Here is a 72,089-nt window from a genome sequence, read left to right as displayed (position 1 = left end):
ATAAGGTGTAATATGTAACACCCACCTCGTTATTTCCACATTGAGGCTATGTCAGGCCATTGAAATAAGGTTGAAGCAATTCGAGACTGTAATATTGATCCTTACAACTATGTTTGTAAGGAATCCGTTCCTTAACAACCTTCATCCATGACTCAATTAAGGTGGTTCTCATAAGTGATTTTCCCTGTTCTACGCTATGCACCACTCATGAATGCACTCAATGACAACTTTGTTGCAATGGTTCTGTCAATGCTTGGACTTATGCAAGAGGATGACCATGACCATTAAGATTTACTAAGACACCCACTGATGCTATCCCTCATGAGATTACAATAGGGTTCCCCTTCTTGGCTTAGCAATGTCTGTGCTAAGCAACGTTGATCAGGGACTTGTCCATTTAGGGCAGAGACTTATCAACTTTATCTCTTAAGGATCAACAGTCCCTTGGGTCTTCCACTTATTACTGAGATAAAATAGATCTCGACTTACAAATTAATGGGTCTCTTTCCAAGATGAGAAATACACTACAAGCATATAAGAGCAACCATGAAGCATATGGTTCCAAAAGGACTGCAAGGAGATAAACACTCCTCAAGGAAATAGGGATTCATATTTTTAAGTCCAATTGCAAGCATGAATATTATGTATATACACGTGATAGATAATATTTTAAGGTTACAAGCATTCCCTTTTAAGGGATATGGAATTCTAGGCATGGTTGCATAGATAGTAGTTAATTATCCCTCATGTCTGGCTTGGTGACTCCTGTAGAGCCTACAATGCTCACATAATACACCACAATGTTATCCAGTGTGTACTATAACTAAACATGTGTATACATATATGTATACCAGTGTTTTCTGCATAGAGGAAAATGATACAACCAATCATGAGGTGTTTTCCAAGCAATTTACTGATAAAGTAACCAATATATAAAATCCCACTAGCAAGGTAACAATAAAGTTGTGCTCCATGGCTACAACCAACCATTCACGAAAGGATTTATCACACCATCTCCACATTGAAACCACATATAGAAAATGGCACTCAGCCTTGGGAGACATGACATCACCATGAGCATATTGTGGGTGCAACATTACAGGAGTTATAATGCATAAACCAAGTCATTCCAACCCCCAAGATAGAGCCATCCACAACACAAAATAGTAATGTTTATTTGGGTTTTATATTTACTGATACAAAAGTACAGACCAAAACCATACTATCACTCAAAAATTTAAGTATTACAATAAAATATTGAAATCAACATAGAAAACATATTGCAATAAATAATAATAATGCTCATGATAAATAATTCTATGCCTTGCCATTATTCTCACACACTATCACAACGCCTTTAAAACAAGACCAAGACATTCTGGTCAATATTGTAAGTATGAGTTACACAACCATATCTCATGTATTAATGAAATCATTTCAAATATAAATACAATTCTCATTAATTAACAGAGAGAATACATTAGAAACACTTATCTTATGAATCTTTTTGGGCAACTAAGTTTGGGATTATGACTCTTTGCCAAACCATAGATAGTTATAGGTAGTTCTCTCTTGCAGCTATCACCCCCGAGCCATATTTCAGAGATTGAGGGGTCCTTTTCTTAAGGGGTGAAACACAAATTTCAATTGCTCCAGGGACTCCAGAAATGTATCCACCTCCACCCTCCAATTGAGTCATAAGCAACAAAGCATAGGGAATCTAGAGACTTGATGTCTCCAACCAACTTAGAGACTCCATAACACAATAAAATCAAACATACAATAAGGAATCCATCCAAATATCCCCCTGGAATTTCTCCGAGAATAATTCCTCCACCGAACCCTTTGAGATTTATCGAGAATCACCATCTCTGCCCTCTGTCCACCAGGAATCGAGAGGTAATTTTTTCCCAACCTGGAGTGATTTCCTCCCTCACTCCTTTCCAACTGAAAACCATCTACTCCCTTGTTGTTGTTTCACTCCTCTTTCTTTGCTCATGGTGGTGCTAAACTCTCAGATCCCCCCTCTATTTCGCCTCTTCCTTTCTTGTTTGCATCCTCCTCTTCCTTTCCATGACTATGTTTTCTTTAGCAAAATGGTTACTTTCCATGTTGTCTAAAAGTCTGTGCAGGACCTTCCGGACCTGTTAGGTCATTCCATGTCTCTCCCTTTGTTGTATGTTGATTGAACCTCAAAGTCCCACTCCTCGCTTGTGTACTCTGGGCATAACTGCTAAATGACACTGTCATCCCATTTATTTATTTTTTTGTCCTCTTTTTCTTACATTTTCTTCCAAGGAACCATAGCAATTTTCCTCTTATCCAAGTTCCTCTTAATGGCTTGCTTCATCTCAATCATAATGCATGCCTACCAATCTCCTTGGTTATCATAGAAATTAAATCCCCAACAATTACCCTCCTTGGTATTTGGAATATGTGTCCCATAACTCGGCCTATATTTCTTTTATAAAGGTATTTACATTATGTACATGAGGTTAAGGAATTCAGCTATTACAAACTCCTCCCCCTTAGAGGAACACCATCCTCAATGTTCTTTACCATTATGTGACACAAAAAACATGCTTAAAATAAACACATATTATTTATGGGTATACATAGATCCATACAACATTTATAATTCACATTCATTTACTTTAACCAACAACAACAAAAAAGGATACATTTCCCTCATTGAGTTAGCCATTTCCCAAGTGGCTTCATCGGGCCCAAAGTGCCACCACTGCACTTTGATTTTCTCTATTGCTGGATTCTGGAGCATGATTCTCCTCCAATCTAGGATGCATAGTAGCTCTAGCTAGAATTCTCCCTCTCGTTCCACATGAGGCATAGAGAAACCAATCACATGATTGGGATCTTGTACATATCTTTTAAGCAAAGAAACATGTAAAACATCAAGGAATTTTACTGATCGAGGTAAGGAAAGTGTATAGGCCATTGGTATGATCCTTTCAAATATCTCAAAAGTTCCAGAAAACCGAGGTGCTAATTTGGCACATGACTCGATTTTTAAGGAAATTTTCTTGGGTTTAATCCGCAAATACACATGTTCCCCAACATGGAACTCTTTGTGCACCCTACGCTGATTCAAATAGAATTTTTCCTGTCATGTGACACCTTCGAATTATATTTAATGACCTGCATTTTTTATTCCAGTTCTTTTAAAAAATCAAGCCCAATAAGGACCCTATTTGTTGGATCCCTCCAATTGATAGGCATATTGTAAGTACTTCCATATAGTGGCTCAAATGGGATCATTTTTATGGATTCCTAATACCCATTGTTGTATGCAAATGCTACAAGAGGAAGATACGCTTCTCACTTCTTGGGCCAGTGCATAACATACATTCTCATCATGTCTTCTAGGATCCTATTTTCCCTCTCTGTTTTCCCATCTATTTGTGGATGATAGGATGCATTGAATTCCAATTCAGTCCCCAAACCTGGAAGGAGCTCCTTCCAAAACATGGAAGCGAACTTGGAATCTCTACTTGAGATAACATTCTTGGGGGTTCCATGCAGCCTCATGATTTCCTTTATAAAGATTTGAGCTACCTCACTTGTAGAGTTGGTGGATTTGACCACCACAAAATGAGCCACCTTGCTCAACTTATCAATCACCACCATAATGGAATCATGTTGCCTAGAGGTTCTTGGTAATCCTATCATGAAATCCATAGATATTAATTCCCACTTCCATTCTAGAATGGGAATGGGCTATAATAAACTTGTTGGATGTTTGCATTCATCTCTCACTTGTTGGCATGTTATGCATTTAGCAGCAAAATCGGCCACTTTATTCTTTAAATTAAGACAATAATAAAACCTTTTGATGGTCATGAGAGTATTTTGATATCCCGGGTGGATGGAATATGGTTTTTCATGAAACTCTCTCATTATAAGCCTCTTCAAATCATCATTATTTGGTACATAGATTTTGTTCTTGAATCTAACTAGGCCATCACTTGTGAGATGATATTCCTCATCCTCACCTTCTTGCTGCAACTTTTCCTTCACTTGTTGATATTTTCCTTTTTACTAGGTCCACTTCGTAAGAGCTTATGAATTCCAGGTGATTCAATTGAATCCTTCCACTGAGTGCATCAACAACTCAATTTTATTTGCCTTTGATATTATTGATTTCAAAGTCAAAATTGGTAAGTGTAGCCAACCAAATAACTTATCTAGCGTTCAACTTAGGTTGATGAAATAAGCATTTGAGGCCACCATGATCTGTCATGAGTGTGTATTTTCTGTCGATGAAATAATGCCTCCACATCTTCAATGCATGAATACTGTCAGCTAACTCTAGATCATGAGTCACATAATTTAGCTGATGTCCATTTAATTTATGTGACTCATAGAAAACCACTTTACCTTCTTGCATCAATACTCCACTGAGTCCTTCCTTGCAGGCATTTATGCATACTACAAAATCTTTATCCGTATTTGTAATCCTCAACATGAGTGCATTAGTGGGAAATTGCTTCAAGTGGTCAAAGCTTTCTACACATTTAGTTGTCCACTCAAACTTATTTATTTTCATTTGAAAGGATGTAATGGGGTGGCCTATATTGGAGAAGTTCCTGATGAATCTCCTATAGTAGCTTCCTAATCCCACAAATGATCTGACTCCATTCACATTCTTTGGTGTTGGTCATTCCATGATCACCTTAATCTTCTCTCGGTCAACTGCTACTCTCTCCCTTGGGACAATATGTGCCAAGTAATGAATTTGTGATTAGAAGAAATTGCATTTACTAAGCTTTTCATAAAGATCATCCTCTATGAAGAATTGCAGTACTACTTCCAAATCCTCTTTGTGCTCCTCCATGGTCCTTGAATAAACAAAAATTCCATCCACGAAGACTATAACAAACTTCTCCAAATAAGGGTGCAATACACTTCTCATAATGCACATAAAAGTCGCAGGTGCATTGGTAAGTTTGAAGGCTACCACTACAAACGCATAGTGCTTGTATCTTATCCTAAGTTTAGTTTTATGGATATCTTCTTCTTTGATGCACACTTGATGATATCCAAACATCAAATCGATCTTGGTGAATACTACTACTCCTCTCAATTGATCGAATAAACCATAAATCAATGGCAATGGATACCGGTTCTTAATGGTTACTTCATTTAATTTTCTGTAGTTAATACATAGTCGAAGCGTCCCATCCTTATTTAGTTTTCTTTTAAGTCAACTAGCTCTATCAGACTCATCTGGTATGATGCTTTGGACGTTGGTGCTGCTCCAGGCACCAATTGAATAGAGAAATCAACTTCCCTATGAGGAGGTAACTTAGGTATGTCTGGAGAAACACATCTTCATATTGCTATATCACTTAATATTTTTTCAGTATTTCGATTTCTTCTTGCCCAACACTATCCTATGCATGTACAACCAGTCCATACCTAATATTATGTTATACTCACAATAATTTAAACTTTGAAATCTGAACTGTAAACTCAAAACGAGAACTCTAGCCAAAAAATCCCCCAAAAACATGAAAAACAACCTAAAAACAACTTAAAAACAAAAAATGTTGATGCTAGAATACTGGAATGCCGGAAAATTTTAAAATTTTGACAAATTTTCAACCATGACATTATGAAATTTTTTTATGACTAAAAACACTTTAAAAATGAACACCCGAATGAAAGTCATTATATCAAGAGTAATTTCTTTTTTAAATGTTAAAAATATGACTACTTTAAAATCTTAGCCTAGGACAACTTGACACATTGCAATAAAAATTTAAAAGTCAACTATCAAATATACACGTAGTGTAAGCAAACTCGACTCCTTATAATGAAAACTTAAATACCAACCATGAAATTGACACATTGTGAGGGAAGACTCGATCCTTTATAATGGAAACTTTAAAATCAACATCAAATTGAGACATAACGAGATTTGATTACTAGTCAAGGATCGACACAGACCCTATACGAAAAAATAAAATAAAACAAAATAATAAATAAATATAAATATAAATATAAAAGAATAGAAAGATTAAAACATTAAAAAAAATACACACACACATAAAAGTTAAAAAAATTATAATAAGTAAATAAAAATATATATTAAAACATAAAAAAAAAAAAAAAAAATATGACAAAAAAATGAAAACAAAAAATTAATCATTGAAAAAAAAAAACAGAAAGAAGAAAAAAACAAAAAATAACAATATATATTAGAACATAAAAAATTAAAATACATATAAAAAAAGAAATATAAAAATATATATATAAAAAGAAAATAAATAAATCAAACAAAAATAATTAAAAAAAAAATTAACTTAAAGGAATAAAAAGTTAAAGAAAAACGAGTTGTCTTTAGTGCGACTTTTTGAAAGCTTTTCTGGTGGGTTTTTCCAGTCTAATTTCTCTAAAATTCAATAGGAATTTATTTAAATCACAAGCTTGATGGGTAACTCATGCACATTTGAAGTGCATTGGGGTTTTTGACGGTGCTGAATCCATATATGCAGTGAAAAACGAGTTTAAATAACACAAATCAAGATTTTACCTCAAAATTTCTGCCGGATTCCGACACTAGAAAGTCCAAAAAGTCGCACTAAAGACAACTCCAAATAAAATTTAATAAAAAAGTAAAAATACTATAAAAAATAACAGATATACAAGAAAATATTAAAAAAATTATAATTTAAAAGAATATATTAGAAAATTTACCAAAAAAAAAATAGAAAGGATTTTAAATAATTAAAAAAAAAACTAAAAAAAATAAATAAAACATTCCAATTAAATAAAAAAAATAAAAAAAATTATTAAAAAACATAAAACACACCCCAAAAAAACATTAAAAAACAAACATTTACTAGCTTTAATAAAAATTAAAAAAAAAATCAAAATTTGAAGGTTAGGGCTTGGTAGGCTGATTCTAAGAATCGACTTGGGCCCAAGCTGATTCTCGAAATTTACTTAGGCCCAAGCCGATTCTCGGAATTGACCTGCCAATCCCTGGGGAGCCTTGGTAGATGTGTGTGTAGCTACCAAGGACACCCAACCTAGTGGCCCTGGGCTAGGTGACCTTGGTGGTTGTGCGCTTTGGCGGGCTAGCCTAGGGCTGTTGAGCCATTGGGCTTGGTTGGGTGGCCTTGGCGGCTGCGTGTTTAGGACGGCTAGCCCATGGTTGTTCAACGTTAGGCTGGGAAGCCTTCGACACTACACGCGCAGCTGCTAAGGCTGCCCAGCCCAACGACTGAGTGGCCTTGGGTTGGCCGAACAGATTCCATGAAGCGGTCGGCTAGCCCAGGGCCACTTGGCCACTGGGCTCGACAACCTTGGCGACTCTTCGTGGAGCTGGCAAGGCTGTCGAGCCCAATGGGCGAGCGACCCTGGGCTGGACAGCTTTGGCAGCTCCGTGCAGCTGCCAAGGCCACCCAACCCATCAGTCAATGACCCAGGGCTTGGCACGCCGATTTTAGCTTTGGCCCAGGCCGATTCTGAGAATTGGCCTCCCAAGCCCTGGCATTCAAATTTTGATTTTGTTTATTTTTATTAAGGCAAGTAATTTTTTTTTTAATTTTAATTTTTATTTTTTCTATTATATTTTTAATTATTATTATTATTATTATTATTATTATTTTATGTTCTATGTTGTTTATAATGTTTGTGTTTTACGTTTTTTTATTTAATTTCAATGTCTGTCTTTTTTTTTAGTTTTTTTTTTTCTTTTTAAATTATTTTTATTCTTCTGTGTTTTGGGTTAAATTTTTATTTTTATTTTTTAAAACTTTGTATGTTTTGAAATAATTCTATTTTTTTTTTAATTCGTTTTTACACGTTAATTTTGATCATATATATATATATATATATATATATATATATATATGTCTTTATTTGTTATTTATTTTGCAAAATAATTTAAATTTTCATTATTAAAAAGCATTGCAAAGAAAAACAAAAAAACACATGTTTGGAGAACCCTTTAAAAACTAATATCCTAGGATGAAAAACAAGAAGAGAAATAAAACAACTTAAAATTGTTAAATAATCAACATTTAAAAAAAATATGTGCATACTAAGGGCATAAGAAAATTTAAAGTGTCAAAAATGTATTTAAAAAAATGTTGAATGCTTATGTTGAATGTTTTTCAAAATCCGCATGAAAATCACCAACATTTAAAAAAAATTATCCACCATTAATAAACCCTATAAAAGAAGTGGTTGATGTTGCATCAACAATTTTCAAAATCTGACTGAAAAACACCAACATTTTAAAAAAATTGTTGATGTTTGATACATAAAAAAAATTGAAGTGTCAAAAACATGGTACAAAAAAATATGTATTTTGAATCAGTGCTTTTCAAAATCGATTGACTGTTTTGCTACCTCAAAAAAAGGGTTAATCATATCAGTTCTCGTTTCAATGTTTACATTGTTTCACCCAATGGAAACAAATTGAAATGTGTTGTTGTGAACATGCCACTGAGTTCAAATGCACATGATTTCATCCAATCACTAACTTTTGTCTTTGTCTTGGTTGCCAATTAAACTAACCATGACTCTCTGAGAAAATTCGTAGTCAATTTGCATCTTTCTACAAGCTCTGGGTTGACATACCTATAGTTAGAACCAGGGTCAATTAAAATGGAAATAATTCGATTACACAACTTACCTTCCATATCGATGATAGATGCTTGGTGGTCTTCCTAGTGAGTGTCCATGGCTGCGTAAATTCTAGGCAAACGTTGAGCTACATCCCCCACTATACAAGCTTCCTAGGCACTGTAAATCTTAGGCCTTGTGTTCCTTTGATTTGGGAAGTCACTTTTCGGGTGGTTTTCACCACACATCCAACATTTCATTTGCTCTTTTGTCTCAGTTGTGTGCTACTCTACTACAGGCTATTACACATTACCCTTGGAAACCATACTGATTTTCGGTTGAGATCGATTTTCTTTAGCTAGGTGTATGCATTCCTTTCTTTCCATGTCTTTCTTAGGCTATTTATTTTTATTTATAGCATTTCTCTTTTCTCTACAGTCGACTTTGATCTCTGGCCTACGCTTTTCCTGCTCATAGTAATATTTCAATTTCTTAAGACATCATTTAAGGTTTGAGGCTCCAACAATTCAATTCATTCTTTGAATATCATAGGAAGCTCACTGCTGAACCTTTGAATATTGGCCTTTTCATCTCTAAGATATGGCACATATCTTAACAATTCTAGAAACTTGATGACATATTCGTCATCCATCATTTCTTCCATCTTAAACTCATAGAATTCTTTTACTCTGTTGTGAGAGTATTGCTCCGATAAATAATATTTTTTGAAAAGCCTTTCAAATTCACACCTGGTAAACTCCTCTTTCGTGATACCTCTGAAGTTATTCAAATATTCCCACCATATGTATTCTTTTCCTTTTAAAATATACGTGGCAATGTTGGATTTTATGTTTTCAAAATGATTATGGATTCTAAAAAATTTCCTTATGCCAAGCAACTGAGAATGTGCATCTTCATATTTCTTCATATCTCCATCAAATGTGGGAAACTTCACTTTCTTAAATTCTTATGACATATAATCTTCTTCTCTCCTTCTTTGAGGATGATGATGATGATGGAGTGATGGTGGTGACTCCTGGTAGTAGAGTTGGAATATCCACCAGATTGATGCACATAAGTGTTATGTCTTCCTTCTGGGGTACTTAGTAGTACATTCCCCTTCATATTATCTTCACTCTCCCTCCTATGCCTCTTCCTCGACCTACTACCATCTTCTCCATTTTTTTTCTCCTTTTATTGCTGAAGGCTTGCCTCTGTGACTAGTTCCCATCTCATGTTGTTTCTGTCTCTGTAAGTTCAAGAGGTTTTGCAGGATAACTGCATTGATTTCATCCTACTTCTCCTAAGTTCTTACCAATCTTTCATTTTCTTCTTTAAAAATTCTAACCTCAGCCCCTAGGATCCTCAAAGTATCCATCCAATCAAGAGAGTTTGGCCCTCCCAATTGGCCAACTGATATTTCTTCTTCATGGCCATGCGGTGTGTGGTCAAAGCTATATTTTACCATCTTGGTGATCATTTTTTAGTCATTGGGATCGATGGTGTAGCATGCTCTAATATTTTGGTTGATCTTAATTTGATGTTATCTTATGTTGTGTGTTGTCATTCACGCACAATTCTCAGACACATAGACCTAATATATATAAATAATTAGAAATCATGTACATGACCTTGCTTTCACAAAATTGTTATGACAACCTTGGATGAAATAAATAATCCATATCAATATACTAATGTTAGTCAATCAAAAAATTATTGATATAGAGGCCTGCATAGTCCTCAAAGTATACATATGTCAACAAAATTTTTATCTCATCAAATTAATTGAAACATGTCAGCTATTAGTCCATGCTACATAAACAAATCACAAAGTAACTAGGTCAGTCATATATGTAGCCAAACATTCTTAAGCTGACTTTTAATCCCTAACGGTTTCTTTAATTAATTTCTAAAATCATTATAAGGAATTCTTCCAGGGGTTCTATTGTTAGTTTCCCATGATAGGGCCCATCAAATCTAAGTGTTGACCCTGGATGCTTTGATACCACTCTATAATATCCCCCCTCCTAATCCCCTACTAAACACAGGTTAGGAGAAAGACAGTTAGTATGTTGACCTAGGATCCAAGGTGTTGTTATGGAAATGGGGTCTAAATTTTTTTATGTTTTAAACTTAATTAAATCCTGAGATTAACAACACCATTGCATTCATCCTGTCAATATGATTCTAATGATATAAAAATTTTCCTGAATCCAACCTTTGGATCAAGAGATGTGTCCATTACAATTTTGGTGGATTAGATAGCGCCACATCATCATTTTAGTCACATGGAAACCACATGGATATACCCCCTGGCTAATATCCCAGCACCACTTAGAATTTTACTATTGGCTGCTGACCCACTCATGGGTTTAGGTTCCATAGCCCCACGCCTTGCTTTAAAATTCAATGCTTACAAACACACACACACACATCTTTTGGCCACTTGATGAACCGATGTCTACCGACAATATTTCCCATATGTTGGGCATATTACCCCAACTCCTCTCCCTTTTTACATTTGTAAATGTTTCAAGGTTAGTTTTTCAGGATGATCTGTGAAGTGCATCTGCCATTGCACGACTAAAACAATTGTCAGGCTCATGTGTTTGCCACCATGGCCTTGATTACATCACTTGTGTGCTTCAATTTTTGCTCCCAGGGAGCAATCTTTGGGCATAGGTGTAGTGTGGGTCCACACCTCCACATGAACTCACTCATGGTTGGTAAGCTAATTTAATCCTTCCATGACTGCTTATGCCGAGTCATCCTAAAATTAGTTTCTCTAATCCTCCTTCGCACATTACCTATTTAACCTTCGGAATGGAATTCCCTGGACACGTCACCCACGGTCCTCCCGCCAGAGGCTTCAATGCGTACCCGATCAAATCAAGTTTTTCCAAGGAGGTGGCTTGCCATGTTAGCCTGATGCTCATCAGGAAGGGCATTCCTTCTATGCAATATTTGATAGCTTATGGGATTATACCCTCTAGGATGTGTCATTCTTCCTCTAACATAATCACAATAAGGCGTAATCTTTAACACCCACTCTATTGTTTCCACACCAAGGATTTTTCAAGCCATTTGAATAAGGTTGAAGTAATCCAAGACTATAAGATTAAGCCTTACACCTATTTTTGCAGGGAAGCCATTCATTAACATGCTTCATCCATGTCTCAATTAAGGTGTTTCTCATAAGGGATTTCTCCCTTTCTACACTATGTGCCACTCACGAATGGACTTAATCACAACTTAGCTACAATGGTTCTTCCAATGCCTAGACTTACGCTAGAGGCTGACCATGGCCATTAATATTTACGAGGCACCCAACAATGCTATCCCTCTTGATCTTACAATATGTTTCCCTGTCCCAGCTTAGAAACATTTATGTTGAAGAATGTTGATCAAGGAATTTTCCATTTAGGCTAGTGACTTAGCAACTTTGTCTCTTAAGGATTTGCGGTCCCTTAGGTATTCCACTTCTTATCTGGATAAAATATATCTCGACTTAGAGATTTATAGGTATATTTCCAAGAACAAATATACACCGTAAGCATATAAGTGCAACCTTGAAGCATATGGTGCCAAAAAGACCGCACGGAGATGAACGCTCCTCAAGGAAACAAGTGTTGGGTAATTTAATTGTTGGTTAAATTGCTCCATTAAATTATTGATAACAGTTTCTAAACTTGTAAAGTGTATGTGGACCATATATGTTAGGAATTTATTTTAAATTAAAGAGTAGGAATACAAGATGGAAATCCAATCTATCTATGACTAATTCTCATTAACCGTGCACACATTTTTTATTTACAAGGAATTCTAATTTAATTCACCTTCAAATCAAGCTACTATGATGAACAAGAGGAGAATTAATTTAAATCTATTCTAGTTTGACAGGAAATGTAAATACTATTCTATTAGAAAATAAAACGAAATCTAATCTAATTGACTTGAAATGAATAGTTACCCTAGAAACTTTTCTTAATGAATTCTATTCTAATTCTAGTCTATAGAACAAGAAATGAAAGTTTAATATAATTCATAGGAAAGAACTTGAAATAAATTCTATCTAAGAACATGAAAGGAAATCTAGCTATCAGAACTAAAATGAAGAGCAATGATCAAAGCAATGGAATTCAAAGTGTTGAAGCCTTTATAGATTACTAGTGTGTAGATTCCTAGTTCAAACTGGTTTGAGAATCAAGCATGAAATTAAATAAGCAATCTATGAAAGAAATATTTTTGGTGTTTTTGGTTCTACTGTCGAACGCTCAACCGGATACAATTGAAAGACAAATAAGTGAACAAAGCATTAGATATCTATCTATTCAAGACTGAATTGAATTGAATTCTAAAAATAATGAAATTGAAAGAATGAATCCTTTATGTCACAACTCCACAAGGGGTCCTCCTAGAGATATGAATTCAAATCACAAAACTAAGTTAACAACAAATTCAGAATTGCGCCATGAACGAAGTAATTTCATCACTGTAAAAAAAGTTTTATCTTCAAAGAGTAACAACAATTACATACTAAAAACTTAATTATGTTACTTCTAGAACGAAGAAATTTATAATGTTTCTAAGAATACCAATTTTTAAGATATAAATTTTGAGAAGTAAGTTCTTCAGTCGATAACTAGGTTTTAAAATCAAAATAGAAAATTTTATTCTCATGATTCGCTACGAGAAGAGCGCATCATGAGAGGGACTTTGATCGAAACATCATCAATTATAAATTCAAAATTTCAGATATTGCACGCTTGACTTGTCCATGCTCGCTTGATGATAAGATTAACTCCGATAATACTTTGCGTAAGAACAACCTTCTACAACCAGGCTTGAATTTTGGTTTGACCGATAAGATTCTCATATCTTGTAAATTTCCAAGTGATAGCCATGGGTGGATGTCCATGTGGCTGACATCTGGCATCTATCCATATGCCTTGCTTATCTTCAAGCTCACAGGAATGTCTTCAACCTTGGATTTAGTTGCAGAAATGCTAGTTAGCTACGAAATATGCACCTTTCGGTAGCTATAAAAATGTTTTAAATAATTTCACAAAGAAATCATAGACTATGAGATGTGAATGAATGCTACCTTTTATTGTAGTTTTGCATAACTTGGATTATCTTATAATTCATGGATGAGACAAAAATGTCTACAAAATGGATGAAAGAAAGGGAAAAAGGTTTGTCAAAATGAGGATGATTCAAAGGCTCAACAACAGGGATTCCTCTTTTTAAGTCCAATTAGAAGCATGAATATTTTGTATAGAAACATGATAGATATTATTGCAAGCCTACAAGCATTCCCTTTTTAGGGAGAGATAATTTTAGGCATGACTACACAAATAGTCATCAATTATCCCTTGTATCAAGCTTGATAAGTCTTGAAGAACCAACAATGCACACATCATACACCACCATGCTACCCAGTGCATGCTACAACCACACATGTGTATACATATATCTATACCAATGTTTTTTGCATAGAGGACATTGATGCAACCATTCATGAGGTGATTTCTATGCAGTTTATTGACAAAGTAACCAATACATAAACACCCACTAGCAAGGTACAGATCAGGTTGTGCTCCATGTCTACAACCAATCATTTAAGAAAGGATTTACCAGACCATCTCCACACCAAAATGACATATATAAAATGGCACTGATCCTTGGGAGACTTGACATGATCGTGCGAATATCACGGGGGCAATATTATGGGAGTTATGGGGCATAAACTGAGTCATTCAAACTCCTAAGACAGAGCCATCCACAATGTATAATCATAATATTTATTTGGGTCTAAGCTTTACTGATATGAAACTGCAGTCCAAAACTAGACTACCACTCAACAACTTAAGTAATGTTATAAAAGCTTGAAATAATCATTGCCAACATATTGTAATAAAGAAGAAGAATGCTCATGCTAAATAGTTCTATGTTTGACCATTATTCTAACACGCTATCACAACGCCTTTAAAACAAGAAAATGACGTACTGGTCAATCTTGTATGTATGAATTACACACCCATATCTCATGCATTAATGAAGTCATTTCAACGAGAAATAACTTTAACAAAGAGAATACATTAGAAACACTTATCTTATGAATTGTTTTGGGCAACTGAGTCTGAGACTATGACTCTCCACCCAACCATAAATAACTACAACCAATTCTCTCTTGCAACGATCACTCCCGAGCTAGATTCCAGAGACTGAGGGGTCTTTTTCTTAAGGGTTGAAACACAACATTCAATTTCTCTAGAGACTCTAGAGGTCTATCCAACTCCACCCTCAAACTGAGTCACTGGCAACAAAGCATAGGGAATATAGGGACTCATTGTCTCCACCCAGCTTGGAGACTCAAGAACACAACAAAACAAGACATAAAACACGGAAGCCATCTAGAGATCCCCTATGAATTTGTCGAGGAATAATTCCCTCACCCCAGCTCTTCAAGCTTTGTCGATAATCACCATCTCTACCCTTTGGCTACTCAAGACTTGAGAGGAAATTTCTTCCCCACCTGGAGTGATTTCTTCCTTGAATCCTTGTTAACCAAAAATTGTATCTTCCCTTGTTGTTACTACGTTTCTCTTTCTTTGCTCAAGGTGGTTTTGAACTCATTGATTCCCCCTCTACGTCGCCTCTTCTTTTCTTGTTCGCTTCGTTCCCTTCATTTCTATGGTAGTGTTTTATTCAACACAATGGTTGACTTCTCATTCTATCTAAAAGTGTGTGCAAGACTTTCCTGACCTATGACGTCATGCCACATGTACCCCTTTCTTATCTGTTTATTGAACCTCAACGACTCACTCCTTACTTGCATACTCTAGGTATATCTTCTCAATGACATGGTCATCTCATTTATTTATTTATTTTATCCCCTTTTTCTTTCATTTTCCTCCAAGGAAGCATGGCCCTTGCCCTCTTGTCCAAGTTCCTCTTAATGGCTCACTTTGACTCATTCATAATTCATACGTACTAGTCTCCTTGGCTGCCATAACAATTAAATCCCCAAAAATTACTCCTCCGAGTATTAGGAATTTGTGTCCCATAACTCAAACCTTATTTCTTTTATAAAATTATTTACATTACATAGATGAGGTTAAGCAATTGGGCTGTTACAAGTGATAACCCTTCCCATTAAGGTTTTTTTGTGCCAGTAAAGATTAATAGTTTTCATGTAGGAGGTGGTGCTCATGGAATTTCCTACATCAAGAATCCACTCCTCATTTTCTTGCTCTATGTGTCTGTATAGGACAAATCTTCTTAATTTCCTAACTTGTTCTTCCACATCTAAAATGACTCTTTGACTAATTGTAGGGATTATGTCCCTATAATGTTCCATGGCTTCCCTAACGATTTCTTGAGATTTTGTACAGTGGATTGATGAGGGAATCAGCTCACAAGGAGGGGAAAGACTAGGTATCCCAATCTTCTACTGTGTTGAGGCACCCATGATCAAGGTCTAGATATAGTTAAGGGAACAAAAAAAACAATGAAACTGAGCAGTAAGACTACTTGAGAGAGTTAAGTGAGGGAAATTTTAAGTTAATCCAATGAACTAAGCATGAGGTAAGGAGGTTAGGACAAAACTAGTGTGAGTGGATGAAAAATGGCAGAGGAGTGAGTGTGCTTAAGATAGAGAACTAAAACTAGAAAGGCATTAAGGAGAACAAAGAGAGAGAAATAATGAAGAAAGTAAGAGAGATCGAGAGAAAGGAGGGAAAGTACCTCAAAGAGAGAATGAGCCCCCAAAGATAATTAAGCCCAAGGAGAGGAAAAAAAGCCAAAATATCATAAAACATAAAGACAAAATTCAAAGTAATGAAGATAGTTTCGAAAAATGAAACAGAGTTTCATATTGATATAATGAAGATCTTGAACTTGCAATTATTGAAAACTCTAAATTGATCTAGAGGCTGAGGTGCTCTGCCTCAAGAGGTTCCCGCCAAGGAAGAAAGTCAAAGTCCAATTCCTTTATAATTCCATGGAGCATTCTTTCCAACAACACCATCCCTCCTATTTGATTTCCCTAGCATGTAGATTATATGCATGCAGCCACCCCAATCCTTAGGAACTCTTTCTCGTCCAACCACCTCTAGGCATTATGCATTAGCCTTTCACCATGACTTGCCATAATGAATTTCAAGTTTCGTACATAAAAATCTGAACCAAATGTATCCGAGAGTGAGGAGTATTACAATTTTCCTTAAACACTTTTGCATGAGTCCCATATAGTATAGTATTGCTAACCATGTAGGCTTTGAGATGGAAAGCAATTTCCCACCGCACTCATCGTAATGCAAAAAATAAAAATAAAATTTGGGAGATTTGGGAGCGTGAGCACTCTTACCAGCTATTCCAAATATTCACCTTCCAAATATTCATTTTCACAAGCTTTTTGAGGACCAAGATGTGAATATGTGCTAGTTTGATCATCTAAGTGTATACATTACTAAAAACAAAAAGAAAGTCTATCTCAAACAGTGAAAGCCGAGAAACAAAAAGAAACAAAAGCAAGTCTATTTCAAACAAAAAGAAGGAAAAGCCAGTCTATTTTAAACGATGAAAGCCCAAGCAAAAAAACAAAACACAAACCTATGGAGTATTAGTTAAAAAATAATTTCTCTAAAACTAATTATACCCCTAGACGACGTTGCCGACTCCAAGCGCGGACGATAGCTCAATGGTGGTGAGAAATGAGGATTGCAAAATAATGGCCACAGATAATTAAATTTATTTTATTCAAATCCAAAAGGTTCTATGTATTTTGTGTTCGATCAAATCATGGTGCAAATTATGCCGTTAAGTAGGGCCATGTGCGAGAGAGACGAACTTAGTGTTTCCTTGTTGCCACCCATAATCACGAGGTTTGATGTCATCTGCAGGGAAAAGTATGATGCAACATCCATGACGTCGATGCCTCTTCTAACAGTTTTATCTGAATCCATTCATCAAATTAAATTAATTATTATTTAATATTTTTTTTACAAGAAGTGAATTATTTATTTTTTAATATTTCTGTTTTTTTTTTAATTCATAAGAATCATATGATTAAAAAAGAGAGATTTGACTACATTTAGAGTTTGGGTTTTTATTATTTAATATTTTAGTTCTTTTAATTAATAACAGTGATCTGATTAAAAAAATAAAAAGAGTATAATTAAGGTTTGGGTTTTTGAGTATTATGATATTAATTTTTTTTTTAAAGCTAATAAGAGTGATCTGATTTCAAAAAAATAAGGGATTTGAGCATGTTTAGAGTCGTGTAGTAGGGATTTGATTACATTTAAAATTTAGTTATAACATTTTAATATTTATTAAATATAAATTTTAACCAATTACTATTATTTTTATAATTTAAGATATTATAAATATATAAATCTAAAAATCTAAATTAATTATTTTTTATTTCTTTTATTTTTCTATAATGCATAATTATATAATTTATTTATATATTATAATAATGTAAATTTAGAATGGTTTATTTTATTTATATATTATAATAATGTAAATTAAGAATGGTTTATTTTATTTTTTTGGGTAATTCAAAACACTATAATTATTCAAATTAAGATTTAATCATTCTTCAACATATTATAATTATTCATGTTATCTATGTAACAAAGTTAAAATTCTTATGAAGATAGTAAAAAATAGAGAGAACAATTGATTGCTCACAATATTTTTATTGATCATCACAAGTATAAATATATAGGACATAAATTACAGTCTTGGACATATCGAAATTAAAATTCTAACTTATTACATAAAAAACAACACTTTCTATATTAATACCTAGAGATCCACACTCACAACTACTTACAACTACACATAACATAGAAACATGTTTCCAACGAAAAAAATTATAATAAAATACTCATTATCAATGATGTTGGAATTTATGATTAGTACAATAATGTTGGAATCAATGATGAGTACAATAATGTAATAGTTTATGGCCTGTGGTTTTATTATTCTATGTTGATATTAGTACAATAATGTTGGAATTTATGATTAGTACAATAATGTAATAGTTTATGGCATGTGGTTTTATCGACCTCCAACTATTTCGTGGGTGGAGATCAGGCCCGTCGGGACAATGAGACCATAGCCATATCGTTGAATTTGTTGGTCCAATTTGCACGCAGCCCACGCCTTTCCATGGTCCAGAATTGTTGAATCTAATTATAGACTTTGCATGTACCCCGCGTTTTTGTTTAATCAAATATCTGTGTATTGTCCACGCATGCGTTTACTTTTCTTGATTTATTACCTAAACGAAATTCAGCCTCTTGCCGTACTCTGATTGATTCTTTTTCATTTTTAGTATTACACACAATATAAATACACATAAAATGTGTAATATAAAATAATATTAATAAATTAGAATTAAAATAAATTATATTTATAAGAAAAAAATTCTGTGTAAATTATATTTTATTGTCGACGTGTTTTGAACCAATCAGTGTGGTTCATCGTCAGGACAAGTTGAATAGACAGATCCAGCTTTGCATGTTAAATAATATGAGTAGAGTTTCCAACAGCTACTTTGACCAACGGTCAATTTTATAATTTAAAGGAAGTTAGTTAAATTCGCTGACCATACCTTTAAAATATATATAAAATATATAAATATATATAAAAAAAAATGGTGTTTAAGTTAATAGTTAGTCAAAAGGTATCATTTAATAATTAAAAATTATGAGTTATTTGTAATTTAAATGGGATTTAGTTATAAGAAAGACCTTTCTTTTTATATAAATACATAAAAAGTAATTTTCAGATAATAGTTAGTTAGAATATATATTAGAACTAGAAAATAATGATAAGTTCAAATTAAATAAATAAATACATTTAATTAAGAACGAAACAGGTAAAGGTTAAAATTAGTTGGAAAAAAATAAAATAAAATAAAATAAAATAACCAAAATAATAATAATAATAATAATAATAAATAAAATTAAAAATAAATAAATAAATAAAAATAAATAAATAAATAGATAAAAAATAATAAATAAATAAATATAGAAAGTAATACTGATCATTAACTTGTGAAAAAGGGGAGCGATGGCAGGTTTCGGCGCGATTAGGGTTCCAGCTAGGTTTGCGGCCGCCATCGATGCTACCACAGTGTTGGCTGAGGCAGGAACGGTTTGGGGTCTGGCTACGAGACCCTCAGCGATAGAAGAGCTCCTTCAGTCGTGGACTGGAATCCTCAGCGGAGAGAAGCAACAGGTCCAGCAATTTATGAAACATGTATTTGATTTTCTTTCCCCTGTCTCGGCATGTTTCGTAATCCTCAGGGCGTCTCTGGTCATACCCTTTCAATGGCCGGTTTTTTATGCAATACATCGTTCATCCTACACTCAGTCATTGGGTGATCTGGCTTCTGCATTGGGTGATTTATCATGGTCGTTTTGCCCTGGTCGTGGAAAGGGGAAACAGGGGCGAATGCCAAATCCTCTGCCCGGTCTTGAACCTCAGGGGAGGCATGGAATGAATCCACTTCCCATTTATTGCTATGATTGCAGTTTGGGCTTTTTCATAGCAGTACTGGCCATCAATCAGAAGATGCACATTAGTGTGAATACAAACCTCAGGCAGTCTAGCGCCACATCGAGGGACGGCAACAAACGACAGCTCTGGCAATCAACGACTGGAGGGACAGGGCTCCAAATAGCAGTAGACTCAGGGGAGAAACACTCTAATCCAGCCCTCCAGGACCCAGAACAGGACCGTATCCAACTTCTCATCAGAACCCTGACAGGCAAAACGATTTGTAAGCTTTTCTGGAAAGGGTCTGTGATAAAAAATATAAAGGATGAAATACAGGAAGATACAGGCATTCCATCAAATCTGTTAAACCTGATACATGCAGGCAAAATCTTGCAGGACAATGTAACAGTACAGTTTTATGGTATTGGTCGAGATTCAACCATCACAGTAAGCGCAAGGCTGAGAGGGGGAAGCTCTGGCCCAGGGCATAAAGGCATAAACTCCTTTAAAGATGCTGTCAAAGGGAAGTCAAAACCTACAGGATCCCATTATGATGCAGCAAAGGGGAAAGAACATACCACTGGTAATATACCCCCAGGGCAGTATATAGTGGATGAAGTACCAGAGAGCCCCTCCATTCCACTGGACTTCCCAGAGGTAGAATGCATATTTTCAGATCTACAAAAAAAAGCCGTTATTTGTAGATTTAACGGTTTTTGGCCTAAAACAGATGCCCTGTATCAATGGATCCATACGACTTGGACAACAAACTGCCAGATCCACCTATGCTCGAAGGGTTTCTTCATAGTAATTTTCCGAGCAGCAGAAGATAGGGAAAAAGTATTCACTGAAGGACCATGGTTCTGGGGCAGCGCAGGATTATTTCTCACCCCCTGGTTCCCGGAATTTGATCCAAATACCATGGTGGTATCAAGGATGCCGGTATGGGTAAGAATGCACAACCTTCCGATACATTTCTGGCACTTTAAAACCTTATCAGTTATAGGCAACACATTGGGAAAAATGTTAAAGATCGATACAGAAAGACACATAAAAGGAATTTTTACCTTTGCTAGAATATGTGTAGAGGTAGATCTCAGCAAAGGGTTACCGGAAAGCATCATCCTGAATTTCAACAACACACAGTGGAAACAAACTTTGGATTATGAGAATACAGCATTCAGATGCAGGGGATGTCAACAAACAGGTCACCTATTCAATGCATGTAAAAGTCTAAACAAAAGCAAGCCTCAACAAAGGAAGCATAAAGGATGGCAGAACATAGACTCTGTCAGGAAGAAGAGAACAACGGAAAAGAAAGCCCCCTCAGTATTAGAAGACGAAGAAACAGAAGTAGAGGAGGAAGACACCACCAGTGAGGAGGCTGAAATAGAGAACCAGAAGGAAAATATAACAATCAACAAGGAATCACAGCCACCCTCAAATCAGGCAGAACCCCAGCAAAATCAGGTAGAGATGACATGCGTGGATCAAGGCATAGGAGGCATCAAATGGCAGCATCACTCAGATACTTCAGATTCAGACAAAGAAACAGAGCATCTAAAAGTATCATCCCAGCTAGTTATTGCCTCAACCGAGGCCACTGTGGGAGAGTGGCGCAAGGTTGATAAGAAAAAGGGGAGGAAATCCTGAAGCGTCCCTCCCCATCTCTCTTTCTTTTTCTTTCTTATCTCATTGTGCACGTTAGTCCTATAACGTTGTGTCTGGAAATGATCAGCATATGCATTGTAACTTTTTATTCTTCTTAATAAAAAGTTCGCTTTTTCTTCGGAAAAAAAAAAATAAATAAATAAATATATCTGAAAAATAACATTCAGTTAAAAAATAAAATAAAAAATAAAAATAAATAAATAAATAAAATAAAAAAAAACAATAAATAAATAAATAAATAGTGATTATATATATATATATATATATATATATATATATATATATATATATATATATATATATATATAAGAGTATACCAGAAGGAGAAAATTAAAAAAAAGGCTCGGGGGTTATTTAATAGAATAAAGAATATTAGTTAAGATTTCATTTATCAATATCTATCCGAAAAAATAAATAGAAAGAGCGACATAAAATAAAAAGACGAAGAAGGACATGAAAAAGACCAATAGAAAACCTAGGAAAAGACAAGGATCCAGGGGGAACAACGAAAGCTCAAAAAGGATAAAAGGAGGGGGGGGGAGGAGGGAGGAAAAGAAAGACTAGGAAGAAAGGGCAGGGATCCAACATCTACTGATCTTCCATTCATCATCTCTATTGAGATTGTTAGGTATTCTTTCAATCTCAATAGCTTCCCTGAATTTACGATGATGGAACTGAGCAACTTTGGCAATAACCTTGGCCTCCTCTATACAAACCTGATGCTTGGTCTTTTCTGCATGCTCTGCTAACGCTGAAGACTTGGTTCTCCCATGTCTTAGGTCAGCTACATGTTCGCTGATCCTTTGATGGATGGAGTGCCCTGTTTCCCCGATATAGGGGGTCCCACAAGAACAAGGGATCAAGTAGACACCCTTCATGTCCTTAGGGTCAACAGGATCTTTCACCGATCGAAGGGATTTACGAATGGTGTTGAGGGGCCTAAAGGTTGAGGGAATATCATACCTCTTAAGGATCTGAGCAATCTTGTCTGTGGTTCCTTGGACATAGGGAAGATGGACACCTAGTCGACGCTCCTTCGGTTATTTTTTAATTAACGCATTTTTAGTGGCTTTGAGGAAAGCCTTCTGACCTAGGCGCCTACTATAGCCATTCTCCACAATGACATTAAGGAGATGGTATCTCTCCTTATCAAAGCTCTCATTATCAGAAATCCTAAGGGCATGAGTAGCGAGGGTGTTAAGAACACCCATCTTTTGAGCAGGGAAATGGTGGGAATCAGCATGAAGATACTGCTCAGTATGCGTTTTCTTTCAGAACACATAGTGGGAGAGAGAGCCGTCCTTATTCTTAGAAATAAGAATATCCAGGAAAGGGAGGCAACCATTGACCTTTTTTTCCATGGTGAACTTAATGGCAGAGGACTGATAGTTGAGGTGATTGGAGAAGAGATCCAGCTGCTCTTGGCCGTGGGACCAAATGACATTAGTGTCATCCACATACCTTTTCCATAGTATGGGAAGGAGGCAAGCCGAGGCTAAAGCTTTGGCTTCGAATCTTCCATAAAAAGAATCGCAACAATAGGGGGAAGGGGGGAGCCCATGGCAACACCATAGGTCTGTTCAAAGAACTCACCCTCAAAAGAGAAGAAAGTGGAAGTGAGACAGATCTCAACCAGATGCGCGGTATCAACATCTATTAGGCAATAGATCACTTACAAGGCCTCCTTTATAGGGATGCAAGTATAAAGGGAGACCACATCAAAGCTGACGAGAATGTCATCGGAGCCAAGCTTAATGTCCTTAAGCTCTTTAATGAAGGATGCAGAGTCTTTCATGAAGGACTCCGTACAGCCAACCAGGGGCTTAAGCTTAAGGGCAAGGAACTTAGCAAGAAGGTAGGTTGGACCACCAATGGTGTTGACGATAGGCCTCAGAGGGGCCCCCTCTTTATGAATCTTAGGCAACCCATAGATCCTAGGAGCAATGGGACTGCTCTCAATGAGTTGATGGCAAAGGGAACTCGTCGAGCTACTAGACTTGATAGCGAGAGCCACCGTCTTAGAAATCTTCTTAAGAGGGTTCTTGGGCAGTTTTTTATAACTGCCACTATTGTAAAGATGATCTAACATCTTCATGCGGTAATCTTCCCTGTTAAGGATGACCGCAGCCCCTCCTTTGTCAGCCTTCAGAATGACGATATCTTTGTTCTGTTTTAAGGATTTAAGGGCCATGATTTCATCATTGCTGAGGTTCTTCCTAGGGGCCTTAGCCTTTCTAAGGATGACAACACAATCTTGCCTAATAGTGTCCTTGATATTATCCGGAAGATCTCTAATCCTGTAGTCCATGTCGCAAATAATGTCATCCACCGCGATTTTCCTAAGGGCAAGGGAAAAGTTTAAACCTTTGCCTAAAAGTCTAAAAATAGAAGGGGAAAAAAAACTAGATAAATTAACAACTTTATTATTCGAGGGGGGGAGGGGAAAGAATATTTTGGTCCAAATGGATATCCTCACTGCTATGGTTAATATTGCTAATATTATTGCTATTGTTAATAGAATCCAATTCCTTGTTCTGATTTTTAGTACTATTGCGGAACCATGGACAAGATTGCTCGGATCCTTAAGAGGTACGATATTCCCTCAACCTTAAGGCCCCTCAACACCATTCGTAAATCCCTTCGATCAGTGAAAGATCTCGTTGACCCTAAGGACATGAAGGGTGTATACTTGATCCCTTGTTCTTGCGGGACCCCCTATATCGGGGAAACAGGGCGCTCTATCCATCAGAGGATCAACGAACATGCAGCTGACCTAAGACATGGGAGAACCAAGTCTTCAGTGTTAGCAGAGCATGCGGAAAAGACCAAGCATCAGGTTTGTATAGAGGAGGCCAAGGTTATTGCCAAAGTTTCTCAGTTCCATTATCGTAAATTCAGGGAAGCTATTGAGATTGAAAGAAGACCTAACAATCTCAATAGAGATGATGGCTGGAAGATCAGTAGATGTTGGATCCCTGCCCTTTCTTCCTAGTCTTTCTTTTCCTTCCCCCCCCCCCCCCCCCCCCCCCTCCCCACCTTTTATCCTTTTTGAGCTTTCGCTGTTCCCCCTGGAGCCTGGTCCTTTCCTAGGTTTTCTATTGGTCTTTTTCTTGTCCTTCTCCATCTTTTTATTTTGTGTCGCTCCTTCTATTTATTTTTTCCGGATAGATATTAATAAATAAAATCTTAACTAATATTGTTTATTCTATTAAATAACCCCCCCGCCTATTTTTTAGTTTTCTCCTTCAGGTATACTTATATATATATTCGTTATATTATCACTATTTATTTATTTTTTGCTTTATTTAATTTAATTTATTTATTTATTTTTAACTGAATGTTCAGATATATTTATTTATTATTTATTTACTTTTTATTTTATTTATTTATTTATTATTATTATTATTATTTGGGTTATTTTATTTATTTATTTTTAATTTTTTCCAACTAACTTTAACCTTTACCTGCTTCGTTCTTAATTAAATCTATTTATTTATTTATTTATTTTGAACTTATCATTATTTTATAGTTCTAATATATATTCTAACTAACTATTATCTTAAAATTACTTTATATATATTTATATAAAAAGAAAGGTCTTCCTTATAACTAAATCCCATTTAAGTTACAAATAACTCATAATTTTGAATTATTAAATGATACCTTTTTGACTAACTATTAACTTAAACACCAATTAATTTTTTATATATTTATATATTATATATATATTTTAAAGGTATAGTCACCGAATTTAACTAGCTTCCTTTAAATTATAAAATTGATTTTATGACTCTGTTCCCTAAGTCGAAATTAGCCATTGGTCAAAGTAGTCGTTGGAAGCTCTACTCAGACTATTTAACATGCAAAGTTGGATCTGTCTCTTCAACTTGTCCTGATGATGAACCATACTGGTTGGTTCAAAACGCATCGACAATGATTTTCTGAATGTGATTTATGCCAAAATTTCTTCTTATAATTGTTATGGATCACAGAATCCTCAATTCAACCATAAATCATACTCATAAAAAATAATATAAATTTATGTTAATTTTTAATAATTTTGAAAGATATATACTTTAAATATGATTGTATAGTTAACATTTCCTTAATTATTGAATTTGAATTTTGAATGATATAAATCAATTGCCATATTTGAATCAATATTACATTATAGATATTCTTGTTTAGTTTAAAATATAGTAACATAGTAAATTGGAGTAAAAAAAATAAAAATATATACAAAAGACCTCTAGCATAGTTTAGCCTATAATCAAAATACTATATTTATTTTGTTGATTAATTATTACTAAACATAGGTGATTACATAAGTGTCCGAGTGATTCCTCAATTTCAATTTCAATGAAGGTATCTTGAAGATAACTCGTGGTTCTTCAATTTCAATTTAAATGAAGGAATTTTAAGATAACTCTTAAAGAAAATAGTGTTTTAAATAATATTTACTTTTCACTTAAAAAGATGTTTTTCTTGATTGATATAATAATCACTTTTACACTAAACCAAAAAGTGCTTAACAAAAATATATAAAACAATTTTGTCTAGTTTTATATATATATATATATCGTTATTTTGATCTCATATATATTAAATAACTTATTTTCCATTATGTACTTTATTATAAAGGCATAAAATTAAATAAATTATTTTTTTGAAAAATGTTTATTTAAAACATTATTATATTTTCTGCTCTATAATTTTTTATTAATAATTTTATAGAAACATGTAATATTAAATTTAAATTAAATAATTAACAGAAAGAAATTTATTTTCTCTCCATTGTTCTCTCTCGATTTTGGCACTAGCCAAACTATCAATCAATTCCATGTAAATAAATTTTGTTAGGATATTCCGACACATAGGAAATAGTTAAGTATAACTTGGTCTAGTGTAGAATTAGGTAAAGTGTGTTTCTTTACTATGTATTTTTGTAACTTAAAATCCAATGATCACAATAAGTAGTGGTCCGATGGTTCATTCACTCCTTGGTATTACCAACACTTGATCCGTGGCTTAACACCCAATCGGTCCATGATCTCTATTTAAAGAGCATGGAGGGCCACTTGTAGGGTAACCGTTCATGAGTAAGCTTATGTAAATTTTCATTCTTTTATTAATAAATTGCCTAAAGTGGCCATGTTGGCTAAGTCCATGGATTGTTTCCCTCTTTGAGGCTTTTAACCACGTTAAGAATACTAGTGTATTGATCTGTGATCTATTGTGAGAGGTGTCCTTTGGTGTTATGTCTAAGGAACTTACCCTGTAAACTCCTACATGGTATCAGAGCTATTTTAGGGCCGCATCCATTGGTGATCCAAATCTGAAGCTTGTAGAATTGCATCCGACTGCCATTTCCTAGATCTATTGTTACTGACTGCTTTCGGGCCAAGAGGAGTTCTCTATTGTGTTAGGAGCATCTATTCCAGTGAGGAACCATTTTTGTTTCACGCAAAAAGGCTTTTGGTAGCCCTAGCTACATCATTTTTAAGATCTGGAGGTATACAATGTTTATTTGCAGTTTTTAGTTATTTTCTCTCTATTTATTTTGGTTTATTTAGCTTTTTGTTTTTATTGTTGGATCTATACCTTTCATTTTTGCGTATGCTCTTTGCCTCGCGACTCCGTGCGATCTGGGCAAATCAACAAAAAAAAGGAAGGATTTTTCTCATGTGTATGCTCTTTTCCACCGCGCCTTAGTGTGATCTCGGAAAATCAGAAACATTGAGGAAGATTGTTAGTTTCTGGGTAAAGCTAACTTCAAACCATAAGGTTTGTTTTTTTTGGTATGTCTGTTTTGGGTCTTGTGGTTTTTGTTTTGCAAGCAAAAAATAGCTTTCTCAAGTAAGCACGCACCCCAAAACTTCAGTGGCTAATAAACAAAAAAAACCCCATTCCTCTTTTCCAAAAATTACTAACCTTTTAAACTAGCTCACTTGGTCCAAAGTTACTTTATGAGAATAGAGGTTTTGAGTTCAAGTCTTTCCTTTTGTTGAGCTAATTAGATTAACTTTGGTAAGGGGCGGATTTTTTTCCCCTTCCAAAGGGACGAAAACTTGTTAGATGCAAATGGGTTTACAAAATCAAGTATGGGCTAGACGGAAAAGTTGATAAACATAAAGCTCATTTTGTTGCTAAGAGTTTTTCACAAATTGAAGGCATTGACTATACTAAAACCTTCTCCCCTGTTGCCAAAATGAACTCTATCATCCTTGTTCTTTCCCTTGTTGATTCTTTCAAATGGCAAGTCCATCAGATGGATGTTAAATCTGCCTTCTTGCATGAGGACTTGCATGAAGAAATCTATATGGAACAACCTACTGGTTTTATACAAATAGACTCTAGTATTGTATGTCGGCTTAAGAAATCCCTTTATGGTCTCAAGCAATTCGCTCGGGCTTGGTATGCCAAAATGGATAGCATTCTTTTAGAAACGAGATTTTCTAGGTGTCATTCTGACAATAATGTCTACACCAAGAAAGTGGGCAAGTCTCTTATCATTCTTGTTCTTTATGTTGATGATCTTATCCTTACTGGTAGTGATCCCAACCTTATAAACCATGTGAAGTCCAGCCTTAAAAAGAAGTTTGAAATGACATACTTAGGACACTTGCATTATTTTCTTGGTCTTCAAGTCTTACATCCAAGGAAGGTATTTCCCTTTCTCAGTCCAAGTATGAATGTGATCTTCTACGCCATTTTCACATGGAAGACTGTAAACAAGCCCCTTGTCCCTTTCAATCTGGAGCCAAAATTTCAGTCACTTGTGCTTCCCTTGAAGTTGATGCTACCTTATACCGTCAACTTGTAGGAAAACTTTTGTATCTAACCCATACTCATCCTGACCTTTCTTTTGTTGTTGGCCTTATTGCTTGGTTTATGCAAAACCCACATGAAAGTCATTGGAAAGCAGATAAAAGAATACTTCATTATGTTTGAGGTACAGTTCAGTTTGTGATTCATTACAGTGCAAAAGCATCTCCTCTATTGGTTGGTTTCACTGATTCTGATTGGGCTCGTGACCTTGATGATCAGAAGTCTATTTTAGGTTATGTCTTCACTCTTGGTTCAGGACCTATTACATGGGATTGCAAGAAACAAAGTGTCATTTCTCTTTCTTCAGTAGAAGCAGAGTATCGTGGTGTCGTAAAAGCTAGTAAGGAAGCCCTGTGGCTTCGTCAGATCCTGTAAGAGCTTGGCTTTCAGCAGTAGCATCCGGCTACACTTTGGTGTGATAATCAAAGTTCCATTCAAATATGCAAAGATCCAGTCCAACATCAGTGCAACAAACAGATTGAACTACACATGCACTTCATCAGAAAGTTCATTCACGACCATGTTCTTGAAGTGCAATATTGTTCAACAGATGTCAAGTTGTAAATATCTTTACAAAGGCTCTCACGGAAGTGAAGTTTACTAAACTTCGATTTATGGTTGGAGTTCAAGAAGTTGTCACTAAGGGGGGATAGGCTCTAATGCCTCCTTCCTTCTCCTATTGTGTCATATTTGTACATCCTTCAATCCTATCCCAAGTTGTTCTTAAGGGGGATGTTAGGATATTCCGACACATAGGAAATAGTTAAGTATAACTTGGTCTAGTGTAGAGTTAGGTAAAGTGTGTTTCTTTACTATGTACTTTTGTAACTTACAATCCGACAGTCACGATATGTAGTGATATGACGGTTCATTCTCTCCTCAGTATTACCGACACTTGATTCGTGGCTTAACACTGGATTGGTCCATGATCTCTATTTAAATAGCATGGAAGGTCATTTGTAGGGTAACCATTCATGAGAGAAGCTTATGTAAATTTTCATTATTTTATTAATAAATTGCGCGAAGTGGCCACGTTGGCTCAAACCGTGGACTATTTCCTTCTTTGAGAGTTTTAACCACATCAAGGATACTGGTGTATTGATCTGTGATCTATTTGTGAGAGGTGTCCTTTGGTGTTCTGTCTGAGAAACTTACCTTGTAAATTCCTACATGGTACCAGAGCTATTTCAAGGCCGCATCCATTGGTGATCCAAATCTAAAGCCAGTAGAACTGCATCCGACTGTCATTTCCTAGATCTACTGTTACTGACTGCTTTCGGGCCGAGAGCACTGAGCTATTGTGTTAGGAGCATTTGTTCTAGTGAGGAACCCATTTCGTTTGATACGAAAAGGTTTCTGGTAGCCCTTTTTGGGTTGTGTTATATTCTTTCCACGTAGTTAACAGGGGGTTTGAAGGGCATCCATAAACCCACTTTATGGGGTTCGGGCAGTGCCCCAGAAAATTTTGGTTTTGGACCCTATGTTAGGTTGGGCGGACCCACCTATGGTTTTGTGCATGATTTTTGCACATGTTTTTTGGAAGCGATGGTTTTCGGTCCATGGTATTAGACGCGATGGTTTTCGGTTCATGGTATTAAATGTGATGGTTTTCGGTCCATGGTAATGGATGCTTCGACATGTATAAATATGTATTGTACATTGAAAGGAACATAATGAAAAATCAATTTGGTAGTCCCAGTTTTCGGATCCAGGGGAAAATATTTGTGTATATGTGTTTTACGTGTTATGATCTCGCATTGTTTATTTTCTGTGTTTTAGAATTCATATGCAGGTAATTTCTGTACAGGGTTAAAACCTACATTTGGTATCAATGCTGTTTTGGCTTCAAGGGGATGCCTTTGTTGCTAAGGGGTTTTTCTTGGGCTTGTGGTAGGCCCTGTTCAGTGGGAAATTTGCGAGATCGATTCTGGTGGTGAAAGAAGATGGTGAGCAGTGGAAAGATAGAGATCGAGAAATTTAATGGTCAGAGTTTTGAGTTGTGGAAACTCAAGATGGAGGATTTGTTGGTGGACAAAGATCAGTGGATCATGGTAGATCCAGGTACTAAACCAACAGGAGTGTTCGTTGAAGAATGGAAGAAGTTGGATTGGAAGGCAAAGAGCACAATACGGTTGTGTGTCTCAGATTTAGTATTGCTAAATGTATTAGGGAAAGTTACAACAAAGGCTTTGTGGGAAAAGTTAGGGACTTTGTACCAATCTAAGTCTTTGGTGAATAAACTATTTCTGCGGAAAACGCTGTATAACTTGAGGATGAAAGATGGAAACTCGGTGACAGAACATTTGAATGCATTTAATATTGTGGTAAGTCAGTTAGCATCTATTGATATTAAAATTTCAGATGAAGATAAGTGCATTAGTTTGTTGTGTTCTCTACCAGATTCGTGGGATAGTCTAGTTGTTGCAATATGTAGTAATGAAACTGCCTTGCATTTTGATGAAATAGTCTCATCCTTGCTGACGGAGGAGATGAGATGGAAAAATATGGAGAGCCAAAATGGTGATACCTTGTCTCTACGAGGGTGGACCTAGAACAAAAACAAAAATAAGTCATCGAGTGGGAGATCTAAATCTAAAGGGATATCTATATCTCTAGGAAAACCTATAAAGGTGGTGTGTTAGAAATGTGGAAAGGAAGGGCACTACAAAAGGGACTGTAAATCTAAAGCTCCTGACAAAGGAAAGGGATCTGATGATTCTCCTTCTGTAGAGGCGAAAACCACCTCAGATGAAGGTGGGGATGTGTACTTGGCTTCTTCAAGTACACATGTAGATCACGAGGCATGGTTGATTAACTCAGGTGCATCCTTTCACTTCACTCCCCATAGAGAGTGGTTCTGTGAGTATGAGAAATATGACGGTGGTGATGTCTTCTTGGCGGATGACAGGAAGGCTAGAATCATTGGTCGTGGAAAAGTAAAGTTGAAATTGTAAGGTGGAAGGGTTAGAACACTTCCAGGTGTTCTACATATTCCTGCATTAGCCAGAAATATGATTTCTGTTAGCAAGCTGGATGATGTAGGTGTAAAAATAATGTTCGAGAAGGATACCTGCAAGATGGTTCGGGGAGCACTGGTATTGATGCGGGGAGTTCGTATTGGAACTCTGTACAAGATGCAAGGTAACACTGTTATTGATGGGTGCAATAGTTCTTTGGTTCTTGAAAGTGGAGTAGAAAATCTAGTAGTCTCTAGAGAGAAGAGCATGTTGTGGCATCAAAGGCTTGGACATATTGGAGAGAAGGGCCTTCAAATACTTCATGGTAAAGGTATGAGTAATAGCTCTCTGGATGTTGATTTTTGTGAAAATTGTGTATATAGGAAGCAGAATCGGGTAAGTTTCCCCTCTGGTAGTAAGAGGGCGAAACATATATTAGAGCTTGTGCACAGTGATGTGTTTGGACCTGTGAAGGTTCCATCACTGGGTAAGTCTATGTACTATGTATCATTTATAGATGACTTCTCAAGGAATACATGGATATATTTCCTTAAGAAGCAATCTGATGTCTTTGACAGGTTTAAAGAATTTAAGGCTCTCATGGAAAATCAGACAGAGAAGAAGATAAAGGTGCCGAGGACAAATAATGGTGGAGAGTTTTGCAACAAGGAATTTGAAGAATTCTGTAAGAAGTGTGGTATATCACGATAGAAAACTACTCCATATACATCTCAGCAAAATGGAGTTGTAAAAAGAATGAACAAGAAGTTGATGGAAAGGGCAAGAAGCATGCTCAGTGGTGCCGGGTTAGGACAGGAATTTTGGGCAGAGGTAGTGGATACTGCATGTTACATGGTCAACAGGTCACTTTCATCAGTGTTGGAGGATAAGAATCCACAAGAGGTATGGATTGGTAAGAAACTCTCTCTTTCACATCTGAGGGTATTTGGATGTGATGCATATGTACATGTTCCAAAGGAGAAACAAACCAAATTGGATAGTAAATCTAGAAAGTGCATCTTTATTGGGTATAAGGATGGTTTAAAGGGTTATAAGCTTTGGAACCCAGTCACACAGAAGGTTGTGTACAGCCGAGATGTGGTGTTCAGAGAGGTGAAAGATGTTATTAAATATGAAGTCCAATGAAAGGAACCTGAGAAGATAGAGTTTGAGCTAAAGGAGGAAGAATTAGACTCTATAGTAGAGGAGGAATCAAAAGATAAAGAGCCACAAACTCCTGCTGTGAGAAGATCAGTTTGATAAAGAAGGCAACCTGAAAGGTATAGTCCATCTACTTTCTATTCAAATTTTTCTTTATATATTATTGACGATGATCCCAGAACTGTGAAGGAAGTAGTAGATTCAGAGGATGGAAAACTCTGGAAAGAGGCCATGGTTGATGAAATGTAATCTTTGCACAAAAATGAGACTTGGGATCTGGTGGAGTTGCCGGATGGAAGGAAACCCATTGGCAGCAAATGGGTGTTCAAAAAGAAGACAAATGCAGAAGGAAAAGTGGAGAAATACAAAGCTTGGTTGGTAGCAAAAGGTTATTCCCAGGTACTAGGAATTGATTTTGGTGATATTTTTTCTCCTGTTGCCGAGGTAACTTCTATTAGATTACTTTTATCTGTTGCCGCTACTTTTGATTTTGAAGTAAAATAGATGGATTTGAATACATCATTTCTTGACGGGGATCTGGAAGAGGAAATCTACATGAAGCAACCTGAATGCTTTGTAGCAAAGGTTAAGAAAGAACTGGTATGCAATTTAAAGAAGTCTCTGTGTGGGTTAAAACAATCACCAAGGATGTGGTATCAGAAATTTGATACGTTTATATAGGGACTTGGCTTCACTAGAAGCAAACTAGCTCATTGTATGTATTTTAAATTAATTGGTGACCGCGTTATTTATCTAGCCTTGTATGTGGATGATATGTTGTTGGTTGGAAATAACAAAGAAATTATCTAGGATTTGAAGACCCGACTGTCCTCCAAATTTGACATGAAAGATCTTGGTGCTGCAAACTATATTTTGGGCATGGAAATTAAAAGAGATTAGACAAAGAGGAAGCTCTGGTTAAACCAGAGGAAGTATGTCGAGACAATATTGTAGAGGTTTAATATGCAGGATAGTAAATCGGTGAAGGTTCCTATTCCTGTAAGTGTGAATTTGTCTGCTAAACAGTGTCCCAAGACACAAAAAGAGGAAGAGGACATGTCCCGTGTTCCATATGCAAGTGCAGTCGGTAGCCTGATGTACTCAATGGTCTGTACTAGACCAGACATTGCACATGCAGTGGGAGTATTGAGAAAGTTTATGTCAAAACTAGGAAAGGAGCATTGGACAGCAGTGAAGCAGGTTTTCATGTATTTGCATGGCACTAGTGATTATTGTTTGTGCTACCAAGGAAGACCAGGATTGGACAGAGTGTTGGATATTCATGGCTTTGTTGATGCAGACTGGGCTGGAGATCTGGATTAGAGAATATCTACAAGTGGGTATGTGTTTAACCTATTTGGAGGTGTAGTCAGTTGGATGAGTAAGAAACAATCTGTAGTGGCAATATCAACTATAGAGGCAGAATACAAAGTTCAGTGATGTTCAGTATCACTTTGTGAGGGATATAATAGAAGACAAAAAGGTGTTGTTGGTAAAGGTGGACACTTTGAAGAATATTGTAGATTCATTGACAAAATCTGTGAGCTTTGAGAAGTTCTCTTGGTGTAGAGAAACAATGGGCATTTTAGGGCTGGAAAAATGACTAAGCTCTCTTGTGGCCCCCTGTGGAAAGAAAACAACAAGTGGGAGAATGTTGGGTTGAATTATATTCTTTCCAGATAGTTAACAAGGGGTTTAAAGGGCATCCATAACTCCACTTTATGGGGTCCGGGGCAGCACCCCGGAAAATTTTGGTTTTGGACCCTATGTTATGTTGAGCGGACCCACCTATGGTTTTGTGCATGACTTTCGCACATGTTTTTTGGATGTGATGGTTTTCGGTCCATGGTATTGGACGTGATGGTTTTCGGTCCATGGTATTGGATGCTTTGTATGTATAAATATGTATTGTAAGATTGAAAGGAATATAATGAAAAATCAAGCTAGTAGTCCCAGTTTTGGGATCCAAGGGAAAATATCTGTGTATATGTGTTTTATTTGTTATGATCTCGCATTGTTTATTTTCTATGTTCTAGAATTCGTATACAGGTAATTTTTGTACAGGGTTAAAACCTACAGCCCTAGCTACATCATTTTTAAGATCTGGAGGTATATAGTTTTTATTTGCAGTTTTTAGTTATTTTCTCTCTGTTTATTTCAGTTTATTTAGCTATCTATTTTTTATTACCAGATCTATACCTTTCATTTCTGCGTATGTTCTTTGCCCCACAACTCTGTGCGATCTGGGCAAATCAGAAACAAAAAGGAAGGATTTTTCTCATGCATATGCTCTTTTCCACCATGCCTTAGTGTGATCTCAGAAAATCAGAAACATTGAGGAAGATTGTTAGTTTCCAGGTAAAGCTAACTTCAAACCATAAGGTTTGTTTATTTTTGTATGTCTGTTTTGGGTCTTCTGGTTTTTGTTTTGTAGGCAAAAAAGAGCTTTCTCAAGTAAGCATGCACCCCAAATCTTCGGTGACTAAAAAAAAAAAAAACCCTTCCTATTTTCCAAAAACTACTAACCTTTTACACTAGCTCACTTGGTCTAAAGATACTTTATGAGAATAGAGGTTTTGAGTTCAAGTCTTTCCTTTTGTTGAGATAATTAGATTAAGTGTGGAAAGGGGGCGGATTTTTTCCCCTTCCAAAAGGACGAAAACTTGTTAGATGCAAATGGGATTACAGAACCAAGTATGGACTAGATGGAAAAGTTGATAAACATAAAGCTCGTCTTCTTACTAAGGGTTTTTCACAAGTTGAAGGCATTGACTATACTAAAACCTTCTCCCTTGTTGCCAAAATTAACTCTATCTGCCTTGTTCTTTCCCTTGCTGCCTCTTTCAACTGGGAAGTCTATCAAATGGATGTTAAACCTGCCTTCTTGCATGGGGACTTGCATGAAGAAATCTATATGGAACAACCTACTGGCTTTATACCAACAGACTCCAGCCTTGTATGTCGACTTAAGAAATCCCTTTATGGTTTTAAGCAAGCCCCTCGGGCTTGGTATGCCAAAATCGATAGCTTTCTTTTAGAAACTAGATTTTCTAGGTGTCATTCTGACAATACTGTCTACACCAAGAAAGTGGGAAAGTCTCTTATCATTCTTGTTCTTTATGTTGATGATCTTATCCTTACTGGTAGTGATCCCAACCTTATAAACCATGTGAAGTCCAGCCTTAAAAAGAAGTTTGAAATGACAAACTTAGGACACTTGCGTTATTTTCTTGGTCTTTAAGTCTTGCAATCAAGGAAGGTATTTCCCTTTCCCAGTCCAAGTGTGCACGTGATATTCTACGCCATTTTCACATGGAATACTGTTATCCAGCCCCTTCTCCCTTTCAGTTTGGAGCCAAACTTTCATTCACTTATACTTCCCCTGAAGAGTATGCTACCTTATACCATCAACTTGTAGGAAAACGTTTGTATCTGACCCATAATCATCCTGACCTATCCTTTGTTGTTGGCCTTATTGCTCGGTTTATGCAAAACCCACATGAAAATCATTGGAAAGCAACTAAAAGAATACTGCGTTATGTTTGAGGTACAATTCAGTTTGGGATTCATTACAGTGCAAAAGCACCTCCTCTATTGGTTGGTTTCACTGATTCTGATTGGGCTCGTGACCCTGATGATCAGAAGTCTACTGCAGGTTATGTGTTCACTCTTGGTTCAAGACCTATTACATGGGCTTGCAAGAAACAAAGTGTCATTTCTCTTTCTTCAGCAGAAGCAAAGTATCATGGTGCCATAGAAGCTAGTAAGGAAGCCCTGTGGCTTCGTCAGATCCTGTCAGACTTTGGCTTTCAGCAGCAGTATCTGACTACACTTTGGTGTGATGATCAGAGTGCCATTCAACAATGCAAAGATCCAGTTCAACATCAGTGCGGTAAACACATTGAAATACACATGCACTTCATCAAAAAGCTCATTCACGACCATGTTCTTGAAGTGCAATATTGTTCAACAGATGATCAAGTTGTAGACATCTTTACAAAGGCTCTCAGAGAAGTGAAGTTTACTAAACTTCAATTTATGGTTGGAGTTCAGGAAGTTGTCACTAAGGGGGGATAGGCTCTGATGCCTCCTTCCTTCTCCTATTGTGTCATATTTGTACATCCTTCAATCCTATCCCAAGTTGTTCTTAAGGGGGGACGTTAGGATATTTTGAGACATAAGAAATAGTTAAGTATAACTTGGTCTAGCGTAGAGTTAGGTAAAGCGTGTTTATTTATTATTTACTTTTGTAACTTGCAATCCGACGGTCACAATATGTAGTAATCTGATGGTTCATTCTCTCCTCGGTATTATTGGCACTTGATTCGTGGCTTAACACTAGATTGGTCCATGATCTCTATTTAAAGAGCATGGAGAGTCATTTGTAGGGTAACCGTTCATGAGATAAACTTATGTAAATTTTCATTCTTTTATTAATAAATTTCCTGAAGTGGCCGCGTTGGTTCAGGTTGTGGATTGTTTCTCTCTTTGAGGGTTTTAACCACGTCAACAATATTGGTGTGGTGTTCTGTCTGAGGAACTTACCTTGTAAATTCCTAAAAATATATCATCAAATCTAAAACATTTAGTTTTGATAGTTTACATGGTTGTAGTTTAACTAGAATGTTTTTTTGCCTTGAAAATCATGGAAATTTTGGCAATATTTTCATAAAACACTGTAAGGATTTTTGTAAATCCAAGTTACAACGGACAAACTTCAAAATTTAAGGTTCCCAATTTGATGATGTTGAATCCATTTACACCATCAGAAACATGATTCAAACAATGCTGCTAAAAAATTTCTTCAAATATTTTTACCCAAATTCCAACAATAAAACAATTTCCCAAATAAACTACACCTAAATTTACATGACAACATAAACAGTGTGCCGTTGATTATTCACATGGGTGAAGTTTAAACGTACACGGAATAAAAATCAATGTGACATTGATTTATTGATGAGTAAAATCAGAGATATTATCCAAAGATTGTTCACACAATCTACCTTCATGTGTTTGGAGAGGAAGTTATGATAATTATGTATTTGACGTGATCACTCCATGAGCTCATGTTTAGCTCGCAAAGCCCTGAAATATATTTACTAAACAGGTTGGGTTAATCACTTGATTAAACTTTAAAGCCCGAAATCTTGTGAATTCTAATGTGTAAAACGGTCGCTGCTACTTAGTTTTATTAAACCGATAATGTTTGTGTTTATTAAACCGATAGATGTTTATGTGTTGTGGAGGTGTGCAGGAAGGAAACTGTGGAACAAAGTTCATAGCATTTCAGAATGAATGGATGTACATGGACATTTATGAACTGACAACGATAATCTGCAAATGTATGAATTTGAGGCCAAAACGTGATTGCAGAATAACACCCCAGCCCGACTAACTAATCACAATCTAAATGAAATATAATTAAAAAAAAACTATTCTTTTATAATGTTTATATTAAAAAACATCATTTAATTTATAATCAAATTAAAATTAATTTGAAAGTCAATGTCAGTCACAAAAATAATAAAGAATTTTTTTATATTTAATTTTTATTTTTATCTCTCTCGTATGTTTAATAAAATTAAGTATTTTACATTCTTGATATATATATATATATATATATCTATATATATATATATATATATATATATATTTCCAGAAATGAATTTAAATCGTTTAAATAATAATGTACTAATTGTATATAATTTTTTTTATTTTTTTTAACCTCTTAGAGGAAAATCCAAACGAGGGGGGCAACGAATAGGAGAAATGGAAGTTTGGGCTCTAAAAGGTTTTGGTGTTGCTTATATTTTACAAGAGATGCTTACTCTCAAATCTGACCATATTAGAACTCGTAATGAAGTACTTGGTGCCATTAACAATGGAGGGCCAATACCTAAACCTGACACTGCTCCAGAATCTTTCCGATTGCTCATTCGAGAATTATGATCTTTAGCTCTAGAATTGAATCATGCTATTATATCTGAGAAAAACTTTCAGATAGATAGAGAGGAAGTTTGATCACAATAAATTGAGATCTTTTATGATTGACCAGAATAAACATCAACAACTTCGAATTGGATTAGCTTCTCCTGAACAGATTTGTGCTTGGTCCGAATTTTTTTTAACTAATGATGAGATAGTTGGACATGTGACTAAACCTTATACTCTACATTATGAAACTAATAAACTAGAAAGAGATGGATCGTTTTGTGAAAGAATCTTTGGACCTATCAAAAGTAGAGTTTTTTCTTGTGGAAATTCTCCAGGGATTGGAAATGAGAAGATAGATGAAAAATTTTGCACACAATGTGGAGTTGAATTCGTTGATTCTAAAATTCGAAGATATCAAATGGGAAACATTAAACGGTCATGTCTGGTGGTTCACGTATGGTATTTGAAACGCCTTCCCAGTTATATTGCGAATCTATTAGCTAAAACTTGGAAAGAATTAGAAGGTCCAATATACTGCGATGTGTGACTTGATCACAAGTTCCGATCATACAGATCCATAATCAGGAATTGTCATCCTATTAAATCTCATTGGGATGCCTTTAGCTCTGACATGACCCTCCATAGGAGTAGCATAAAGCTCAGAATTATAAGCATCTTTTCAAGATGGTGAGAAAGAGGAATTAGTCCAGGGTTTAGATATTCTGTATCAAATTGCTAATTGAACTTTGTGAAAACACTTCTTTCAGATAATGGAATTTGAAATTCATTCTCTTTTATTTGGGTTAGCCCTGAATAGAGGTATTCCAGACCGAAGATATGGCTATAGGAGTCTATTCATCGCACATATGCTTCGATCAATAGTATTATAACCATCGAAGTAAATCAAAGCAAGCAGGAACCTAAAGGATCAAATGGAACGAGATAAAGACAAGTAAATCCCTAATTCAAGGTATTTCAAGAAGAAAAGGATTGTTCGAAAGGGAGGAGACTACTCAATAATTCCATATCTATGTTGTATAATCGTAACATAAAGGAATACTCAATTTCACTTGGAACTTGAGCAGAGAGTAGCGATCTCTCTTTAGAGTGAAAAAGAGTTTTTTGCATCTTTTTTTTTAGTTACTTGAGCCAGATGAGAGGAAACTTTCATGTCTGATCCTGAAGGGGGGGAATCCTAGAATAACCTATCCAAATCTTTTTCTTGCTAGACCCATAGCTAACAAACCAACTTTATTGAGATCACGGGGTACATTCGATTATGAGATTCAATCCTGGAGAGAGATTATTCCTCATTACCTCTCTGCTCATCCTTATTACCTCTTTCCTTGGGGTTCTGGAACATTTAAAGAGAGATAAATAGCTACTGGGGGAGATGCTATGGGGAAACAACTAATGGGTTTGGATCTGCAAATGATTATAGATCGTTCACATATGGAATGGAAGAACTTGGTGGAATTGAAATGGAATAGATTGGAAGAGAACCAAGAATCTACTGTGGATAGATGGGAGGATGAAAAAATTAGAAGAAGAAAGGATTTTCTGGTTGGACGCATGAAATTGGCTAAACATTTTCTCTAAACAAATGTAGAACCAAAATGGATGGTCTTATGCCTATTATCAGTTCTTCCTCCTGAACCGAGGCCAGTCGTTCAATTAGGTGAAGGTGGACTTATTACCTTTTCAGATCTAAATGAACTTTATCGAAGAGTTATCAATCGGAATAATACTCTTACAAATTTATTAACAAGAAGTGGATTTGAGTCATTTGTTATTTATCAAACAAAATTGATCCAGGAAGCCGTAGATGCACTTCTCGATAATTGTATCTGTGGACAACCAATGAGAGACAGTCATAATAGGCCTTATAAATCATTCTCAGATGTGATCGAAGGCAAAGAGGGAAGATTTTGTGAAAATTTACTAGGCAAACGAGTTGATTATTCAGGTTGTTCCATTATTGTGGTGGGTCCCTTTCTATCATTGTACCAATGTGGATTACCCTCAGAAATAGCAATAGAGTTTTTTCAAGCATTTTTAATTCATAGTCTCATCAGAAGACATATTGCTCCCAACCTAAGAACTGCTAAAAATATGATTCGAGATAAGGGACCCATTGTATGGGAAGTACTTCAAGAGGTTATGCAAGGACATCCCATATTGTTGAATCGAGCACCTACCTTACACAAATTGGGAATACAAGCGTTTCAACCTATTTTAGTAGAAGGACGTGCCATTCGTTTACATCCATCGGTTTGTGGGGGATTTAATGCAGACTTCGACGGAGATCAGATGGCTGTCCATGTACCTTTATCTCTGGAAGCTAGAGCAGAAGCTCGTTTACTCATGTTTTCTGAGACAAATCTTTTGTCTCCAGCTATCGGGGATCCTATTTCTATACCGACTCAGGATATTCTTCTTGGACTTTATATATCAACGGTCCAAAATATTCAAGGTATTTTTGGGAATAGGTACCATCTGTATCACTCGAAAAATAAAAGCTTTTCTTGTAAGAAACCTTCCTTTTATAGTTATGAGGATGTGCTCAGATCTTACTGACAGAAACGAATTGACTTATACATCCCCTTATGGCTCCGGTGGGGGGAAGTGGATTTACGTATCATTACCTCAGTAAACCAAGAATTCCCTATCGAAGTTTAATACGAATCTTTGGGTACTTTCCATGAAATCCATGAACATTATCGAATAAGAAAAGGTAGAATGGGAGAAATCCTTAATATATACATTCGAACAACTGTTGGTCATACTCGTTTCAATTGAGAAATGGAAGAAGCCATACAAGGGTTTGCCTGTTCTGAACACCCAAATAAATCACTACCAGCTCTCAGGATCTAATGTTATTGATCTTATGATTTTTTTCATTAGTGCAGATATAGAGATTGAGGAAGCCTTCGAATAACCGGATTGAACCCATTGCTTAATCTTGCTCATGAAAATATGGAGATTTTTCCTTATGAAGGAACGAACTAGATTGCCCTTTGATAATTTGTCCTTTTATAATAAAGTGATGGATAAAACTGCCATTAAAAAGCTTATTAGCAGATTAATAGATCACTTCGGAATGACATAGACATCACATATCTTGGATCAACTCAAGACTTCGGGTTTTCAACAAGCTACTGATACAACTATTTCATTAGGAATTGATGATCTTTTAACAACGCCTTCCAAAGGATGGCTCGTCCAAGATGTGGAGCAACAAGGTTCTGTTTCGGAGAAATAGAATCATTATGGGAATGTACATGCAGTGGAAAAATTACGTCAATCGATTGAGATATGGTATGCTACCAGTGAATATTTGAGAAAAGAAATGAATCCGAATTTTAGCATGACTGATCCCTTAAATCCGGTACATGTGATGTCCTTCTCAGGAGCAAGGGGAAGTACATCTTAGGTTCACCAATTAATAGGTATGAGAGGATTAATGTCAGATCCTCAAGGACAAATCATCGATCTACCCATTCGACGGTATTTACGCGAAGGGCTCTCTTTAACAGAATATATTATTTCCTATTATGGGGATCGTAAAGGAGTTGTGGATACTTCTGTATGAACAGCAGATGCTGGATACCTCACACGTAGACTCGTTGAAGTAGTTCAACACATTGTAGTACATAGAACAGATTGTGGCACTATCCAAGGTATTTTTGTAAGTCCCATTCGAGGTCGAGAGAGAGACAGAAATGAAATTGTTGTACGAACACAAATACTGATTGGTCGTGTGCTAGCAGACGATGTATATATAAATAGGAGATGCATTGCCACGCGCAATCATGATATTGGAGTTGGACTTGCCAATCAATTAATAAACCTTCGAACACAACCAATATATATACGAACCCCCTTTACTTGCAAGAGTATATCTCGGATTTGTCAATTATGTTATGGTCGGAGTACTACTCACAGTCACTTGATTGAATTAGGAGAAGCAGTAGGTATTATTGCGGGCCAATCCATTGGAGAACCAGGAACTCAACTAACACTAAGGACTTTTCATACCGAGGGGGTATTTACTGGTGATATTGTAGAACATATACGAGCCCCTTTCAATGGAAAGATTGAATTCAATGAAAATTTGGTTTATCCCACACGTACACGTAATGGACATCCTGCTTAACTATGTCATAATAACTTATCCATTACTATTGATGGTTAGGATCAAGTACAGAACTTAACCATTCTGCCACAAAGTTTGCTTTTGGTTCATAATGATCAATATGTGGAATCGGAACAGTTTATTGCTAAGGTTCGTGCTAGAACATCTTCCTTCAAGGAAAAAGTTCGCAAAAATATATATTCTGACTTAGAAGGAGAAATGCACTGGAGTACCAATGTGTGTCATGCACTTGAATATGTATAGGGTAATGTTCATCCTATACTCAGGACGGGTTATCTATGGATATTATCGGGAGGTATATACAGATCCTGTGTAGTACCCTTTCCATTTCATAAGTATCAGGATCAAGTATATGTTCAACCTTTTGTTGCCAAACATCAATCACTTTCCAATTCTTACATGGATAAAGTGGAATATAGATCAGGTGACTCAAATTTCTATGAGAAGGAAGAAAAAATATTCAGTTATTCAGAAACTGAAACTGATTGGACCATATCCAACAAGCATCGAGACTCTATTTATGTCTTTTACCCTAATAATTACAATATTAAGGGGAAAAAGCAAATGAATCGATTCATCGTCTCATTGCAGTTTCATAAAGAATGGGAAAAAAGAATAATACCTTGTCCTGTTGCAATTCTTAGAATACCCAAAAGTGGTATTCTACAGAGAAATTCCATTTTTGGATATTCTAACGTAGAACATGGAATACCTGATGGGTCGAATATGACAACACCCTTTTCCCTAGATTTATCAAGGGAAGGGGACAACTTGCAGATTCAAATTAGCTATTCTGTTTCGTATGAAGATGGTGAACGAATCCAAGTAATGAGTGATAGAAGTATTCCATTGGTTCGAACTTGTATAGGATTTGATTGGGAACAAATAGATTCTATAGAATCTGAGGCTTATGTTTCTCTTATTTCAGTAAGAACAAATAAGATCATTAACAATATGGTTCAAATTAGCTTGATGAAATACCCCCCTTTTTTCATGGGGAGAAGGGACAATAAAACAAGTCCAAATTTGATGTTCCATAACAATTTGGACCACACTAATCTTTTATCTTCCAATGGGGTGAGTCAATTAATTAGTAAGCATCAAGGAACTATTTGTTCATTATCTAATGGGGAAGAAGACAGTGGATCTTTTATGGTTCTATCACCATCCGACTATTTTTGAATCGTTCTATTCAATGATTCTAAATGTTATGATACGGGAAATCAATCAAATAGAAAGGATCCTAGGAGAAAAATCATTGAATTTTCAGGTCTCTTGGGTAATTTACATAGTATAACCAATCGTTTTCCATCCTCCCATTTTCTAACTTATAAAAAAGTATTATCAAAGAAACATTCCATTTTCCACAATTCTTTCAATACTTTCCAAGTACCTAAATATTATTTCATGGACGAAAATATGATAATTTATCATTTCGATCCGTGCAGGAACGTCATTTCCAATCTATTGGGTCTAAATTGATGCTCTTCCTCATCCGAATCTGAATTCTGTGAAAAAACATTTCCAGTAGTTAGTCTTGGAAAATTGATTCCTAAAAGTGTATGGATATCCGAGGATGAACCACTCCCCGAATCTGGTCAAATTATAGCAGTTGATGAGGAATCTTTAGTCATTAGATCAGCTAAACCTTATTTGGCTACTCGAAAAGCCACTGTCCATAGTCATTATGGAGAAATTCTTGACAAAGGAGATACATTGATAACATTGATATATGAAAGGTTCAAATCCAGTGGTATAATTCAAGGTCTTCCTAAAGTTGAACAATTGTCAGAAGCCCATTTGAATAATTCAATATCGATGAATCTGAAAGAATGTTTTGAAAATTGGACCAGAGATATGACAAGATTTCTTGGAAGTCTTTGGGGGTTATTCATAAGCACTACGATAACTATGGAACAAAGTCAGATTCATTTGGTCAATCAGATTCAAAAAGTTTACCGATCCCAAGGGGTACGAATTGGTGATAAGCATATAGAGGTTATTGTATGCCAAATGACATCGAAAGTGTTAATTTCAGAAGATGGAATGACTAATGTTTTTTCACCAGGGGAACTCATTAGATTATCACGAGCGCAGAGAATGGATCATGCTCTGGAAGAGGAAATCTACTATCAAACCTTGTTATTAGGAATAACAAGGGCATCTCTGAATACTCAAAGTTTTATATCCGAAGCGAGTTTCCAAGAAACTGCTCGGGTCTTAGCTAAAGCTGCTCTACAAGGTTGTATTGATTGGTTGAAAGGCTTGAAGGAAAATGTTATTCTCGGGGGGATGATACCTACCGGTACTGGGCAACATATTCACCGTTCAGAGAAACGAAACGGAATAGATCCAAGAATAGGGAATAGGAATCTATTTAGCAACAAAGTGAAGGACATTTTATTTCATCATGACAAAGTATATTTTTTTTCCTTTCAAGACAATTCTCACAAATATCACAATATATTAAAACAACAATTAAAATAGTCTTGAGAAATAGATTTCTTGTTATGTTCATGAATATCTCTTCTATAATAGGAAGAATATCAAATATTCTATGAGTGAGAACGTTTCTATCACGTACTAGACAGACATGCAATCTTTGAGATGTAATTGATTCCGTTGGAATAATTAGATATTACGATACATTTTATTTCGCTATTTTGGGGAGGAAAGCGAACGAGAATGAGCAAAAGATATTGGAACATTGATTTGGAAGAGATGATGGAAGCAAGATTTCATTTAGGGCATAAAACCCCTTATAATGGAACCATCGGAGATTGTTGAAGTGATTAATCCCCAGAGAATACAGGGCGTTAAGAAGAAAGAAATTGTTAGAGGTTCCATTCCTAGTAGTAAGATCCTTGGTATTTGGAAAAGAATCTTTGTAAGAAGGATGGCTAGAGATTCATTGGAAATACACTAGCCCCTGTTAATTCATAATATTGGGTCAGAATCTTTCTTTTTTCAATTCCACGGATTACTCCCCATATTACCTACTGTAAAGAAAGGAGGAGTCGTATGAGGTGGGAATCTCATGTACGGTTTTGAAGCGGAGATCATTTCAATGGAATGAATGACCGTAACGAATGTCAGCTCAATCAGAAGGGGAATATGCGGAAGCTTTACAAAATTATTATGAAGCTATGCGACTGGAAACTGATCCTTATGATCGAAGTTATATACTATATAATATAGGTCTTGTGCATACAAGTAATGGGGAACATACGAAGGCTTTAGAATATTATTTCCAAGCATTAGAACAAAACCCATCCTTACCACAATCTCTTAATAATATGGCCTTGATTTGTCATTACGTGCGACTATCTGTACCATAGAATAACTTAGTTAATAACTACTACGAGTAAGGACAAAAGAAAAGGCTTTCTACATATGCACCATCCCAAGTAACGGTATTTTATCAGCTGTAGCTAAAAAAAATCTCATAGGAGCCCGAATATGAATAGATAGAGCCTAAATATTCCATGGATAATAAATTCAATTGATGATGGAAGCACCATAAAGATCAATTATTGAAAGAAGGTTCGGGCTGATACGATAAAATCTGCTCATTGACAAGAATTGGGAATCAACTTATGTAATAGAGTTGATCTACTAAGCTATTGAGCAGCGGTGTAGCATCAGTTCCTAAAGATGTGAAGTACTCCGGCCAGAGAGTACTCTCCAAAAATTCTATACGGAACTGAGATAGTTACCTTGCAAAAGGACTTTGATTTGGACAATCAATCTGAAGTATAGAAAGAAATATACTTCATCTTTTTGAGGGTAGGAGAAAAGATAGAACCTGATCATTGAATTGATTGGAAGTTAAATTAGAAACTCATGTCATTGACTTTTTTTTGTCCTTTGGTTAATATGAACTCCCAATGAATCATATCCAATTCTCTGGAAATTTTGGTAGAGGACTAAAGAATAGTGGATTGAGCCGTATGAGGTAGGAAACTCTCAAGTATGGTTTTGAGGGAAGAAAACTTTTCCAAGTTTACCTGTCCCAACCGAGGGGAACAGGCCATTCGATAGGGAGATCCTGAAACTGCGAAGGCTTGGTTCGATCAAGCTGCTGAGTATTTGGAACAGGCTATAGCACTTGCTCCGGGAAATTACATCGAAGCACAAAATTGGTTAAAGATTACAGGACACTTTGGAGAATGAGAGTTTCTATTATTGGGAAATCGTTTTCATTATTGAATATCTGACTCAAAATCAATGGGATTTTTCTAGAATATTCCCAAAAATTAGATTCTATTTCGTTGACATCTTATGGGAATATATTTACAATATAAAAAGAATACCTATTCTGATTCTGGATTGTTGATGGATCTTCTTAATAGGGGTAAAATCCATTCGGAGATTTTTTTCATTAATGATCCATGAATAACGATTTATAATGGATGGCCTTTTATATGGGACACACGGAGGAGTATCAATGGATGGATAAATATATATATATATATATATATATATATATATATATATATATATATATATATATCCATATATACAGATATATTTATTTATCCATCTAGAAACGGTGTAATAATCACCGTTGCTTTTAAAATTACAAAAAAAAGGCTTTTTTGCATGATAAAAGCCCACAGTCCATTGAGCACCTCAAAGATATGTCATAATAAAATTGAACACCTACCTCAGATTGACTCTCGTATCATAGTCGCTCCAGTCATAAACTAGAAAATAAAGGGAGAAACGAGTTGAGATATATCTCTCGTAAGTTCACTAATTGCTATTGGCAGGTTTCTTATTATTTAAGTCCCGTCCGAAAAGGGGAGAATTCAATGACCATTTGTTCACCGGAACCAGAAGTAAAGGAAGTAAAGATCGTAGTGGATAGAGATACTGTAAAAACCTCTTTTGAAAAATGGGCCAAACCTGGTCATTTCTCAAGGACGCTAGCTAAAGGCCCTGATACTACCACTTGGATTTGGAACTTACATGTTGATGCTCACAATTTTGATAGCCATACTAATAATTTGGAAGAGATTTCTCGCAAAGTCTTTAGCACTAATTTTGGTCAACTAGCCATCATCTTTATTTGGCTAAGTGGGATGTACTTTCACGGCGCTCGTTTCTCCAATTATGAAGCATGGCTGGCTGATCCCACTCACATCAAACCCAGTGCCCAAGCAGTTTGGCCAATAGTAGGCCAAGAAATATTGAATGGGGATGTAGGTGGAGGTTTTCGAGGGATACAAATAACCTCTGGGTTCTTCCAGATTTGGCGAGCATCTGGAATAACCAGTGAATTACAACTTTACTGCACTGCAATTGGTGCATTGATCTTTGCAGTGTTAATGCTTTTTACTGGTTGGTTCCATTATCACAAAGCTGCCCCAAAATTGGCTTGGTTCCACGAAGTAGAATCCATGTTGAACCATCATTTAGCAGGGTTACTAGGACTTGGATCTCTATCTTGGGCAGGACACCAAATACACGTCTCTCTACCCATTAACCAACTTCTAGACAATGGAGTGGATCCTAAAGAGATACCACTTCCTCATGAATTTATTTTAAATCGCGATCTTTTGGCTCAACTTTATCCCAGTTTGCTGAGGGATTGACCCCATTTTTAACCCTAAATTGGTCAGAATATTCAGAGTTTTTTACTTTTCGTGGAGGATTAAATCCAGTAACGGGGGGTATGTGGTTGACCGATACTGCGCATCATCATTTGGCTATTGCAGTTCTTTTCCTGATAGCCAGTCATATGTATAAGACCAATTGGCACATTGGCCATAACCTCAAGGACCTTTTAGAAGTTCATAAAGGTCCATTTACGGGGGAGGGCCATAAAGGTCTTTACGGGATCTTAACTACCTCGTGGCATGCTCAGATAGCTATTAACCTAGCTATGTTAGGATCTTTGACTATTGTTGTAGCTCACCACATGTATTTGATGCCTCCCTATCCATATATAGATATTGATTATGGTACCCAACTCTCTCTGTTCACACATCATATGTGGATTGGTGGGTTTATCATAGTTGGCGCTGCTGCACATGCAGTGATTTTTATGGTAAGAGACTATGACCCAACTACTCAATACAACAATTTATTAGATCGTGTTCTTAGACATCGTGATGAAATTGTATCACACCTCAACTGGGTATGTATATTCTTAAGTTTCCATAGTTTTGGTCTGTATATTCATAATGACACTATGAGCGCTCTAGGACGTCCTCAAGATATGTTCTCCGATACTGCTATACAATTACAACCTATCTTTGCGCAATGGATACAAAACACTCATGCTTCAGCACCTGGTTCAACAGCTCCTGGTGCAACAACGAGTACCAGCTTAACCTGGGGAGGTGGTGATTTGGTGACAGTAGGTTCCAAAGTGGCTTTGTTACCAATTTCATTAGGAACCGCAGATTTTTTGGTACATCACATTCATGCATTTACTATCCATGTGACTATTTTAATCCTACTTAAAGGTGTTCTATTTGCCCATAGCTCCCATTTAATACTTGATAAAGCGAATCTGGGTTTTCACTTTCCTTTTGATGGACCTGGTAGAGGAGGAACATGTCAAGTATCTGCCTGGGATCATGTCTTCCTTGGTTTATTCTGGATGTACAATGCAATTTCGGTAGTAATCTTTCGTTTCAGCTGGAAAATGCAGTCCGATGTTTGGGGTAATATAAGTGATCAGGGAGTGGTAACTCATATTACGGGAGGAAACTTTGCACAAAGTTCCATTACGATTAACGGGTGGCTCCGTGACTTTCTATGGGCACAAGCCTCTCAAGTGATCCAATCTTATGGTTCTTCATTATCTGCATATGGTCTTTTATTTTTAGGTGCTCATTTTGTTTGGGCCTTCAGTTTAATGTTCTTATTCAGCAGCCATGGGTATTGGCAAGAACTCATTGAATATATTGTTTGGGCTCATAACAAATTGAAGGTTGCTCCTGCTATCCAGCCCAGAGCCTTGAGCTTTGTACAGGGACGTGAGCTCTTTCTCTCTCACTCAGGAGAGAACCCGTCGGAGTGAAATGTATTTGAAAGGGAAAGAGAGTAGTAAAAGTAAAGAAAGAGAATCTCCCAAATTGTACCAGAATATAGTATATAGAAAAAGAGAGCTTTAAATAAATACATGCCGATGGAAAGTCCGGCATTCGTCAAATCCACTTCACTTACTTATTACCTTGGCTAGCCCTGGCCCCCTACTGGGCATATAGCCTGGCTTTGGCTTCAATCTGTTACGCCTTCGTAGCTCAAGATACTCATATCTGGTGGGGTTTTGTACAGGTTGGTTTGTTACGGATGGTTTGTTTTTTACTTCTCTTCTCATTAGTCGAATGAGGACCGGTAGGGTGTGTAAGCACACTCGACTGTCAAGGCAGCCATCGACGGAGTCACTCACACATTCCGACGGGTGAGGGGTTCAACTGATAAGGCCGCCATCGAAATCGTCATTCAATCTATCAGGAATGACCCATAATGACGTATATGAGAAAGCGTCATTCAATATCTCACATCGAATCTGGTATGACACATATCGACGCATTCATTCGTTATATACGCAATTACGCTTTAGCAGATCATGCATCTATGGGCATATGTCATTATGCAATCAAGATCTTGAACTAAATGACATATCTCAAACTAATTGGTTCATTTCGACCAGTGATTCCAGTCATGATGCGCAAGCAGGCTCGACCAACGCCCCCCCACCCAATAAGTAAATTGAATCTCAGGCTCGTTAGAGGCAGGCTTATGAAAGCTCACCTCACCAACCATATCACTGAGACCATCAACACATAGCGATATACAGATCTTGTTACTTACATTGATTCACAATTCGAGCAGCAGAGGATTATAAGGATTATGCCAAACTGATGGGGTTGATTTGATTTATTTGCTTGATTGATAGTTAGTCTTCTTAGAGCGGTGGTCCAACGGACGGACGAAGCCCACAGAGACAACCCCGATAGGTGGAGGGCACGAGGGCAGGAGGGTAGACTGACATGTGGAAGGAACAGGGACGGGGCTTACCCCTACAGAATAGCAGTTTCTACCTCAATTGGATGCCACGACGATGCGTTACATATGATAATGCACAAGTTGAGGATCATATGCCATTCATAACCCATTACTACCACCGGTCATAATCGATCATAGTTGATCATAGCCAGCAGTCATAGTCAGTCATAGCCGTAAGCCAATCAGAACTAGAAGGTCCTTACTAGAAGGTCATTTACAAAACTAGTAGCCAGTGGTCACAGCCGTTGATAGTCACCCATAGCCAGTGGTCACCTATAGCCGGTGGTCACCCATAAACAGTCATTGTAGTAAGTCGGTCATAGCTAGGCTGGGAGACTCTCCTTGGCTAATCGACTTGGTCACTCTACTCAGCTAATCTACTTGGTTACTCAGCTCGGATAATGGAAAGGACAACCATATACGAAAGGAGGCTACGTGATTTTCTAGATTCAACATGTATGGAAGGAGGTACTTGTGTTGGTCATTATATATTTACCTTTTCTATTTCACACGTACCAGCGAGTGGTTAGTTTGAGGTGAGTTTGTTAGCTTTGTTAGTACGTAAGGCTGTGGTGCTTGGCTTATTCTTTTGGGTTTTGTGTTTTCACGTATATAATGTAATTAAGAAGTTGTGTTAGTACGGTATGGAACAACGGCATGTTTCTAACTGGAGGACTGGATGCAATGAAAAACTTGATGGGGATTGATTTCTTGCTGGCTAGACCCCACCTCCCCATGAGGCTAGACCCGATAATTATGCTTCACGATACAATACCACCGAATCGGAGAACTAATCAATTTCTCTTGCTGTCTGTCTCAATATTCCTGCCCGTCGATCTAGATCTACCTCCTCGACCTTGTAACCTTCCCCCACCGAATAACTCGATGCTTTCATTTACCCTCGACCCTCGACCTCACTTACCGCTAAGGAACACGGGGTTCCTACCTCACTTACATCTACGGAACCGTTCCTCCCTCGAATCATGGATGGAAGGAATGACGATGCGTTACATACGTTAATGAACTTTTCGATGATCCGCCAGACATAGCCCCCATAACCACCAGTTATAGCCGATACCCGGTAGCCGATCATAGATGATAGACAATCATAGACACAAGGAAGTCATAGCTGATAGCCAATCATAGCCGATCTGTGTTTTGTTTTGGGGATCCCGCCGCTAGCCAATAAGAAAGGACACCATACTGTGTGAGCTGCCGCTGGCCGAGACCGGGATAGAATCAGAATCATAATAATGAATGCTACTGATACGCCTATCTGTGCTCGCCAATGATAGAATTTCCTCTCCGTAATGCGTAAATGGTTGGTGTTTCGGTTGCACCTGTTGACTCTGCTATTGGTTCCTCTCCTCCTTGTAGCTAATCATTTTGTTATAGCTAGGGTCGAATTCAATTTGATATAGCTCTGATCGGAACTTGAACTTATGATGAAGCACTTGGTGACGAAGCCCCTGCTGATTAGAAGTAAGCCGCTTCTACTCCCGATCCATAGTTGACTCATTCTACCGCTACAATGATTGGATCTGCCCAATAACTATTTCACGCTAATGATGGTCCAATCCATACTGTTTTTGCTTTCTCCGGGGCTGTTGGTACACTGCTGGAAAGGGGAGGAAAAAGGAAAAGTACTCACTTTTATATTCTGCCTATTCGAATCCAGACACTTTTCTCCCACACACCCCAAGATTTGATCTCCGCATAGATAGATAGTGTTTTGTTAGTGCATACGATCAAGATTTTGACTACAATTCAAAGGTTCCTAGGGGTGCTAATGCGCCCGAGGTGAACAAGATTAGTAGGTGTTTCCCTTTCGGAGTGAAGGATGCTGTTCGAATAGTGATTTTCTAAGTCTCTTGGTTTTAGTCGGTCATAGAAGGTTGAGGGAAGAGGTCCTACTAGCAGTGAAAGGAATAGAGTTGGAAATAGAAACACTAGGAATGGTTTAGATAAAGCATTCGTTCCAAGCTATTGACAAACCCATGAATCTTGTTACTTCTACTCTACAATATGATAATATGATACTAATTTATCTACCCCTACATACCCACTAGTTCATTCTGCCTCTGATTTCGGTTCAATAACAAATGCTTTGAAGCTTTTTTAAGTGGTTTCATTTCGCAACTTAGGTTTTGGTAAGCCTGCCGATGGAATAGGATTTCATAGCATCAATGTGACCCGATACCGAGACTATGATACCACTACTGAGAAGGTGCCTGAAACTGCCTGATTCTCCTGTTCGGGCCGGATCAAATTTTGATTCTTCTCTCTCAATAGCCCAATAAAAGAAGAGTAGGCTTCAGCAACTTTTGTCATTACAGGTTCAATTCGTATCGATGATGTTTCATCCCACCTTCGTTTGGTTCAGGGGGCCTACCGGAGCCTTAGGATATTCTTCAGAAAAGAAAGAGTTATGCATGCGACCGAGAAAGAAGGGTTTCATTGTTGCTCGACTTCCCTCGGCTGATGATGACTCTATTTGACTTTCTTTTCTAATTATCACTCGCTCCAGCTCTATTATCTGATCAAACTCAAACTCATACTGCTTAAAAAGTATATGGTTAAGGTGCCGCTCCTAGGTACGATGGAGAATGAGATAGTTATGCCTGTCAAAAGGATGAGAAATGAGCAGGAGAAGCTCTCAGGTCCGGTCCTATGCACCCATTCATTTTTATGGAGTTTCCGAGCGCTAGCTCGGGAGGGCTTTTATAACACCTGCTTTGAGAATGTCTGTTCATTTCACTCGATCCGCTTGCTTTGATGGGATAGAATTTCCTATTCCCCTGCCCTGCAATTGAATTTTTCTAAGGGTCAAAATGGTGCCTTGACAGCGTTGCTTGGCCTAGTGAATGTCAAGAGCCTAAATGGGCGTTAATGAATGTGCTTCGTTCCATTGAATGTCAGAAGGTAGGTAGGAAGGTGAAGTAAGGTTAGCAAAGAAATGTGCTAGAATAACAAGCTGAAATGCTTCCTTGATGTGATGGAGACCCTCCTTCCCTGCCATTGAATTGGTATATTGGAAGTCCCTTTTGCGTTGAAGCGTTGCTTGGCCTAGTGAATGTCAACAGCCTTGATGGTGCTTCCTTTGATTGCAGTTGAACATGTAGGGCACTGGTTTGATGGAGGTCAATGGGTTGGAAACTGTAGCGTGTGCAAGGGGGTGGGGCATGTAAGGCAGGGCTTGGTTGCATGCGACCCATGCTTCAATCGAGGAAGGCTTGCTTTGCCGCGCTCTTACGGCTAGCTCAAGTGCTTGCTTTAGGGCTTTGATAATGAGATATATCTATTTGTATACGATATATAGGGTACGATCGATGCCCTAAGGCCCTATTTTTTGCGCCATTCCTAACCAGAGTCAGTTACCTACCGCTCCAATATAAGCTGCTAATTCACAAATCTACTAAAGGGTGAAAAGAGAATGGATCCTTTAGAGTTGCCCCTACATTCATATTCAAGTTCTTACTTTCTTATCAATATGTACGGAACCAGGCATTAGTCGCTGGGATGGGGACCACGCTGGAGTCCTTCCAATAACTTGAGCTGGATTAGTGGAATGGATCTATAGAAGCAATGGATCCTCGGGCCTTTCCTCAGGCTCTCAAGAGTCTTTCCATCCAATCCTTAACGCCTACGGAACTGGGTCATTCCTCTAGTTCCTGTTGGAATATGGAAGGTGACAACCTCACTCGAAATCCTTCCTCCACTTCTGTCGCCACCGAGCCGCCGCTCTCTCCTTGTCCGGCCAGCATGTAATAGACTCAAATCAGTATCCCATTCCGTGTGTTCCGCTATCATAGATGTAGAGATGTCGAGAGTATTGTGCACCCCTATCAGAAGGCAGTATGGGTAAAACAAGAAATCCAATCATTCCATCAGTAAATCTAGCAATCCCTATCTCAAATAAATGAGGTAGAACAATATAATCATATATAAGCAGCTACGTGTAAGTAGACTTGGAAAATGGCATCTGGCAAAAGTATCCAAGTAGAAAGGCTAAGTCAGAAGGTTCAAGGTCTGGCCTGTGCCGAGGCCGGGTAGGCCATATCTCAATCAATATCAAAAGAAAGAGACTATGGTTAAGGGATCTGTCGGACTAGTTGTACTTGGTGAGGTTGTTGGTGAGAGGCTAAGGGTGAGACTGACTAGAGGTTGGATGCCTAAAGGTAAGGCTAAGGCTTCTGTTTACAGGTGAGCGTATTCAGTTGCACTTGGCGAAAGGCAAAGGTAAAAGGTAGAAGGTTACAGGCTAAAGAGTCCCTCGGTGAAAGGCGGCATCTACTGAGAGGCTCCCAGCTATGACTACTGCATCGACTCTTGGATCGAGTACCGGCATCTAAACCAGGCATCAACTCTTGTATCGAAACCTGACATAGAAACCTGACATTGAGTGGATCAACACTTGGATTGGCACCTCCTGGCATCGACTATTGGCTATGCTCGACTATCATTATGTTGGGCCTTTTTCATTAGGCTTTTGGGGCTTGTGATGAAGGCTGAAGATATAAAAGGTTCAAGGCTGTATAAACCATACCCCTTCAGATCGTTTATCTATTATAACCAAGTTGCCAAGCATTACTGCCAACCAGCGTGCGCAGTCCCTGCTGCCTTCCTTCAGAACCCAATCCCCCCTACATTACGCGCTTTCTGAAACCAATAGAAGCCCTGACGAGGGAGAGAGGGAGGCCTTTAAACAATAGTAGGTATTTACACTTGTTGATAGAGGAGGCCTTGACAGAGGCCTTGACTTACGATAAGAGGTCTTGACACACTTGAATAGGCCTGGACACACCTTAGTTATGCCTTTCAGTTCTTCCCCCCATTAATAACGCCTTCTATTCAATACCATTATGCTCTCAGTTCATCCACACATTCAGCCTTCTGGAAACAATCCTACCATTATGCTTTCAGGAACCCATACTATTACGTTATTTATGCCTTTCAGTTCCCAATCCTCCAGCCCACACATTACCCATTACGCTTTCAGTTCTTACCCCTAGCTTTCTGGATCCAATCCTAAAGCCCCATCCGCTTTATTCATTTATGGGAGCACATTTTGTTGAGGATCTATCTATTTACCACGTCCAAATTCATGCTGCTATATGTGACTGCCTGATACTATCTCACAGACCTCTCTCCCGTAGGGGACTTCATGGGTCGGTATGTAATTGAACATCATCTCCTTCCTCTCCTCTCGTAAGTTGTTTAGAGCAATAAAAGGTCTCTTTCGGTTGGATTCAAGCAAGATCCAGTGTGGGTTGGTAAAGTAATTTCAAGTGATCCAGTTTTGTTTGTAGAGGAACCAACTAGCTGATGGTATGCCTTTGGGGGCAAGCAATATTGATCCACCAGTAGCAATCCTGGCAAGCGAAAGCGATCATTTGAACCGGGGTATCTTGGCCCTTACCCTTCTTTTTTGGAGACAAGCGAAAGCGATCAACCAAACAGAAGCATCAATTCCGGCATTAGTGATCAAGCAGCAGCACCAAGAAGGCCGTTGAGTGTACCGGTGGCTATCCCAGGTCCTAATGCTGAAGTAATTTATTTTTTAATAAAATTTGGAAAAAAAAACAGAAATATATTATGTTGTGTAATTTTTGTTCTATATTATTTTTTCTAAATAATGATCCAAGTAAAAATTCATCTTAAAAATGAGAGAATTTATTTTCTGATGAGAAAAAGGTTTTTATACTATATTTAACAATAGTATTGGAGTGAAACACATATCTCTTTTTTATATAAAACTATTGATATATTTATATTTCAAATGTAAGATTGAATTATGAAAAATGGGGAAGAGGAATACACTAAAGGAAAGGAGATTATGCTTTGTTGCTGTTAACTTAGGATTAACTTATACATAGATAAAATTTGATAGCAAACTATATTTATTGATAAACTATGATATTACATATATACAAGAAGTGGTGTTTCAAGATAGAGAAATTATCTTGGACACACAATCTGTTGGTTGAGAGAATATCTCAACAACACACCAAACTAGGGATATATAGATATAACCACTCCTATAGAATAGGAACAAAATCATTTATCATTTATTATGTATAAAATTAATTTTTGCATTTAATTAATACCAACTAAGTAAATTTAATAAACATATTAAAAATTAAACTTAAAATACACTAAGATTGTGTTTCTTTTATCTAATGAAAGAAAATATAAAATTTGATAGCAAACTATATTTATTAATAAACTATGATATTACATATATACAAGAAGTGGTGTTTCAAGATAGAGAAATTATCTTGGACACACAATCAGTTGATTGAGAGAATATCTCAACAACACACCAAACTAGGGATATATAGATATAACCACTCCTATAGAATAGGAACAAAATCATTTACATAAAAAAATATTAAATGGCTTAACTACATTTTGTAGTTGATTTAAAATGAAAATGAAAATATAATAAATTCTCCTAATGATAACATGTACTAATGATTGAAATATAATTATCACATTTCGAGGTGGAAAATCCTAGGTAGTTCTTTCTTGGCCTTTCATTTGATGCTAGTTATAATTGGAACTAGTTTGTGAGAAATAAGTAATAGTGATAATGAAGACCCCTTATTTTATGCAAAAAGAAAAAAAAAATTAATAATATAGGTATTGCATTCGAAATTAAGGAAGCTACTCTTTCAAAACATTTGTGTTTGCATTATAGTTTTATTTAGAATTTGAATTTCATGAAAAATCTTAGAAAAAAATTGAAAGATGTTAACATTAGAGGAAATTTGAGGTTTAAAATGGATCTCTAAACAAATTTTCATTCAACAAATATTTAATGAATTCATTTCTCAAGCAATAAGATTTAGTATGAAAATAATTATTCATGAAAAAACAAGTTTGCAGTGAAAAGAAGAAAACTATTTTTTCATGAATTTTTCATTTATTTATTTATAAATTTATTAAAAATATAAAATATAAAGATTTATAATGTATAAAATTAATTTTTGCATTTAATTAATACCAACTAAATAAATTTAACAAACATATTAAAAAATAAACTTAAAATACACTAAAATTGTGTTTCTTTTATTTGTGGTATCTATCTGGGATACAATGAGTACGTGGACTAAATACTTTTATTTACTTATTATTGGGGCTATCTATCTTGGGATACAATAAGTACGTGCACTAAATACTTTTATTAAACTTATAAGGAGTGAATTGAAATATGTGAAAATTGTTATTATCTTTATGTTGATGTAGGAGCATCTAGCTCACCATGACCGGGTGAAGTCTCGCCAGGTTGGAAGGTTGACAAGTATCTAGAATGTTTTCTTTTATTTTCTAGTTTAAGAAGTCATAAGACAAATAGACCGTTTATTTTATTTTAATTGCTAAAAGCTAAAGTTAAGTGTTGGTTAGGGTCATTATAAGTTTAATAGAAATAAGTGTCAGTTAGGAATTGATCTGTTAAATTAGGAAAGAAAAAAAAAAACAAAACTGTCCACAAGCAGAACTTGTAAATAATAACTAAACAGTTACTTAACAAACTATTTCTGTTCAACTGACAAACAGGGACAGTTCGAATTAACTGTAATCCCAACATATAAAAGAAGAGATGTAATACCAAAGCAGGGTTCTGCAATTTCACGAAATCAAATAAGAGAAACATATCTATTTTTTAAAAGTCGTTTATCTGTATACATATATTGTTTGTCTGCTGAATGATAAATTTTCTTTTCTGCATAACGAATCAAAACTAACAGTATTGACAACCAGAGGGAAGCCATGGTGAGGTTACAGTGTTCTTTTTGTATTCTCGACAAATGAACAGGCTACAAAGAAATTAACTGACTATACAATTGCAAGCAGAAGATGACGTGAAGAAACTCAGTTTAATAGGAGTGTCACCACCAAAGGCTTGGGAACGAACAGAACCGCACACCAAATCAGAGAAGCAACCTACAGGAAAAGTTTCGCGTTCAAGAATTGGACAAACCCTGGCCTACGGTTTGAGAATAGAATCCCCAACATCCAATCGACAAACGACTGACAGAACAGGTGATCGAGACCAAGAATATACAGGGAAACAACAACAGCGCATGGCAATAATAAACGACCAGACAAAAACTACAGAAAGTTCAGGAAACTAGCCGCGTGTTGACAAGCATTGGAGAACTAGAGCCTACCGGAGTTTACGCCATCCTTTTAAGAACTAGAACCCGGAGAACCCACGAGCCCAAGTCGAATTGTGACCTGCAAGAGCAACAGTGCAATATCACTATCTGTGCATTACCAATAAGCCATTGAAACAATTACAAAACGAGAGGGTTTTGGTGCTAGTTACCTGCACAAGTGGATTGAGTAGCCGAGAAGCAGAGCCAAGTCGAACAACTGAGACAGAGACCAGAGGAGAAACTCTGGTTAATACAAATTTCAACAGGGAAACTTAAATTGAAACAAGGAGGAAGAGAATACCTGTTGGAAGTCATCGAAACCTGATGATTTGTCACTCGATAGCCGAGAGCGACGAAAAACAAATCAACCGAGCACAAAACAGTTATTACAGGCACCCATTAACCACAACAGAGTGACCAAACTAGAACAAAAGTAACAGCACGACAACGGTGACAACACAACAAGAGTTGAAGACAGAACCAGGCAGGAACTCAAACTTCTTGACAATATCATAGTAAAGAACAATAGAAAGAAACCCAGAGACTTACCATGGGCGTTAACCAGCGAGCGTGCTAGCAGAAACGAGGAGGTATCAATCCTTTGAAGTTTGGAAAACCCACAACCAGGTGCAGAGAACTTACAGTCATAGAACAGGCAAAGAACACACACAAACCCTCACAGCAGTCGAACAATAGAACCAAACCCTCTCGAATGATGAAATAACCGGGATATTTTGCCAAAGAATGTGTGGAGGAGCCAGGCCCGAGGCACATAGGGTGGAGTTAAATGCGGGAGTAATTGCCCGTAGCTACAAACCAATACACATCACCAACTTTTCACGTGATCACCGGGAAAAGACCACCGTGTTGTGAGTCTGGCGACCGTCGATTTAACCCAAGTTACATAGAGTTGTGGGACCATGAGGTTGGGTTACATCAAAGTGGTATCAGAGCTTTAAGCTGACTGAGGATATGGAAGTAGGACGACAAGGTTGTGGTCGAGGTGGTAGAGGTGTTCGCAAATTGGCAGATGAAGGTTTAAGAGAGGAGGTTAGAATTCTTGTTGCCCGTTTGGAGGCAGTAGAAGCAGGTAGTCGGAGAGATCTAGAGTTAGGCGATGCTAGTGAAGAGGAAGTAGAATAGGCAGCAGATGGACCGGAAGGTGAATCCGCAGAAGTGAGATTGTTGAGATATGTTTTATTAGCAAGAAATAAACCTAAACTAGAACTCTTCACGTACGACGACAGCCTGTCTATCGAGGTTTTGCTAGATTGTATTAGCGAGATGGACAAGTACTTTGAGTGTGAGGAAGTCAGTGAAGACCGTAGAGTCAAATTTGCAGTGACGAAACTGAAGGGACACGCAGCCCTATGGTGGGATAGTGTCCAAAATGAGAGGAGGAGATTGAATAAGGCGCCGATCAAAACCTGGTCAAGAATGGTGGCCAAGTTGAAGGGCAGATTTCTGCCAAGGGACTATCAGATTGCATTGCACAGGCAGGTGCAGAATCTGAGACAGAAAGGACTGACGGTTAAAGAGTACACGGAGGAGTTCTATCGAGTGAATTTGCGGGCAGGATACATGGAGGATACAACAGAAAGAACAGCCAGGTATGTTAATGGGCTGAGGATGGATATTTTAGATGAAATAAGTATTTTATCTCCGAATAATACCGAGGAGGCATATCAGAGCGCAATAAAGGCTGAGGAGAAAATTAATAGAAGGCAGAATGCCCGGAGAGGACGAGGGGCCAACAGAGGAAAAGGCCAGTCCTATGGCAGGGGCCGAACTACTAACAGCAACGAGGAAGCTAGCAGTTCGAAAACTTCTGGAACAACAGATAGAGGAGACAGTGCGAGAGGTGGCAGATCGTCCCAGCGCGACAGAGGAAATGGCCGAGGCAGGGGGGCTGGTTATCAGTGCTATAGGTGTCATAAGTGGGGGCACCACTCGTTTGAGTGTCCAGAAGTAGAACCAACTGGACAGTGGGGTGCGTATGTGGCGCAACCAGAGGAAGCAGCAACACTCCCTTAGGAGGCGGAGAATGCTCCAGAGACGGGAGAAGCTTTGGTGCTGCATAAGGTGCTATTGAAACCAGTCAAGGAGAATACCGAATATACACAGCGTAAAGCTCTGTTCAGGATGATCTGTAAGTCACGAGGTAAGTGTTGTAAACTAATAATTGACAGCGGAAGTACTATAAATTTAGTGTCCACAGAAATGGTGGAAAAGTTGGAGTTGAAATGCTCAAAGCATCCCAATCCATATAGAGTTTCATGGCTACAAAAGGGCCATCAATTTCTAGTGGATGAACAGAGCGAGGTCGAGTTTCAGATAGGCAAATACAAGGACAAAGTTGTCTGTGACATCATGCCAATGGATGTCTGTCACATATTGTTGGGCAGAACTTGGCAATTCGATAGGAAAGTGACCCATGATGGAGTGACGAACTGTTACAAATTCATGAAGGATGGAATCAAGCATGCACTTGTACCTATCAAAGAAGAAGAAGGAGCACCTGAGACAAGTGAAACTAGAGCATTGTTGGTGAGTGGGAAACAGTTTTTAAAATAGGTGGAGGACAGTAAGGTAGGTTATGTGGTGGTAAGGAAAGGCAGGACAGTCCTGCTACATACAAAAATATTAGACTTCCCCACAGAGATTCAACAAATGTTGGAGGAGTTTGTAGACATAGTTGTAGATGACTTGCCAGACAAGTTACCCCCCAAGTGAAGCATTAGTCATCACATTGACTTCATACCCGGAGCCAGCTTGTCAAATAAAGCGGCATACCGAATGAGCCCCAAGGATAATGAAGAAATCAGGAAGCAGGTGCAGGAGCTGTTGGACAAGGGTTTGATAAGGGAGAGCTTAAGCCCTTGTGCTGTTCCAATGGTTCTCGCTCCCAAGAAGGGAGGAGAGTGGCGGATGTGCACCGATTCAAGGGCCATCAATAAAATCACCATCCGGTATAGATTCCCAATGCCACAGATGGATGATATGATGGATTGTTTAAGTGGGGCAGCTTACTTCTCGAAGATAGATTTAAAAAGCGGGTACCATCAGATTTGGATACGAGAGGGTGACGAATGGAAGACAGCCTTTAAGACGAATGAGGGGCTGTACGAATGGCTGGTCATGCCATTTGGGCTAAGCAATGCGCCCAGTACATTCATGAGGTTAATGAATGAGATTCTGAAGGAGTATATTGGGAAGTTCGTAATTGTTTACTTGGATGACATCCTTATTTTTAGTAGGACAAGAGAAGAACACCTACAGCATGAGCGTAAGGTACTGGAAAAATTACAGCAGAACAAACTGCTGATAAACTTGAAGAAATGTACTTTTCTGCAAAAGGAATTAATCTATTTGGGGTTTGTGGTAGCAGAAAATGAACTAAAGATGGATCCGGAGAAGGTGGCAGCGATAGTAAATTGGCCATCTCTGAAAAATCTGTTTGAGGTACGTAGCTTTCACGAATTGGCAAGTTTTTATAGGAAGTTTATCAAAAATTTTAGCGAAATTTGTGCACCCATACTAGATACCATCAAAAAGGCTAGCCAACCTTTTCGGTGGACAGAAGTAGCAGAGCGAAGTTTCCAGTTGTTGAAGAGGAAGATTACTGAGAGGCCAATCCTACGGCTACCAGATTTCCAGAAGTTGTTTCAGGTTCACTGTGACGCTAGCGGGACAGCAATCGGGGCTGTGCTCAGTCAAGAAGACAAGCCTGTGGCATTCTTCAGTGAGAAGCTGAACGAGAGTAGGCAAAAGTACTCTTCGTATGATAAAGAGTTTTATGCTGTTGTACATGCATTAAAACACTGGAGGCATTATTTATTGGGAAATGAATTCGTACTGTTCTCGGATAATTCTGCACTATAGTATGTAATGCAGCAGCACAAACTCAACCACAAACACACCAAATGGGTAGAGTACTTACAGAGTTTCAATTTCGTACTGAAGCACATTAGCGGGCAAGCAAATAAGGTCACAGACGCATTGAGTAGGAAAGCTCTACTTCTGCAGGAAAGCACTGTACAAGTGTTGGGTTTTGAGCACTTACAGGATCTATACCAGACAGATATAGATTTTAAGGAGGCCTATGAGGCGTGCCAGAACCCTTTAGTGAGAGACAATAGTCCTTGGTTGGACTACAATCTGCAGGAAAAATTGATGTTTAAGGGAGGATAGCTATGCATACCTGACTGCTCGATGAGGGAGAATATTATTTGCGAGAAGCATAGCGGAGGTTTGGCCAGACATTTCAGCATGAATAAGACCCTCGAGTAGCTTAGTCACTTTTATTTTTGGCCGAAGATGTGGCGAGATGTACAACGTTTTGTGGCCAAATGCAAAGTGTGCCAATTGGCAAAGGGGCAGAGCCAGAACATAGGATTGTATGCACCGTTACCTGTTCCAAGCAGACCGTGGGATTCAGTTAGTTTGATTTTCATTTTAGGTCTACCAAAGACACAACAAGGATATGATTCAGTAATGGTAGTGGTGGACAGGTTTTCAAAAATGGCACATTTTATACCTTGTCGAAAAACCAGTGACGCCACCCACGTGGCCCACTTGTTTTTCAATGAAATTGTTAGGTTACATGGATTGCCTAAATCTATCCTTTCGGACAGGGACGTGAAGTTCACGGGACACTTTTGGCGTACCTTATGGAAGAAAATGGACACACAACTAAACTACAGTTCTGCATATCACCCGCAAACCGACGGGCAGACAGAAGTTGTGAACAGGAGTTTGGGAAACCTGTTACGCAGTTTAGTCGGGGAGAATTCACGGATGTGGGACCGGGTGCTAGCACAGGAAGAGTTCGCCTATAATGACTCGCCTAACCGCAGCACAGGTTTCAGTCCCTTTTAGATCCTGTATGGCATGCATCCACGCGGAGTGCACGAACTGCGGGACCTTGGATTACAGGAAAGGCGAAGTGTAGACGGGGAAGATTTTGCTAACGCGATGAGGGATTTGCATGAACAGGTAAAGATGAAGTTACAGGACAACAGCATAAAGTACAAACAACATGCAGACTTAAAGAGAAGGGAAGCACAATTTGACGTGGGGGACGAAGTCCTCGTGCATTTACGCAAAGAGCGTTTCCCCAAAGGTACGTACAATAAATTAAAATATAAAAAGATAGGTCCCTGTAAAATTCTTCGAAAATTTTCAGCGAATTCCTACGAGATACAACTACCACCCAGAATAGGCATTTCACCTATCTTCAACGTAGTAGACCTGTTCCCGTACACGGCTGACCCAGAGGGAAAGGAAGAAGATGGAACCACGCAACCTACACGGCGTACCCAGGAAGACGAGGAAGCTTGGAAGAGACAGATGCCTTACGTTCAACCTCCCGAGATCGAAAGCATTCTCGACACTCAGGTGGTTAAACGAACTCGGCGGAAAGAGTATATGCAGTACCTGGTCAAGTGGAAGAACCGTCCCATCGAGGACAGTTCGTGGCTTGACGCCAGGCAGATTGAACAGACAGGAACTTCCATTGAGAAGCTCATGGACCGGAGCCATGATTTCTTTTTGCCCCGGGAGCCTGATGCAGGAGCATCTAGCTCACCATGACCGGGTGAAGTCTCGCCAGGTTGGAAGGTTGACAAGTATCTGGAATGTTTTCTTTTATTTTCTAGTTTAAGAAGTCATAAGACAGATAGTCCGTTTATTTTATTTTAATTGCTAAAAGCCAAAGTTAAGTGTCGGTTAGGGTCATTATAAGTTTAATAGAAATAAGTGTCAGTTAGGAATTGATCTGTTAAATTAGGAAAGAAAAAAAAGCAAAACTGTCCACAAGCAGAACTTGTAAATAATAACTAAACAGTTACTTAACAAACTATTTCTGTTCAACTGACAAACAGGGACAGTTCGAATTAACTGTAATCCCAACATATAAAAGAAGAGATGTAATACCAAAGTAGGGTTCCGCAATTTCACGAAATCAAATAAAGAGAAACAGATCTATTTTTTAAAAGTTGTTTATATGTATACATATATTGTCTGTCTGCTGAATGATAAATTTTCTTTTCTTCATAACGAATCAAAACTAACAGTATTGACAACTAGAGGGAAGCCACGATGAGGTTACAGTTTTTTTTTGTATTCTCGACAAATGAACAGGCTACAAAGCAATTAACTGACTGTACAATTGCAAGCGGAAGATGACGTGAAGAAACTCAATTTAACAGGAGTGTCACCACTAGAGGCTCGAGAACGAATAGAACCGCACACCAAATCAGAGAAGCAACCTACAGGAAAAGTGCCGCATCCAAGAATTGGACAAACCCTGGCCTAGGGTTTGAGAATAGAAGCCCCAACATCCAATCGAAAAATGACTGATAGAACAGGTGACCGAGACCAAGAATATACAGGGAAACAACAACAGTGCAAGGCAATAATAAACGACCAGACAAAAACTACAAAAATTTCAGGAAACTAGCTGCATGTTGACAAGCATTGGAGAACTAGAGCCTACGGGAGTTTACGCCATCCTTTTAAGAACTAGAACCTGGAGAACCCACGAGCCGAGGTCGAACTGTGACCTGCAAGAGCAACAGTGCAATATCACTATCTGTGCATTACCAATAAGCCATTGAAACAGTTACAAAACGAGAGGGTTTTGGTGCTAGTTACCTACGCAAGTGGACCGAGTAGCCGAGAAGCAGAGCCAAGTCGACAACTGAGACAGAGACTAGAGGAGCAACTCTGGTTAGTACAAATTTCAACAGGGAAACTTAAATTGAAACAAGGAGGAAGAGAATACCTGTTGGAAGCTGAAACTTGATGATTTGTCACCCGATAGCCAAGAGCGACGAAAAACAAATCAACTGAGCACAGAACAGTTATTACAAGCACCCATTAACCACAACAGAGTGACCAAACTAGAACAGAAGTAACAACACGACAACGGTGCAAGCACAACAAGAGTTGAAGACAAAACCAGGAAGGAACTCAAACTTCTTGACAATATCATAGTAAAGAACAATAGAACGAAACCCGGAGACTTACCATGGGCGTTAATCAGTGAGCGTGCTAGCAGAAATGAGGAGGTATCAATCCTTTGAAGTTTGGCGAACCCATAACCAGGTGCAGAGAACTTACAGTCATAGAACAGGCAAAGAACACACTCAAACCCTCACAGCAGTCGAACAACAGAACCGAACCCTCTCGAATGATCAAAGAACCGGGATATTTTGCCAAAGAACGCGCGGAGGAGCCAGGCCCGAGGCACATAGGGTGGAGTTAAATGCGGCAGTAATTGCCCGCAGCTACAAACCAATACACATCACCAACTTTGCACGTGATCACTGGGAAAAGAACACCGTGTTGTGAGTCCGGCGACCGCCGATTAAACCCAAGTTACATAGAGTTGTGGGACCATGAGGTTGGGTTACATCATATGTCCATTCACAATTCTCCATTCTCACTTTATTATCTACCTTAACATATGCATTTTAGAACACAACTTTCCTCTAACAAAACAAATTGTACAGGGGAACAAGGAGTTAAAATACAATTCTCTTATTGTATGATATCGGTAGAAACATGTACATGTTCTAACTCAAAAGCAAAAATATTGTATAAACTTATTAGATATATTACCAAAATAAAGCAGGTGAATATGAATATAATAGCAGTGAAAGAAGATAATCTTAAGATAAGGGTTAAGGGTTGGTGTTATGACGAAATGAAATTAATCAAAATATAGGAGTTAAAAAGAAGATATGGTAAATGAATAATTTTTTATTTAAATATTAGTTAAAAAAATAGTAAAATGAAAGTTAGGATGAGAATTAATGAGAAAACAAGATTTTATTTACATGAGATCTATGTTTTCTAGAACATGGGTTCCGTGTTTAGGGATGCGGATAAAATGGGTACGTCACTTTTTGAAACAAGATGTCTGTGTTTCTCATATATAGATATATATATATGAATTTGTATATTTTCTAATTTTAAATAAGAAAAGTAATAATATTTATGATTTAAATTTTAAAGATTTAAACATACACATTATTGAAAATTCAACATTGACATTTACATTTCATTTACTGATGTATATATATATAAATATATTAAAAAACCCATTACAATAGGTTTACAATGATCCAATCACTCTCCATTGTTATGAATTACTTTATATGTTTACTTAAATTCACATTATTTTATTAATCCCAAGTTATCTAATTATAAATATATGTGCAAACCCTTTAGAAAACAAGATTATTTCATTAATGTGATTTTAATGTAAAAATAAAAACACCAATACTCTATTAAATTTTATATAGTATAATGCAGTCATATATCTAATTATAAATTGTAAATTTCCCAAAATAAACTATTAAATAAAAATGACGTCTCCGATGATAATATGCATATGTTTTGACGCAGGAAAAGCGTTTGCATAAACACCCAATAGAAATTGGGAAGCTTTCTACTTTGTTATATCATATTCATATCCATAAATCATTCGTCTCACTAGATTTTCCATTGAATTTATCAAATAAACAAAAGGATGTGTTTTAATTTTGAATACAGTCGGTTGTTTAATTTCCATTGTAAAGGGGGTGCATTCATTTGGTACGCTGGGCTACCAAAAAATAACCTCAGTTGCAAGAACATCGGATTGAAGATGTAACATGCAATACCTAGGCATTCCATATATCAGTTTAATTTTTTAATTTAAAAACTATATTTCACTACGCACAAACCCTAACGCCTCTGATTTTGGAGATTCACGCACTTGTTCTTAGGGTTCAATGCACCCAATTAGAGAAAAGAATCCAAGTTTTGATTGCAGAGGACTTGGTTCTTTCGGGTTCGTTTTAGAGGCACCCATGGCCAGATCCGGTTCTTGGGGACGAGAACCCAACACGGGTTTGTGAACCCCACCCCGAGGTCACCAACCCATACACAACATGAGATCAATTTGATAATTACATAAAACAATAATAATTTGTAAGGGGATGGAAAAATATAAATATATAAGAAATTTAGAGTGAAATGCACGGAATGATATATTGCCATCTATAAACAAGATAAAAGCTATGAATTCAACTTTAATATTTGATAGCTTATATAACTTATTGAGTTTGATTAAAAGTAGAAATAGATAGTAATATTAAGGATCTTTTTATAACATAACCAAAAAATGAATATTGTAAGTAGAAACATTTTTGAGATAAAGGTTATGAAAGAAATGAGTATATTGTAAGTAGAAATATCTTTGACGTAAAGGACATCAAAGATGAAAATGTAAAATATTGTACTTCTTGGTCTCATAATCTTACATGGTAGTTTATGTATGTAAATATTATTTTATTTTTACTATTTTTATTTCGGGTTTTTATATCTATTTATTTATTTAATTTGGTATTTTTATTTAGTTATTCTCACTAAATTTTTTTCTTAGAAGCAGTCCGTTGCAACTAATTTTCTTTTATTAGTAATTTGACCTTTAATTTTTGATTATTTATTGATTATCTTTTATTTTGATCCTGGTCCTTTGGTCAATATTAGCGGTTGGGTCAAACTAGCCGTTGGAGGCTCTGCTCGGTCTATATAACATGCTAAGCTAGATCTGTTTTCTTCATCTTGTCCTGACGATGAACCACACTGGTTGGTTCGAAACGCGTCGACAAATGACATTCCATGTGATTTTCGCCGAAATCTTTCTCTAACTTAATATGGATCACAGAAGCCTAAACTCTATTGTAAATATTATTTTTTATTATTATTGTATTTTTTTTTTACATCTATATGTATACCATGTCATCTTTATGTTACATTATGTATGCCATGTTATCTTTATGTTACATTTTATATCTTCCTTATAATGGGTTTTACACTGTGTGTCTAAATGCAAAAATATATTTTTTAGTTAATGAATAATAATTCAGGTTTACATGATTTACATCATTAATTAATATTTTTTCAATTGTGAATGTTTTCTTTTTCAGTTATTTTGTTATGAATTTTGTAATCAATTTTTTTTCCTACATATGATTTATGTGTCTTTAAAATCTTAATTCCGAAATTATTTGGATGGTTGACTTTGGTTTTAATATATTTTTGAGATTCGAGCGTGTTTGAATATGAAAATTTGGCATATGCTCTCATATGTCCTTTTTGTAGTTGTATATATTTGACCAAAATTTGATGTTCCAAGTGAAAGTTATGAAACATTTCCTTGCTCATTATTTACTTCCCAAAAGTGAACTTGTAAAGTGTGTCATGCATCCAACTCTTCAAATATGATATTGAAATTTTTATCTAAGGTACCTAGGTATATCTCTTCATATATATGAAAAATTTAAAGTCTGAAGTGCCACCCAAAAAATTGTTGAAGAATGTAACTAGGTTTGGTCTTCATAAATGTATTTGAGTCATTATGTAATGTACTTATCAAAAGAATGAATAATTTTCTATTATTATTGTATTAGTGACTTATTAAAGCATGGGTTTCATGCTTGGGTCATTATTATATTAGTCAAAGTCCCCATTGTGGACTCCTATGATTAATATTGAGTCAATTGAGTCATTGTACAATTAAAGGGACCCTTCTCGGGCCTTGGAATTATGTAAAAAAGTTTATTATTGAGTAAAATAGGATTTATGTAACCTCCACACCAAGTCGGCCTAAGGACACCTATTCAACCTCACCTGGAGCCTATAAAAGAAAGGAGATCGAATTCTTTTGGAGCATCTCATCTCAATCTAGTTCAATATCTCTCTAGAAGATAGAAAAAGTGCGAAGTGGATCAAGGAAGCCAAAAGGAGTGTAAGTGGGGTCAAGATCAAGGAGAAGGAAGAAATCGAAGTTTTGGTGCTACTATGTCTCTCTTTCATGCCCTAGTTTGCGAGATCAAAGTATTCCAAGTGCCGCCTGATGCCATAAGTTGCTGCCTGATGTCATAAGTTGCTGCCTGATGTCATAAGTTGCTGCATAGTCAAATTTGTTGGTTGTGGAAGTGTCGCTACAAAGGGGCTGAAGATCTGAAAGGGCTGACTTGGTGTGGAGGAAAGGTTTGGTCTATGTCTAGTTTGAAAACTCTCAAAGAAAACTATTGAAGGAAGAGAATTTTGGACTGGGTTTTCCCCTTGAGGGGGTTTTTCCTTGGCATAATGCCTACATCTTGTGTCTTGTGTTTTTGTGATCTTCGTACACATAAGATGTTTTTGTGATCTTCGTACGAAATATAAGATAATAAAGAATTAAAAGATGACAACATAACTCACAAGTAATTATCAAGAGAGAGAAATCAAACCCTAATCTACTTGCATTGATATCTCAACATGGTATCAGAGTTAAGGTCAGGAAAGGTTGAAGACCACTTTGTTGGTTCAAAAGGAATGGACATGGATTCCCCCGCTTTGATAAAATGTATTAGAATGAGTATCAACACTGTTGGAAGCTGGATCAAGAAGGTCATCCACTACTTATTGAATAAGGTCAAAAGTCAAGGGTTCTTGGTTGCTATTACGGGTTCTCTTAGTGATGCCAATGCATGGATCATTGATAATGGATCATCAAGGCACACAGCAAGAGAAAGTAAACAAATTCATAGACTATCAAAGGAGGCATCTTCTCATTTAGTGGAATTGGGTGACAACAAAATCTATGTTGTTAGAGGCGTGGGATCAACATCGTTGAAGCTAGACAATGGATCTAAGATGCTCCTCAACAACATAGTATATCTTCCAGGTTTGAAAATTAATTTTCTTTCTATTTCTTGTTTAGAAGATAAAGGATATAGAGTTGCTTTTGTTGATGTAAATGTATTGGTTTGGGGAAAATAATATAGCATTGATAAAGCTAGGGTTATTGAAGTTTGTGAAGGAAGACTTTATAGGGTTATTACACCACCTCCTCAAGCTTTGATTCACATGGAGGTCAATCCAATTAAGCTATGGCATATGAGGTATGGTCATCTACATTATAAGGTTATACCTACTCTTAATCAATTGGTTCATGACATCCCTAATAATGAAGGTGTGTTCAAGGGATGCTCTTTGGGAAAACATACAAGAAAGCCATTTCCTAATAGTGAAACTAGGTATAAAGAGATATTAGACCGCATTCATTCTGATGTGAGTCGGTCCATGTCTGAAAAGTCACTTGGAGGTCATATCTACTATATTGTAACATTCATTAGTGATCGTTCTAGAAATACATGGCTTTACCTTCTCAAAACAAAATACAAAGTATTTAAAAAGTTCAAGGAGTTTAGATACAAAGTGGAAACCCTAACCAAAAGAAAGATAAAAACTCTAAGGTTTGACAATGGTGGGGAATACACTTCTAAGGAATTGATTGCATATTGTAAGGAAGAAGGAATTAAGAGGGATCTCATTATTCCCTATTATCCTGAACAAAATGGAGTGGTTGAAAGTAAGAATAGGTCAATTGAAGAAGGAATTAGAACAATGTTCCTTGATCAAGACCTACCAAAATTCTTATGGGGAGAAGCAGCAATGACAGTCGTGTACATTCAAAGTAGAAATCCTCATAGAAGTCTTAATAATATAACACCTGAAGAAGTAATCACAGGAAAGAAACCAAATGTGGATCACCTATAGATCTTTGGAAGTCTAACATACCTCCATATTCCAAAGGACAAGAGAAAGAATTTGGATTCCATAGGTATCAAGGGAATATTCATTGGATATAGTCTCTCCTCAAAAGCATATAGAATATACATTAAGGAAGGAACACATATTGAAGTAAGCAGGGATGTCATATTCTATGAAAATAAAGGCTACAAAAAAATAAAGGATATTCCTATTGATTCCGATGACGAAGAAGTTCCAATATTTTAAGAAGAAGAAGACCATCATGAAAAACCTACTCCAAATCAAGAAGAAGAAGAAGGACCAAGTGAGCCTATTCAATATATGATAATCCCAACCAAAAGGAAAAGGCCAAATTGGCTAAAAGGTACATTAGAATATCTTAATGGACATGAATATGCAAAAGGAACCTTCAGGGAAAGTAAAAGGCCAAAGAGATATTCTAGTTATGTTTCATATATGACGAAGTTAATTGAAGCTGAACTATCT

The sequence above is a fragment of the Pinus tabuliformis genome, chromosome 3_1 (assembly GCF_031772625.1).
Source record: "Pinus tabuliformis cultivar Carrire ecotype Pingquan chromosome 3_1, CPIR1, whole genome shotgun sequence".
Taxonomy (NCBI): Eukaryota; Viridiplantae; Streptophyta; class Pinopsida; order Pinales; family Pinaceae; genus Pinus; species Pinus tabuliformis.
Note: the sequence above shows the minus strand (reverse complement) of the source record.